General features: G+C 36.3%; 4 protein-coding genes across 5 annotated transcripts in view; 1 reads left to right on the top strand and 3 right to left on the bottom strand.

The window, feature by feature from the left end:
• Positions 1-4,124: 4,124 nt before the first annotated feature.
• LOC136228793 (AP2-like ethylene-responsive transcription factor ANT) lies at positions 4,125-7,237 on the bottom strand. The gene is made up of 9 exons (XM_066017270.1): positions 6,565-7,237; positions 5,925-6,483; positions 5,766-5,848; positions 5,627-5,635; positions 5,455-5,543; positions 5,279-5,352; positions 5,143-5,193; positions 4,976-5,052; positions 4,125-4,822 (listed from the first exon to the last, which is right to left on the bottom strand). Exons 1-9 carry the CDS (start codon positions 6,860-6,862, stop codon positions 4,311-4,313), a joined length of 1,752 nt encoding a protein of 583 aa, XP_065873342.1. The 5' UTR covers positions 6,863-7,237; the 3' UTR covers positions 4,125-4,310.
• A 17,006-nt stretch (positions 7,238-24,243) lies between these two features.
• LOC136229028 (short-chain dehydrogenase ptmH-like) lies at positions 24,244-25,083 on the bottom strand. The gene has a single exon (XM_066017570.1). It carries the CDS (start codon positions 25,081-25,083, stop codon positions 24,244-24,246), a length of 840 nt encoding a protein of 279 aa, XP_065873642.1.
• A 9,223-nt stretch (positions 25,084-34,306) lies between these two features.
• On the top strand, positions 34,307-51,270 carry LOC136230443 (disease resistance protein At4g27190-like). Of its 2 annotated transcripts, XM_066019503.1 has the most exons (8): positions 34,307-34,553; positions 35,639-35,728; positions 40,492-40,568; positions 46,613-47,088; positions 47,236-49,442; positions 49,543-49,719; positions 50,402-50,689; positions 50,786-51,270. In XM_066019503.1, exons 1-8 carry the CDS (start codon positions 34,503-34,505, stop codon positions 50,792-50,794), a joined length of 3,375 nt encoding a protein of 1,124 aa, XP_065875575.1. In that variant the 5' UTR covers positions 34,307-34,502; the 3' UTR covers positions 50,795-51,270. The 2 variants fall into 2 exon arrangements, with proteins under 2 accessions (XP_065875575.1, XP_065875576.1); XM_066019504.1 differs by lacking the exons at positions 34,307-34,553; positions 35,639-35,728 and adding an exon at positions 40,240-40,386 and having other exon boundaries at positions 50,786-51,268.
• A 17,591-nt stretch (positions 51,271-68,861) lies between these two features.
• LOC136231052 (thioredoxin-like protein AAED1, chloroplastic) overlaps positions 68,862-72,089 on the bottom strand; it is a 4,823-nt gene continuing 1,595 nt past the window's right edge. The window contains exons 4-7 of the mRNA XM_066020296.1: positions 69,844-69,888; positions 69,700-69,759; positions 69,515-69,610; positions 68,862-69,257 (exon numbers count right to left, since the gene is read on the bottom strand). Of these exons, the coding sequence (XP_065876368.1) occupies positions 69,132-69,257; positions 69,515-69,610; positions 69,700-69,759; positions 69,844-69,888 (327 nt within the window). The 3' untranslated portion in view covers positions 68,862-69,131. The remainder of the gene's footprint in view (positions 69,258-69,514; positions 69,611-69,699; positions 69,760-69,843; positions 69,889-72,089) is intronic.

The raw sequence follows: 72,089 nt of genomic DNA on the forward strand, positions 1-72,089 counted from the left end.
ACTTTCTAAATTAAGACGGCAAAGTTCGCACCGTGAAATTAAGATCAACCCTCTTGCACTGATTAAATCATGAGTTGGGAGCTTGTTCAAAATTGCTCTCCAACAGATAAGAGAACGAGATGGTGGCAAAAAGCTTTTCCAGATGAAATTTTTCCAAGACACCTCAGGCTGAACCCCCCGAATTAAATTGTAAAGACTTCTGACTGAAAAAATGCCCTTTCGGTCAGCCTTCCAAAAGCACACATCTTCGGAGTCAAAACCTCCCTTGATAACTTCAATATCGCCCCTAAAATCTTCCACCTCAGTCGGGAGATTCGACCAACCAGAACTGCCAAAATAATTTAAAACTGAATCGCCACTAAGCTCAGTATCATCACAAATATTCAAACGTTCAGCAACCGTTGGAGAGATCCAAGAACTAAACCAGAAATTGAGTTTTGAGTGTACGCCAATCCACCAAGAAGAATTTTTCAAGACAAAAGAAAAACAACTCCTTACGGAAGACCAAACCGAGGAGCCAATAGGTGTGGATCGAGGACCCCCCAACTTACTTAGAAAACGTTTCTTCAAAATCCCTATTGGAAAATTATCTAAGGAGATTAAATCCCAACAAATTTTGCCCAGCATGGCAGAGTTCATATCTGCAAAGTCTTTAACACCCAAACCTCCTTCAACAATGGGTTTACAACATAAATTCCAAGAGGGGATGACAAGCTTCTTTTCATTCACCGAGCCCGACCAAAGGAAATTCAAAGTGCATCTTTTTAAAAAGTTCAGCAGGTCAGGAGGCCATTTATAAATCGAAAAAGAATGCAGAACTGAACTGGAAATCACTGATTTAATCAGAGTTAATCGCCCAGCCATCGAGAGTAACTTCCCTTTCCAGTTACTGAAATTTAAAACAATTCTATCTGCAATTGGTTTTAAAAGCCTATTTCTCGGGGTTCCTCGAAACAGAGGAACACCAAGGTAAGAAAAAGAAAGCGAACCAATTTTAAAACCCGTAATCTCAGCTAACCTGCGAGCGCGAGTAGAAGGAAATTATATTCTTTTTCCAAAGATTTAACTTTCAAATTTTAAAATTATATTAAATTTACAATCCCCACATATACATATTGTAAACACAGCTTTAAAATTCTTAGCATATATGAATAAGTTAGTGAAGAATGTTTGCCTATATAACAAATTTTAAAAAATAATAGAATCCTTTTTGATATAGGATTCAATTAAAGCATCTCAAACCCCATTTCTTCAATTTCCATGTAACAATTCCTATTTTTGGTGTTGTATAGCTCCAACTAACTTTCCTATTTCTATTTCAGTTCAAGAACAAAATATTCTCTACCTTTCTTTTCATTTCATATATTATTATTGGTTTAATGCATATTTACATTCTTAAACTTAGCAAGTTTTGTCTATTGGCACCCTGAACTTTTTAAATAACCTATTACACACTTATAGTTGGCATTAAAAACCTATCACGTACCTATAGTTGGTTTTAAAACCTATCACACACCTAAAGTTGACCCATTCAGACCTCTTATACACAAAATCGTTGATATGTCATCATTGACAAACGAGATCGCGGTGCATACTATAGAAAAAATAAAAGCGTATTAGTTCGTTCTGTATGTCACCTCATATGTTAAAAATGACAGATCAACAATTTTGTGTGCAGGAGCTCCGAATGAGCCAACTTTAGGTGTGTGATAGGTTTTTAATGTCAACTATAGGTGTGTGATTGGTTTATAAAGCCAACTATAAGTGTGTGATAGGTTATTTAAAAAGTTCAGGGTGTCAGTAAGCAAAACTTGACAAATTTAAAGGTGTAAATATATATTAAGCCTTATTGGGAATATATATGTATTATATACCCAAGCATTAATATTAATAATACATAGAATAAATAATATGCATACATACTTCTAAAAAAAATTGGGACTATCATTTTCTTGAGAAATGCGGTTTAACATACGAAATATTACAATTTTATCTCTAACGTTTTTCAATAAGATAAATTTTACTCTACCTAACCAAAGTTTAAATAGACCTGTGTACCGCTATTTGACTCGTTATTTAATTATCACATCAAACGCCAATTATATATGGCTAAAATATTTATTCTATTACTAACACATTTACAAACAACATTGCCAAAATGATAATATTTAAATCAGATACAAGTTAATCACAAAAAAAAAAAAACTGATTTAAATATTTACTATGTTAATAAAATAGTTATAAATAAAATGTCAAAATGAATGAAACTGTTTCGGTTTATCAATAAATTCGTTTGGAAAATCTGATATGTCAATTAAATAGCTGGCAAATCAGTTGATTCAAAATTTATATTATGCAGTGCTAGAATTGATATTAATATTAGTAAAACTACATCATTTCATAAGTTACATATTTAATATGCATATATGCACTCGCCCAAAAAAAAATTTATTTTTTATTTTTTGTAAATTTCTATAACACATGTATAATAACAACAGTAAATATTTAAAACTATTCAATGAGATAGAATTTTAGAAATAAGTGAAAGACATGTGAGTAGTGTAAAACGTAGGAGAAATTGGTTGGGCTTTTATAAGTAAAAACCAAATGATGGTAGTTAAAGAAGAGAATTGAATTGAATTGAGGACACACATGTGGAAAACACAGGCAAATGATTTCAAATATGTGTAAAATACAGTGGATAAATCATTTGACTGACTGGTCTTACTAAATATTCATTCATGTAATAATAAGGACATACAATAGCTTTTTATAACATCATTACCCATTACAAACATTGACCTCACCTCACTCACTCTATATTAATTAACGTAATTATGAAAACCTAATCAAACTTAGAGTATAGTAATGCTTTTAATGGGAATCCTTTTTTTCTTTCACTTTTTTCCTTTCAAACTTTTTTTTGGATTAGAAATAAAAAAAAGGGGAATTTAGTAATGATGATGTTATGTTGATGGAGAACAATAATGGCAGATCATATATTCTGGTCAAAGCCTCTAACCTAAAAAGGGGCCAACTCCGAGGTGTTTTCTACTTAAATTAAAATCACCCACAATTAAATAAAGCTGATTTTTTCATAATGATTCAATACCCATTTTGCAAATATCATTTCAATCATATTGCTCCTCTTTCAAATTTTCCCTCCATCTCTTTCAAAATCATCAAAATCAATTTATTTGCAAAGTGAACTTTAGAATGTAAAAAAAACGCATCTAAATTTGTCTCATTTTGTCACTTAGCTCCATCTGTTTAATGGTTAATCTATCGGTCCGCTCAACTTAAAAATTGTCATATATTAGACTCATTTTTTACCTATATGACATTGACTATACTTTTCAATACACCTTCTGCATCCATTATATTACACTTTCTGTATCCAAATATTCATTGCTTTGAAACATATATAAAAATCTAGGGCACCAAGTCTCACATTTGATGAGTTAAGAGCGCTAATAGACTGCACATGATGAGTGGAAGAGGCTAATCAATATCATGTAAACATAAAGGGGAAAGAAGTATTACATTATTGAGTTGAGGAACTCATAGGGACCATCATAGCAAGTTAAGTAAAGAAATGAAACGAGTTCAAGAGGCGGCTAATGACTTAAGCCTAAAAAAATGGATATATATTTGAAAATTAGAATCAAATGGGTAGAAAATAGCTATAAAATATAAATAACTGTTCTTTAATATAAGTCAAACACTTTTATTCAATTGTTTAGAGCGAAAAGATAAGACGTAATCTCCAAAAAATAATTATCAAACCAACACTAAATTTTTTGGTATATGAAATCATCTCTCAAAGTCAAGACAAACCAACTCAATAATAATTCATTGTGAAATTTATGGATTACTTACCAATAAATGTTATATTTCACTGAATTAAGATATCGAAATTCAACAGTGTCTAAGTAGAACTATCAACTTACCACCAATTGGATATTTGATGCATTTTACTTTTAGACTAATTTAATTTACATTAAATTGATATCTAAAGTTTATGTTAGAGTAAATTGATTATTGAAGCCAAATTAAGGTATAAAAATGTAAGACAATACTAAAAGCATAGAAAAAGAAGAAAACAAAATTGGAAAATATGAGGTTCTTGTTCATGAAAAAGTTTTCAGCCACTACAATTCGATTAAGCCTTTAGTCCCTACCCCCAATTTTCTCCACTAACTAATATAGAAAAAAAACCCACATACAAAAGTAAAAAAAAAAAACAATCTTACTTTTATCTATTAATCGTAACTTGTTATCCTTGAACCCAACCCCCATCTAAGACTAGGCTATGCATCTGTCCAAGCAGCAAAAACAGGCATGTGAGGCAATGATAGAGCAGAACTCCTGAGTTGAGGAGTTGGAATCCATGAACTCACATTATCTGCTGCAGTAGATGAACTACTGAACAACTTTGATGCTGCTGAAGGAGGCATGGCAAACAGCATAGGCAAGCTAGCTCGGTCCGGGCTGCCTTCCCTTGAGCTACTTAAACTTGTCACCAATGAAGATGCATTGGACAAGTGATGATGATGATGAGTAGTTCCCATTTTAGCTGTATCTTCTGCATCATTGATGGATGCAATTATCCCATTATTGTTAGATGGGATGTGATTTATAGTAGCTTCATTAGTTGGTCCTATGTCTTTGTTTCGCCTTGCTACTTCTCCTGCAAGAAGTGTATTGCTTTCCATGATTCTTTCAACATCATATCTTGTTATGTCAAAGTTTGTTACGGCATTCACTCCACGGAATTTGATTGCTGCTACATCATATGCTTCTGCTGCTTCCTCTTGTGTGCCTAATAGGAGTTTAGATAATCATTCAAATCAGCTGTCAAAATCTTCAATCATGTTCAAATATGATGTAGATGCTGGACTTTGTGAACATGTAAAAGTGAAATAAAGTGAAACCAAATGAAGTATAACCAATTGAAAGAGAGTGAGGAACTTACTGAATGTTCCTAGATAAAGGTCCTTATTTCCAGCAACCCTGCCGATCCGAGCCTGCCATCTTCCATGTTGATGATGTCTGATAAAAGTTTGAAACATAAACAGACTAAGATTTCAAGGAAAAGAACTTGAAATGGAGGTGAAAATTAAATAAGTAGGATTAAAAGACCTTGTTACTCCTCTGTAGATAGAAGCACCTCTAGAGAATCCACTGCTTTTCCTGCTTAGAAGAAAGCTCAAAGTCAAAAGATAAGATTCCATTGGTGAAATGTTGAATTAGAAAAGAAAAGCAAAAGATTTTTTACCTTCTCAAATGAGCAACATATTCTTGTCTGGTCATATTCTTCATTTCTTCTAGCTCTTTTTGATAATTTTCCACCTGGAAAAACAACAAATTTTGATTAATATTTCCTTTTTTGAAGAATATTGCAAAAAGAAACTCATTGTATCATTGGATAATAAAAGGAAACAAGACCATTACAGAGAAATTTATATGAGTAGAGGGTCCCCAATACTTGAGTGCAGCTAGATCATAAGCTCTTGCAGCTTTTTCTTCCATATCATAACCTCCTGAAAATCATATTTTGGATTTTACTTTTTGTTTTACTGGATACCTCACAATTCACTGATCATTGCACAACAAAACTGCTTACCCAGATAAACTGATAACCATCATTAATTTGGTAGATTACATCCCCAAACATAGCCAAAAAATTAAACAAAACACAATCAGTGACCAAATATTGTGTAAAAAAAGGAAAAATAGCAGAAGGATTAGCTCTGTCTGGTTACCTTGCCTCCCTTTTCTGCTCTGGCCTTCTTTCTTACAACTGTTGTCCCACAGATGTGCTTCATATCTACCAGTCCATCTGTGCCTGTTTCACAAAAAAAATCCATTAAAAACAGAAACTTTTTTCAAAATAAAACGGGAAAAACTAAGTATTAACTAACCTTGTAACACCTCTATATTGTGAAGTTCTTTGGCCAAATGTATCAATGGACTTCCTATGAACAATCTGCTTCTGCTCCATCTTATCTGACCCTCTTTTCTTAGTTTCCATAACAACACAGTCAGTCACAGTAGGAGAGATTTGTTGAGAAGCAGTAACACAGCTAGATTGAGAACCAGGACTCATAGACAAGCTCAGAGACTGTAAATCACCATAACCCATTGCACTAATAGCCCCAGATTCAGCTCCATTATTATCAGCCATTGCATGAGTGGTCTGATAATTCCTGGAAACCCAGTTTCTCATCTCATTATCTTCTCCTATTGTTGGAAGCTGAAGATTAATGCAACTTGAAACCTGTGTTTCTTCATAGCTTCTGTTGAAGTTAGTGTTGTAATATGGGTAGTACTGCCTTGGATTTTGCTGAAAGTTACAAGTCTGGTGATCTGGGGTTTGATGATGATAATATATGCTGTCTAAGCTAAGGTTGGTTTCATACCCCATTGTTGCACCACCAAAGAAGTCTTCTAGTTTTGGAGTTGAAGTTTGTACCATTGTTGCTTCATATATTACATTATAGTTCAAGTTTAGTTTACAAGTAAAGTACAAAGAATACTGAGAATAGAAGAAGAAGCACAAACCTTGAGTCTGAGACCTGGTTAGAGCTTCCATAATACAAAGAGAGCCATCAGATTTGAGTGGCATGAGTGGCAAATGAGAGTACAAGCCAGAATCTTGACCCTCCACAGAACAGTAGTTTCCATAATTGAGGTGTGATTGAGAATGGAAAAGGGTTGTTGGAGAAGAAGAAGAAGCAGCAGAAGCAGAAGAAGGAATCTCCATTTTCAAGTGAGGAGAGAGCGAGAAACCTAGTAACCAGTTAGAAGAAGAACTGTTGCTGTTATCATCATCATTATCATCGTTGTTCATTGGCTTCATTTCTTCTTCTTCTGAGTTTGTAAAATAAAAGAGAATGCTTTCTTATTCTTATGGAAGCAAGACAACTCAATCATTGCCCAAAAATGAACTAATGATATGAATATTTATATATATATTATATAGAGTCTCTTGCTTCACTTCACTCCAATTTCTGTTATGTGGGTGCAAAAATGGATAAGAACAAATCTAACCACTCATCTAAAAACAAAATCTAAAACTCCTGCAACTGAATCTATATGCTTTCTTTCTTGCTATACTATACTTTCTCTCTCTCTCTATCTAATAAGATATTCAAAAGAGAACAAAGCAAGTTCCTTTAAACTAAACAAAAAGAATGAGTTGCAGCAAGCAATGCTCGGCATCCTTCCAGCATTCCATAGGGATCTGTGTTTGAGAAAGACCTCTTCTCTTTTGCTTTATATATACCCTACGCTCCCTCAACTCCTATTGCCTTTCTTTTTTATCCCCCTTTTCTTTTTTATTTCAACTTAATCACCCATTAATTAAACATGCAAGAGTAATTAATTAAGATCTCATAAATCCTGTATATAATAAGGACAAAAGTAGTCCTACTAGACTTATAGCTAGTAAGACGCCTCTTTTCTCAAGTAGATAGGTATACTGCAAATAAACCAGCGGTCTCTATATATATACATGAATGAATGAACAAATGAATTAAAGTTATCACTGCCAAAATTCCTTCTTCTTTTTTTGTCATATTATACATACACTGGAAAATTTCATTAATTAATCAGTTATATGACTAGATTTTTGTATTATCAAAACTTCATTATTTAAAGGCAGAAGGTGAGAAATGAAGCTAAGAAAGTAATCTGGTCAGGATGGGATGGGATGGGAGTATTTGAGTTTTGGTGTATAGGAAGGAAGAGAAGTCTCCCATCAAAGGCAGAGAAAAAGAAATGACAAGAAAAAAGAAGAGTTAATTAATAAATGTAGTCACTTCAAAGTTGAAATAGCTTCTGCAGTGGGCCAAGTAGCTTGCAAGCTCTAGGGGATATGCATTTGCTGTAACCTCTTGCTGAGTTGTAGGACAACAACAAGAAACGACAACGTTTTTCATGTTCTTTTACGTTAATGGCTAAACATTACCAAGTCTTCCATTTTTGACTTGGTTTTGTTGTCCTTGTGTGCAACTCTCTTTATATATATATCAAAGTTTAAGTAAAAACTGAGTTCTGAAATGAATAATGTTTGATTGTATTTGGATTAGTTATCAACTTCGATATCTATAACTAAACTGATGATACGGTTAACTTTCCATTGTTTAGAGGATAATGAACCCACAACCTCCACTTTACATTTTATTAGATTAGGAGGTAAACAATCTATTTAGTTTTTATGTTTTTACTTATTACATTTTGTTTCTATCAATTGTTTAGTAGACAAATTTGACTAAATAAATTTTTAAATGATAAAAATTACCATTTTACGCTATTTTAAAATAATAAATCATATTTTTTCCCCTTTTTACTTTCCCATGTAATTTTAATCTCTCCAATATATAGTTTATGTGGTTGAATCTTGTAAACTTTTAAATAAGGCTGTAATAAGATAGAATAAGACTAAAAGGAAGGATAAGGTACAAACCATCTCGCTTTTATGCCTAAATAAGCTTTTTGGGATAAGGTGAGGATGAACACTATAATGAATAATAGCTAAGTAATGAGCTAATGATTGAATGTGTATCTTGGATATTGTCTCATTCTGTTTATAATGCACTTGAGCTCAGTGAGTTTGTTACAAATTCTAGAGCATGTAGAGATACACGTCGCCTATTGATAAGCGGACTCATGTATCTACTAAGCATGTATCTTTTTATTTCAAACCCACTAAGTACGTTATTGACGGGATCGAGAGCAACGTGCTGTAACGGCTTGATCTCTGGTTGGATCAATATTAATGCCTCAGATCATATCATCCGACCCAGTCTTGTGGGTGATTGTGTGATCTTTTGTGATGGCGCCACATGGATCCTAACTCATGGGTGATCATGGGGTCTTTTGTGAAGATACCGCGTATGGTAGTTTATATTCGCTTGATATCAGACCTTCCCTCCACTTCCTGGTTTACATCCTTTTAAGAGAGAAATCCTTTCTTTGATTATACCTTGGAGAAATGATGCGGACATCCTAACTGGGATCAATAATAACACGCGCCTTGGCGAATCTCCTATCGGCGTTCCCACAGAGGTTGTATCTAAGAGGGCGGATCCCCTGGACACGCGAGCGGGGCGGATCTAGGCGTACGCCATGAGGCGTACCAATAACTACACTGGGCGGATCTCAAGTTTACTTCCTGCCGAAGGAATTCACCAACAACCTCTGACGCTCCGTACCTGCACCTCTGTACCTGTTGTCTAGGCGCATCACCTATCTTACCCTTTTATTGTTAACCATATTGTAACCCTAATAGGGGTAGTCCCTGTCCTTTACTGACCAATTAGAGGTTGTATTTAAACCCTCATTTTGTAAGGATAAGGGAACTTTTATCAATCAAATATCATTTCTCATTGAGATTAAGGTTTATACCTTTGTTTATCGGGATTCACTCCTTCTAGTCTTGCTAGAGAAGAAGATCTTTGTTGGTTTACGATTAAAACCTCCATTTATCGCTTTCAATCTGTATCAAGAGCCCTAGTTTCTATTTGGTCGTGATGGGTCGAAAGGCATGAGCCCGTTTTGGGAGGGCCTGGATCGGTGCCTTTTGTTTTAATAATTTAAAAGGTGGGCTGTTGAGGTGTATATGTGGGCTTTCACCAATTGAGTTGTCTGTACTTTCACCCACCTTAAATACATATATGTTAGAGTGTGTTTATATATGGAGACCGTTGTTTGAGCTGACGGATGTGTATATTGCCACATGTTGTTGATAACGGCTTTTTGTGTGAAGGCGTGTTAGGGGCAGTTAATGATCTTTGACCATTACTCCTTGGTAATGATGATAGTCGTCTCTTCTGTTTCTCTTTGGACCTTATAAAAGGGCAAGGAGTTCGGTGAGTCTGTTTTTACTCTTCGTTTGCCTATTGTTGCTCTGCTAGGTTATTTGCTCTTCTTTTATGGAAATCTTGCGAATTTAAACGTAAATTTTCTTAATTTTAACTTTCATTTTTTTTCTTGTGTTTTTGTTTCGTGCTGTCGAGGTGTTCTGATTTCTTTGAAAGTGGTCGTGGCTATTAACAAGTAAAATCCAAATAAGACTTCTGAAATTGATAAAGCATCAGGACGGAAATCAATCCTCCAGCCGCGGAGCAACCATCCTTGTTGTCGCTAGAAAAGTTGCCTTTTTTTCTAGGTATCATGGCCTTCAAACAGATGGATGTTCGTTTTCCATTTGCCTCATGTAGGGTGAACACTAAGTCGCGACACATTTTTAGGTATTTATACCCAACATGTAGAGTGGGAAATACAATTTCCCCTTACTGATAGTATTATAGAAGTCTTATGAGAGTTTGTGTTATGTCCCTCTCAGATTCACCCCAATTCTTGGTTAGAACTTTTAGCTTGAAAAGAACCTCTTTGTTAGTTTAAGATTAAAACTAACTCGTTCCGAAACCCGATACATATCATATAGTACCTAAATTTTAGCATGTTTCACGTTTTGATATCTAATTTCAGTTTTATAGTTCAACTTGAGCTTAAATAATTTTATAAATTATTCTTATGTTTTATTTCATAATTATTACATGTACAAATATTTCTAAAATACAATTACATTTTAAAGATATTTTTTTAAAATAAGAATATAATATGTTTCATTTAATAAATATTTTATAAAATAATATATTGTTACTATGGGAATGTCCAAACCTTCCTCTATAATTTCTGGAAAAAAAAAATACGGATTTACACTTAGTGTACCAAATGATAAAAATTTATTCTAGCATTTTTTAACAATGTAGAATCCTTGCCTTTCCATTCATTGATAATGTGATATATATACACAAGATATATGTGTGAACATGATAATTACAAATCAATTATATTCCTAAATTACAGCAGAAATATCCATATCTAATACACCCCCGTAGTCGAAACGGGAGGTGGTCGAACGTTGAGACTAGAGCGGAAGTCGTCGAAAAGAATTTGTGGTAGACCTTTGGTGAAAATATCTGCAATTTGATGACGAGAAGGAACATGAAGTACCCTAACCTCTCCTTTAGCAACCTTTTCTCGAACAAAATGTATATCCATCTCAATATGCTTGGTACGTTGGTGTTGTACAGGATTACCAGTGAGGTAAACTGCACTCACATTGTCACAATATACCAAGGTGGATTTACTAATAGGGCAATGAAGTTCAAGAAGAAGATTTCTAATCCAGCAAGTTTCAGATACGACATTAGCAACACCACGATACTCTGCTTCAGCACTAGAACGAGATAAAGTGGGTTGCCGCTTAGCAGACCAAGACAGAAGATTGTCACCAAGGAAAACACAATATCCTGAAGTAGAACGTCGAGTGTCAGGACATCCCCCCCAATCTGCATCTGTATAGGAGACCAAGGAATCTAGTGAAGAGGTTGTGAATGTAAGTCCGAACTCCAGGGTTCCTTTAACATATCGAAGAATCCGCTTGATAGCTGCCATATGAGACGTTTTGGGATCGTGCATGAATAAACAGACTTGCTGAACAGCATAACTGATGTCTGGGCGAGTGAGAGTCAAATACTGTAATGCACCAGCTAAACTTCGATACTCAGATGGATCATGATAAGCAGAACCAGATGAAGCACTCAGTTTTTGCTTAGTGTCAACAGGTGTTGTACAGGAATTTGCTGAAGAAAGACCGGCTTTAGAAATGATCTCAGTAGCATACTTCTTTTGAGACAGAAAAAGAGAGCCGGCGCTCCGAGTGACAGATATCCCTAAAAAATAACTCAATGGGCCAAGATCTTTCATAGCAAATTCGGAACTCAATTTGTTGATAATTGACTCTCGTAGAGCAGTGGAAGAAGTAGCTAGAACGATGTCATCCACATATAAGAGTAGATATGCCATCTCTGCTCCCCGACGAAAGACAAACAGTGAATGATCAGATTTACTGTGAGAAAAACCCATGGTAGACAAGAAAGAGGCAAACCGTTGGTACCACGCCCGTGGTGCCTGTTTGAGACCATAAAGAGACTTTTGAAGAAGGCATACATGATCTGGATAGTTGGGATCCCGAAATCCCAGTGGTTGATGCATATAAACAGTCTCATGAAGATCCCCATGAAGAAAAGCATTTTTTACATCCAGCTGATGTAGTGGCCAACCTTTAGAAAGTGCAATACTTAATACAGCTCGAATTGTTGCTGGCTTAACAACTGGACTGAAAGTATCACCACAGTCTACCCCAACAAGTTGATTCGCCCCATTTCCAACAAGTCTTGCTTTGTATCTTTCAAAAGATCCATCTGCATTAAATTTGTGCCTGAGAATCCACCAACTACGAAGAACATTAGCATTAGAAGGACGGGGTACGAGGACCCACGTCTTATTTTCAATAAGAGCCTTATATTCTTCAGTCATGGCTTGTTTCCAATTAGGGTCTTGTAAAGCAAGTGAGGGATTAGAAGGAATAGGAGAAATAGTGGTGGTGTGTAAGTTGAGCTTTCTTTGGGGTTTGAAAATTCCAAGTTTAGCTCGGGTTGTCATAGGGTGAGTCGGTTGGGTTGGGTTGGCGTGTATAGGATCGGGAGAAGGCGGGGAAGTGGGCTGTTGTGGGGAGGTGAGCTGTTGTGGGGAATTTGTGTTTGGGCCGTGTTGAATTGGAGAAGGAAAGGGACTGTCGAGAGGAGAAGGGGGAAGTGCTGGGCTGTTTTGGGAAGATGGGTTGGGACTGTTGGGCCGTGGTGAAACTGGGCTTTGGTTAGGAGTGGACGCATTAGTGGGGAAGGGAATAATGGGTTGGGTTGTTTGTGTAGGTGAGTTGGAAATAGAAGAAATGGGAGGGGAGGCCGAGACATGTTGAGTGGAAAATGGAAATTTGCTTTCATTGAAAATAACGTGACGAGATATAATTATTTTCCGCGCGGAGATGTCGTAACACTTATAGCCTCGATGATTGGATGGATATCCAAGAAACACACATGGAGAGGACCTAGGTTGAAGTTTATTTCTAGAGGAAGAAGGGACAAGTGGGTAACAAAGACAACCGAAAGTGCGTAAGTGAGTATAAGAAGGAGTACGATTGTAGAGAATTTGAGTCGGTGAAAGAAGACTAAGATTTTTGTGAGGGAGAATATTTAAAAGATAGGTCGCATGAGCAAGAGCATGAGGCCAGAAAGAATGAGAGCAAGAAGCATGTGTTAGAAGAGTGCGAATTATATTATTGATTGTTCGAATCGTTCGTTCAGATTTACCGTTTTGGGAGGAAGTATGTGGACATGAAAAACGGAATTGCATACCATTATTGTTAAAAAAATCATGAAAATGACTATTGTTATACTCACCACCATTATCACACTGAAAAGTTTTGATATCTTTTTCAAATTGAGTACGTATGTAATTTCGGAATGTGAGGAACACAGAAAAAACTTGAGATTTATTTGCTAAGGGAAAAGTCCACAGAAAATTAGAATAATCATCTAGGAAAAGAACATAATATCTATAGCCACTAGAACTTAGAACAGGAGATGTCCATATATCACTATGAATAATATCAAACGGCATTGATGACATATTTTTAGAAGCATAAAAAGGCAATTTAATATGTTTCCCAAGCACACAAGAATTGCAAATAGAAAAATCAACATTTTTAGGACAAGATATAAAATTATTAGTTCGAAGATTGTCTAAAATTTGAGGACCAGGATGGCCCAATCTATTGTGCCAAACTGAAGGAGATAAAACAGAAGCATTTAAAGCATAAGAAGACTCTGAAGAGGAGGATGTGACTGGATATAAATCACCGGTGCTATTACATCTCATAATAGGGATCCCCGTGCGCAAGTCCTTCACAGAGAAACCAACAGGATCAAATTCAACGGACACATTATTATCAATAGCAAATTTCCGCACAGATATAAGGTTTTTGATTAATCTAGGGGCATGTAAAACATTGTTCAATTCTAGGGTTTTGTTGTTTGTTTTTAAGGATGCATTACCAAGACCGATAACAGGAATACAAGTGCCATTACCTACTACGATACTCGTGTTAGGACTCTTATTTAAATAAGATGTGAGTTTACCTCCATCCCCGCTCATGTGAGAAGTGGCGCCGGTGTCCATATGCCAAGGTTCTGCAGGTGGTGTGATTGTCAAGGTGTGCATAGCCGCCTCAATGTTTGTTGGAGTGTAATACTGGGCCAGATGGGCCTGCGGATGGGCTCCCAATATGCCTGGCTGGACTGCAGAAGAATTGTTATTAAAAACAGGCCCGCGAGTTGCACCATGAGTTGCACCATGTGAAGAATTGGGCCAAGAAGGATAAGGACATGGGGGATAGGCCCATTGGGGCGCCTGTCCAGTCCATGGCCCGTACCCCCATGGCTGTTGTAAAGAAACAGCCCCTGACCAGCGAGGACCGCTATTTTGCTGCCATCGTCCGCCTCTGCCCCGTCCGCCTCTGCCACGGCGATAATAACCCCGGCCACCGCGAGCAGCGCCATAATTTTGAGGGAAAGAAGGCCGAACGTGATTTGAATATGGAGGAGCTTGATTCGACGGGGACTGTTGGGCGATAGTAACGGCGGCAATTTCAGATCCGACGGTGGCGGCTGTGCGTTTTTTACGGGCAGATTCTTCCAATAATAACATGGACCTTGCCTTTGTGAAATTGGGCAGAATGTCATTGTGGCGAATTTGTGTTCCGATTGTCTCGTAGGCGTCAGTGAGCCCCGAAATTAATTGAAGAACGAGACGATCGTTGGATACGGCAGCCCCGACGTTGCTTAATTGGTCCGAGAGGGACTTCAAATGTTGGCAGTAGGCAGAGATATCATCAAAATTTTCAAGTCTAGCATTGGACAGTTCTTGTTGTAAATAAAGGGCTCTTGAATTTTTATTATCGGAGAATTGTTGTTCTAGGAGTTTCCAAGCGTCGGCGGCTGTTAAATTTGGTCCGATGATACTGTTGAGAAGGTCTGAAGATATGGTTCCATAAATCCATTGCAACACGATGGCATCAACACGAGACCATAAACCTGGATTCTTTGCTTTCATAACCGAAGAAGAGGTTTCCGATTTATCGTCGGTTTCAGGAAGGATATGATCAAGAACTTGAAAAGCACGGGCATGTGTTTTAAAAAGTTCAGCCCAAGTGGTATAGAGGCCTTTGCCGGATTCGAGAGGATCACGAATAAAGGAGGTAATGTTGATAATGGAGAGGGCCGGATGAGTTGGTGCGGCGGCGGCACCATTGTTTTGTTCATTGTTTGGCATGGTGGCAGTAGAGTTTTTAGGGATGAAGAACGGCAGAATGAGGAAGAGAGAAAGAAGAGATTTGGGTGGGATTAGGGAGAGAAATTTTAGGAGAGAGTTTTTAGGAAAGAAATTAGGCTCATGATACCATAACAATGTAGAATCCTTGCCTTTCCATTCATTGATAATGTGATATATATACACAAGATATATGTGTGAACATGATAATTACAAATCAATTATATTCCTAAATTACAGCAGAAATATCCATATCTAATATTTTTAAATAAAATTTTATCCTCACTAACGAAAAATTTGAGTAGACTAGATCGATCATTATTTTTTTATCACATCTTACCTTCTAATTGTTAGAGTTGACATGAATTCATGTGGACTATTAGAATTACTATATGTGTACGATGAATTGAATAAACATCAAGCTCGTGTGGCCAGTTCATATTAAAAGGTCTGATGGGCAGAAGGGGCGCCGCTTAGGGCCTAAGGGATGCAGGAGTCAAAAAATAAATTTTTTTTTTAACATAATATAAAAATTAAATTTTAAAAGATGCAACAGTTAGAGAAATAATCTTGGTCTAAACAAATAGCATCACAGTCTAGACACAAAGGATGGAAGGACCCAAAAATCAAAGTAGAAATGAAAGTGATGCCATTTTGCCAAAATTGTTTATGTTAGTATTTGGAATTCTTGAGTTTGTCGAAACAGTAGCATATTATTATCCAAATATTTTAATTGTTTTTTGACTCCTCCTAACTATGACAGTGGTCATTGCATCTGTTGAAAGAATTTTTTCGAAGTTAAAATTTGAAATCATCGATGTCACGAGAAATGTTAAATGGTTTAGCAATTTTATGTATTGAGATAAATATGTTAAAACATATTGATGTAAACATTATTTTAGTGATTCTGCATCTAAAAATGCTCGTAGATAATATTTTGTAGGCATAACACCCATTTGGATCCCTAAACTATAGCTTCAAAGTCAATTATAATCCTAAACTATCAAAACTGGGTATTTAATTCGAAATAAAATATTTTTTTAATATGGAATTAGATACTTTTATTAGTTCATTGTTAAGTGCAATAAAAAAAATCATCTTTAACTAATTTTTCTTTTACATAATTGATTTTTTTACTTTATTTTTTATTTGAGGGTCTTCATTTGCTAATTCGCCATCAGTCCTCCAAAATCTCCGGATCAGTCCTGTTGATAACCATGCAATTACTTAATTTAATAGTTTAAGCTATTTTTGATAATTTTAATTTTTCAAGCATTTAAAGGTTCAATTAAGTGAAAAATCATTTATTTTGATAAGTCAATATATTCAACTTGAAGTTTTAAGTTGAAAATTATCAACTAATGTTTTTATATTTCGTACTTATTTTTTAATATTTATCAAATAGTTCATCATTTAATACTTTCAGCGCTTATAATACTCAACACTTAAAATTCAGTACTTATTTTTTCGGCATTTGTTTTTCAGTTTGATCAAACATCACCTCAGTGTTGCTTAAAACCATTAGGGGTGATTTTTTTTCATTTCATATGTTAAAAGGTAAATTTACATTTTTCTAAAAAAAATAGGTAAAGTAAAAAAAAAATCCACGTGCTTTCACTTTTTGTCAAACTGGTACCTGAATTTTTTTTATCCAAACGGGAACTGAGGTTTTCGATTTACTAAAAACAAAGACCGTTTAGTTTGACATTATAAGAAGGACTGTTAACGATCTCGGAATGGAAAATTCTGGGAATTAAAGTTGTTTATTACCACATTTACTGTGTGACTAAATTTTTTTATTTTCCAAAATCACCAATTCCAGAGCTTTCTCTCTCTAAACATTCACTTACCCATCTCCTTATCAAACAACGCCTAAATGACCTCAAAATTAAAAAATTAAAGAATTAAAATTTCTTAGAATATTATCAAGTCTTTGAATTTTTTTTCAATTTTGAGGTTGTTAATGCTCATTTTAATTTTGAAGTCCTCGTTTTTAAGTAAAGCGAAAACCCTAAATTATCCTCTGGTCGCAAACGAAATCTGAGTCACCGTTCAAACAATTTTTTTTTTCAAGTACCAATTTGATAAAAAGTAAAAGCACAAGGTTTTTTTTTTACTTTACCCAAAATAATATGAACAAATCTAAAACCTTATCTTTATTAAAAGATATTATTTTATAAAACATTTATAAACTAAAATGTTATATTTTTTATTTTAAAATATTTATAAAAATATTATTATAATATAAGAGTATTTATAAAATGTATATATATTATAAAATTATACTGTTTCATTAAATTAAATGCTAAAAATAATATAAACAAATATAATATTTTACAACATATTAAAATTAGAGAGGAGAGATAAAATAAATAACAATATATATATTTTAAAGATTTTAAATAAATATTTGAAATATAAAATTAAAATTCACATATCAAGTGTGAAATACGTTAAAGTTCAGGTAGTATAGTTGCAATTTATCCTAGTTACGAGTCTCCTCACAATCCGAAACCTGTTTTCTTCTTCACATGATCTGCTTTCTTCTTTTCCTCCTTAATTTTTCAACGCGGCCTTATTTCTTCACCATTTAATCAATCACTTTTTTTTTGTTAATTCAATATTCTTTTTTTTCCAGTTGTAGTTTTCTATTCTTCCTTGCACGGTTCTGTTTTTTCTTTTTCTTTTCTTTGTTCTATAATTTTTTTGTTTTTAGATTTCATATGTTTTACCGGATCTTTTAATCCGTTTGAATTGCATCTGTTGTTTATTATCTTTTCATTTGTAACTTTTCTGATCTAGGAATAGTAGAAATGAAAGATCTTATACATAGATCAGTACATCTACGTGATTGCAAAAGAAAGGATTCCGATCCGAAGATTCGAAAGAGTTGAAATGATGAAGATTGGATTCCAGATGCTTCTCAGCGAATTTGAAATTTTAAGAAGTATATGTTTCATCTGTTTGTACTTGTAATTTTGTTATCAATGAAATGATGTACTCATTTTCTAAAAAAAAAAAATATTATCCTAGCACTTTTAATGGGTTTAAAATTGCTCAATATATAAAACGTTGAGCCTAAAATTGTATAATTATATATATATTCTTTTCCAATAATTATGGGACTAATTTTGTATTTTTTTTTTCTCTGCCAGCAAAACGAAGTGGGGAAATTAGAATGAAGGGTAGAAAGTGAAATTTGGTTCATTGCAAGGGTGCATACTTTTCTCAAAGTTAATATTCTTGGAATGATTGTTGAAGGGCCCTTAAAAAACATGCTTTTTGTAGGATTAAATATTATATACATATTTTTTAATAGATTTCATTAAAGTCTTATGAAAATAAATAAATAAAAGCACTTTACTAATAGCCACTTTATGTTTTTAATTCCTTGAAGACAAACTTTGAAGCAAAAATAATTGTATATAATATAAAAAAGAAAAGCAAAAATAATTGGTATACTGTGATTAAAAAAAAATTGGTATATTGGATTGCTTTCTTGTCTTAATTAGTTGAAGCAAAATAAATAAATAAATAATAAAAGCTTTGGCTACTAACAATTAAGATTATACCAATTTATATACAACAAAAAGAATCATAATTCTGGACATTATTTCTTCCCTTAAGTTGTTTTAATAGCAAAGCAATGTAAGTAATATATGTTCTTATGATAAGTAAATAATTAAATAAGGTACTTGCTCTGAATTGGTATTAATTGAAGGACTTATTAAGTATTGAGACAATGACTAGACAAAAATAAAAATTAAAATTAAAAGGGCAAAAACCCTTCAATGATTTTGACATTTTTCATGGGTTTTCTATGGCACTAATTGCTTAAAAAGGGAAAGCTGAGTTTTCATTTCGTATTGGATTGAGAAGAGGGTAGCCTGCATTATTTTTGGGTAACAAAGAAGGTTAATTGTAACCAAAAAAGAAAAAGTTAAAAGGTTCAAAACAAGAAGAAGACAATTAGATCCAAACAACTTGGTTGTGGTAAAATCTAGTAAGTATATGCAAAGTTATTTTCCCAGGCACGCTGCTGAAATCTTTGACATCCCTATAGATCCACACATATCAAATTACAAAGAACATGGATGAAAATGAGACTGAGACCAACAATAAGAAGGAAAACCTATTAGAAACTGAAAAGTTAAATGTACAACTAGATTTACTTCGTTATATAGGAAGTTTATTTAACCATGTTTTAATTTCGCAAAATGTTTAAAGAATTATCGGTCCGTAATTAGAGAGGATGAGGTAGATATTGTTACTCCTTTTAATGCAATGAAAGTATGCAAGTATTATGACTTCCTTTTTCGTAATTACATTCTGAACGTCTGTTAGATCTCACATTAAAAATATAAATTTCTAATTTATCTTCAAGTATAGCAGTCTGCACTGTAGAAAAATCAGATAGATACAAGTGGACAAGCCTAGTCAGCTTTTGCTTATCAAATGATGCAAAAGAATCAATAGGATTTAAGCACGCGGCACATAAAAGTAATTCTGAGTTTTTCTCCGTAAAGTGCTCATTGAGCTCTAAAAGTTGCATAACAATGACAATGTAAAATATATCAGTTTGATAATGACACAAGTTTGTAATTTTGTGGGTATTTCTTCGTGACCTTTCTTGAACCACAAACATATTATCTATATTTGGAACAATGATGTTATTTTTTTTTTCACAAAAAAAAGCCACTTGAATAAGTAAAGAAATACCCACAAAATACCCACTCCATCATCTCTCATTTGTTGGAGCAGTTGTTTGGAAATGTTAACCAAGATTATTGCATTGATGATATCTTGATCTTTTCTTTGTAATGCTTGAGACAAATCATTTGTAAATCCCAATATCTTTTTCAATGAATACAAGTTGAAAACAAACTCAAATGAGTGTGTCAAAGCAAGTAAGGCACAAGCTTAACCTTTTTGCTCTGAATTTGTTCCATCCTCCTGAATCACATCAAGCACGTTAATCACAGAGGGAAACATGGTGATTAGGCTTACTAATGAAACATAATGTGAACTCCACCATGTATCACCAGCTCGTTGAAGAGAAGTTTCTTGATGTGAACATGTGTCACTTTATATCTCTCCATTTTATGGTGTTTCAATAACTTTGCCATATTTCTTCTCACGAAAAAGATTTCTTCTCTTGCATGAAGCTCCCACAATATTTGATGAGTTAGGAAAAAAACATTAAACAACAAAGCAACATGAACATGTTTTTACATTGAAAAAAAGGTATTGATTACTTTGATCCATACTCTCCGGTGTCCAAGATAACGTCTATTAGGATGATACTTTCAATCGCCACTTTACAAAATCTAGAAATACATCAGATGGATATGTTAAGATAACTTTCATGAATGGAGATGTGGATGAAGAGATGTGTATAGAACAATATGAAGGTTGTATAGCTCCAGGTCATGAAAGAAAGGTCTGTAAATTGCCGAAATCTTTACATGAATTAAAGCAAGCACCAAAACAATGGCATAAAAAAATTGATGATGTCATGATTGCAAACAGCTGTCAAATAAACGAGTGTGAAATGTATTTATGTTAAAACTACAAATGAAGGATATATCATTCTATGTTTGTATGTTGATTACATACTTATTGTGGGAAGTAATGACAAGATGGTGAAAAGTAGCAGTGACATGTTAAACTCACAATTTGATATGAAAGATATGGGACTCGCAGATGTGATTTTGGACATTCAAACCAAATGTTCATCTAACAGTATCATCTTGACTCAGTCACACTACATGGAAAAGATTCTTGGCAAGTTTAGCAAGAATGATTCTGGTTTTGCTAGAATTCCAATCGACACTAGCAAAGATTTGTCTAAAAATAAAGGCGAAAACATTGACCAAGAGGAATACGTAAGGGTTATAGGCAGTCTAATGTATCTCATTAGTTGTACAAGGCCTCTAATTGCTTTTGTTATTAGCATTTTAACTAGATTCACGAGTAATCTAGGGGAAATCCAATAAAAGCCATTGTAAGAATACTTCGATATTTACGGTGCACTCGTAATTACAAATTGCACTATATAGGAGAACCTACTGCATTAGAAGGATTCTATAGTGCAAGTTGGATATCTGGTATAAAAGATTCCAAAGGCACGGGTAGATACGTGGCTTTACATAGTGATCTCTATGTATATGGTGTAGCTCCGGTGTTTGTTGATTCTGATCCCCCTACTCATGTTTGCAAGCTTTGAAAGCCTCTTTATGGTATGAAAAGCTTACTTCCAAGCTAGCTCTTCACTTTGGTTTTCAAGGTTCTAAAACTGATAGCTCCTTGCATTTTTACATTAAAGTCCATGTGTGTGTCTATTGCTTGATATACGTGGATGATCTTCTAATCACGGGAAATTCATCTTCACTTATGCGTAATATTGTGGTGTTTCTGGAAGGAAATTTTGTTATTCGCAATTTGGTGAATGTCCATTATTTTCTAGGCATTGAAATTGATATTGGTTGAAGTCTGCCATGCTTTTGCATCAAAGCAAGTCTTGCACCTCTATCTTTACTAAAGCAAAGATGCATGACTCACGACCAGTTTCTAGCCCCACAAATATGGCCGAGAAGTTGAAGCTTGGTGATGGCAATCCCCTTTCTGATCCATATTTGTACGAAAGCATCGTTGGTAGCTTGCAATATTTAATGTTCACTTGTCCTGATATTTCTTTTGTAGTGAATAAGGTTTAACAGTTTATGCATGCTGCTACTGACACTCACTAGAGTGTTGTCAAACACATACTCCAATATTTGAATGACATATTGCCTCATGGATTTTTTTTTGGGTAAAGTCCCCACTAATCGGTTACATTGCTTTTCGGATGCCAATTGGGACGGGTGTCAAGATGACCGGAACTCTACTAGTGGCTATGCAGTATTTTTTGGCAACTCATTATTGTCATGGTCTTCTAGGAAATAGAAAAATGTCTCTCGATCATCTATAGAGGCGGAATATAGATCCATTGCTACTGTCACTTCCATGTTGATTTGGTTGCGGATGGTGTTGAAGGAAATTGGGTTTCCCTCGTCTCACCCTCCTATTTTATGGTGCAATAATCTTAGTGTCGTGTATAATCAGTACTGAAGATCAAACCACTGATGTTTTCACTAAACCTTTAGCTCGAAGTTGTTTCCAATTCTCAAGAGAGAACCTGACAGTTTGTGTTCACTCCTGTCCAGTTTGATGATAAATATATGTCAAATTGAGAAATTAAAAGGTTTTAAGATATAAAACTCACAAAGATAAGCAACCCCTAAATGCTATATTCCTAATAAGATTATATAGTTGCATGGAAAAATATGCATGATATTGAAATGATAATATCCAAGTTCATGGAGACAGAATTTCTAGATGAAATGATGATATAGGTTTGAAAGGAAAGGGAATGAGAAGTGAAGAGAGAGATTTGATTGAAGTAATGATGAGTAAATCCACTCCACTCCACCCATAAGGGTCCAGCATAATATTGCTAGAAATGGTGTATGGCCCAACCTAAAGAGCCTTTGTTATGCCTCAACAGAAATTGCTTTTTCTTTCATTTTCATGACCCTTTTAGTGGGATGCAATATGGCTATGGATTGGTTGGTGCTTCTTCTTTTCTTTTCTATTCTCTTCTCTGCTTGCTTTTAATAAGGTCTGTCACTATTCACTGAAACCCTTTCCCTTTTCTTCCTTACAATTTGTGGTCTTACTTCATCTGTCCTTCCCTCTTCTGGACCATTATGCCCTCTTTAACTACATTATTAATGTGTTATATTTCTCTAATATAACAACATAGCTACTTTCTGTCTTCATCTGCCTCTAAATTCTTTGCTTTCACATTCACATTGGGGAAATCAATTCTTGGCTGTGATATTGGAAGCACAATTATGTTTCAATATCTTACAATTTTATTAAGATGTACAATCAACAAAACAAAACAAAATAATCAACCTATCTGCATAATTTCAATAAAACATAAAGTGTACAAATAATAGAGGTTTTTGTTCTCACTTTGAGAGAAAAATAATAGCAATAGAGCAAGGACAACTCTAAATACAGCAAAGGTACAGCTCTCTTCTTCTTTGCCTCAAATTCATTCTTAAAGTGATATATAATTGATGTGATAAGGTATCAAAATGATATTAAAGTTATTGTGGAAGTGTTAATTTGATTCTCGAGAATAAAATAGTACTAATTTTACTCGAATATTTATGAAATGATGTAATTATAGCCTCGTCTAATTACTTCGGAGAAGAAAGTGCTAGAATATTAAGATTTCATTGACATCATTTTCTAAACGTTGTGGTTATATTAATACAATTTCATAAACATTTGGGGTTAAATTGATGTAATTTTGTACGTGAAGGTAAAATTGACACTTCTCCAATAACATTAAGATTATTTTGATACTTTATCCTATAATTGATATATAATGGACGAAAATAGGATAATGCTAATTTTTTCCCTAAGATTATTGGGAAAGATCATTTTACCCTTATAACATAAAATGATCTAATGTTATTGCCATAGTAATAATGGAAAAGTAAAAAAAAAAAATAATTATTGTTTCATTTTATTCAGTAGAATAATGAGATTTTTTTTAAAAAGAGGAAATGTGACATCATTAGTAAAATGATGGACTAACGTTATGTCTTCAATGATGTGGTACATCGATTTTGTTGATATGCCATATTAATTTGTTAACTTTGCTTACATTATGATACTATTAACTTTGTTAATTTTTTTGATGACATGATATATTGATTTGTTGACGTGCCAAACTGTATTAGAAATTTTTTTATTTGGCCAACGGTATGCAACACATCTCTTCTTTAAAAAAAATTCATATTTTTCTATTTGCAAATAAATGAAATTAAAAAACTTTTTTTTTTTTTTACCTTTTCCAATTAAAGATTATAGCTCAAGTTTATGCTTGTTGAATATATCTAATAACTTTTGGAGTGTAATTGACCTTAATCCCAATCAAAAAAGCTAAACCTTTTTGTTTACACCAAAACGAGTAGAAAAGAAAAGATCTCTAACCCAAAGGGGAGACCAAGAAAGAAGAACAAACAAACCAGTCATATGCCCAAACACAATTTGCTTAGGTGGTTTAGTCCCCAAAACTTTATTAGCAACATGTCTAGCAAATATTGTTGCATCAGTTGCCTTACTAGCTTGAGAAGCCCTAGCTCTTTCAGCAATAGCATCCTTGAAATCCTTATACAATTTCCACTCATAATTACCCAATTTATCTGTACTAGCCCTACCAAAGTTTGATCTAATTGCACCAGGAACCACTAAAACCACATTAATACCAAAAGGCTTAAGTTCAACCCTTAATGTATTAGACATGGCATGAACCCCTGCCTTACTTGAACAGTATGACCCTGCCCAAGGTGTAGGCACCATCCCTACAACACTGCCCACATTCACTATGCTACCACTTTTCCTATATGCCATGTGTGGCACAACGTTTTGCACCATTCTTAATTGCCCTAATGTGTTGATTTCCCAAGCTTTTCTTATTGTTTCTAGTGAAAGCTCTGCCAATGGCCCCGTGCTGCCTATGCCGGCGTTGTTGATCAACACGTCAATGCGTCCGTGCTTGGATATTATGTTGTTTATTGTCAATGATACACTTTCGTCTGATGAAACGTCGAGACTTAGTGTTTCGATATTGTTTGATTTTAGGTCTGACATGTCGTCCACGCGTTGAGGAATGTCGGATGCGATTACGTGACAGTTTTGCTCGGCAAATGCTTTGCAGTACTCATAGCCAATGCCACCTTTGGCACATCCTGTGACTAGCACAACTTTAAGGCCTTCCATGTATGTAGTGGTTTTGTTTTAGTGAAATTGGAGTATAGATTAGAAATTTACCCTATTTTTATAGATATGCATTTTAGTTCATATAACTAAATTGGTCCATAAAAAAACCTCCTAGTTCTCTTGTTCATCAGTAGAATATGCTTTTAGAATATCCTTAATTCATGAATAATTTAGCCGGCTAAATTGAGGTTATTAGTTTACAATCTTTCATAGTTTTGATTTTGTACATTTGTTTTTGTTGCATTTGATCCATATGCATAAAGCCACTGCTAATGTGATTCTTTTATTTATTTATTTTTTTGAAAAGCAACCTTAGACTCTTAATTATTCAGATTTTAATGGATTGAATTATTAAATCTCTCATTTTTTATTTTATTGTTGGTCATAACATCTCTCTAGTAATAAGAAAAGTCAGCTTTAAACATAAAACTCATTTAGCATAACTTTAATTTTCATTTGTGTTTGGAATTTTTGTTTTTTTTTGTAACTAATGTGGCTATAAAGAAACTATAAAAATCTTTTTTCTTCGAATTATAAAAGTTATATTTTCAGACACAACTGGAATGAGTAAAAGATTTTTAACTTTAAATTAGATATTTATGAGTACAAAAAAAACACGGTCTAGCATATTGAAACTAAATATCAAAGTAAAGTTTAATGTAAATTTAAAGTCATCTTGGTAGGACGAGTTCTGGTTGGTTTGATGGATTGCGGTAGATGGATGGTGGACTGGCAGGAGGAGTCATTCGGATTTATATTTGCGTTGGAAGAGATGGAAAGGGTTCGCTGGATGACTATCGGAAATTGCAGAGGGGGGAAGACATGGTGGCTGCTGCCATTTGCGAGGAGGTAGAGGAGGCGACCGCAGCTCCAACGGGAGCGTTTATGAGTTCTGATACCATGATAAATACCAATTAGGTTTGATAAGTCTAATTAGATTTTGAGTGAAATAATCCCCTTGATTAAGAAGTGTATTGAATGTAATAATAAATACATAGGATTCCTAAGTTGATAACTACAAGTAAACCTCAAAGTGATAAATACATAAAATAGAAATAATTATTTCTACTCACAAAGAGATATTTACAAAGTAAAAGTAAACTGCACAATAATTAAGAGATAATTGTTGTAGTTATCTCTAACACTGATATCATGTGGCATCAAGTTGGAGAACAAAGTCTATACCTTAGATTTTGATTTTTTTTCAATCTATAAACTATAGGTAACTTTAAGTTGCCAAATTGGCAGCAAACACATGAAATTATATAAAGCTAATCCCTCTACCTCTACCTGTAAGCTATATTATTGGAAGAAAACACATGTTCCATTAATGTCCTCTTCTTCTGTCATCACAAAGTAAAACCGGAGACAGTGAAAGGAATAAGGTGGACTAGTAGACCCCTATTCTACATTTAAATAATGCATTATCAACAATTTTTTTTATATAATGCACAAAGAAGCATCAGGGAAATTAATTAAATTCGTAATCATTGTTTAATTAAATTTGATAATTGGATAATTGAAGTAGTAGTGTTGTGTTATGTGAATAAATAAGAAATGAAGGGACTTTATTGTTTGGATATTGTAAAAGGGGCAAATTAGCAATAAATGAGAGAGAGGGTAATACAGAAGAAAATCCAAACAAAATCTAAAACGAAATAGGCAAACAGAACAGAGGTCAACAGAAGAAGAAAAAGTTGTTTATGGATAGCAACCCCACTCAGTCTCAGTCTCAGTCCCAGTCTCAGAGAGACTACAAAACTCTTTTGTTTTTCTCAGCATGGGACTTAAAGGTCATATTCCCTCTTTCCCTTTTTCTCCAGAGAGATAGATACCAAGGGTATGTTTATATATGTCAAAATGCATCCTTAGTCCCTTAGCTTTCACTTTATTTTATGCATTAACCCCTACTCTTTGAAATAAATACAAAATAATACAATTTTAATCATAACTTTTGCCAAATTATGCAATTAAAGAGTTCACTCAAAAATTGTGCCAATAACCACTCTTGTTTCATAGAACCAATTGAACTAAAAGTTCAAGTTGATATTTTTTTTGATAGAAAATGTTTATACTTCATTATATCAAAACATAATAAGTAGATCAAAAGATAATAAGTACAACAAGAAAATAATAGTAAGGAATCAAATCTTACCTACATAGAGAAAAAAAAAAGTAGATACAATTCAGATGGATGAAAAAATCCGATGAAATATATGAACACCGACTAAAAAGAAAAAAACAATAATAAAAAATATTAAATCCTAACCCAGTGGGAAGAGGAAGAAGGAAGACAGACTTCTTTCGTCATCCTCAAAGTAGATCATCAAAATAGAAACTTTTAACAGAAAATGGGAAGAGAAAGGAAGAAGAACAACGACGACAGTTTCTTTTTTTTTGTTGTTGGTTTCTTCGAATCCTAGAGAGGATTTTGAAAAATTCCCTCTGATGGTTTCTTAGGTGTAGTTTCACAAGTTGATAGTTAAAGGTACACTTCATGTTAATATCTGACCATTATAAAAGAAACCGTACAAATCTTGTTTAAAACTGTAAAAAAAATATAGGCTTAATACATCATTTGTCTCCTGAACTTATCCAAAAAGCATGATTGGTCCTTTGAACTTTTAAAGTGTGCTGATGGTCCAACTTGTGTAAGATGTAATCAATTGATTACACGGTTGCAAAAAAAAAAAAAAAATTAAATGCAAAAGATGTATTGCAAGCATCTTAGAATGTCATGACCTAATTCATAGAATAGATTAAAAATGAAATTCTTACTCGCTCAACTATAAAACTTGTATTCTCTAATATTAGAACCGCATATCCCGGTCTTGGTCATTTTACTTTTTTTTAAGACGCATATAATATATCTTCCGTATTTAATTTTTTTTTTTTTGTAATCGAGTAATCAATTGACTATATTTTATGTAAGTTTAAAAAGCTAATTGGATATTTTAGAAAGCTTTGGAAGTTAAAAAGGTAATCAAACTTTGACAAATGATGTATTAAGACAAAAATATAATTTGAAATACAAAATGCTATGTTAACCAGTTTTAGGAAAGATGAAGCGACTAAAATAGTAAGGCTTTATATATCTGTAAAGAGTTGTTACCAAGAAAGTGCCCCTCCACTAAAACCCATCCTCTCTGCAACAGAATTTAAAGAAAAAACTGGATTAAGTAGCTTTATTGAAATGTCATGGTCTCTTGTAACCCAAAAAAAATGACATGTCCCATTCAGAATCAAGATTCTCTCTCTAGACCTGCATCAGCTACTCCCATTTTCATTTTTTTTTCTTCCAAAAATAAAAAAAGAAAGAAGAAGAAGAAAAGACAATCTAAAACACTAGCTAGCCCTGCTGAAGAGAAGACCCTAATAGATTTTACAGCCCAAACAGAGTAACCATTAAAGAAAGAAAGAAAGAAAGAATGGGGCAATTCATTCAATCTTAGAGATATATTCCTAGGACCCCTATCCCTATATTGTCTCATCAAGAGAAAGTTTTGATTAATTCATGAATAATATAATATAAATAAAAAGTCCAAATTAGAGAAGTAGTAGGTGTCTGCTACAATGGCCCTGGAGGAGATGTGTATGTATGGATTCAATCTGTTTTCCACTTTTGCTTTGTCTTCTTCATAGACCCAGCCAGGAATGAGTAAGACACTTACTTCTTTTTATGGCAATTTTTCTTTTGTATCAAAATAAATAATACAATATGTAACACCTACACTACTATATACACGACTTTGAAACAACAGAATTGAAAATGACACCCCAACCCAACATCCTAATAGTAATAGATATAACCTTTTTTTTTCATTTCAACCAATTTCTACTTGATCCAAAACAAGTTTGAATTTGGGGATATTTACACATTTAAAGTGTATTTCTTATTATGTTATGATGAAATTAATGGGACTAGCCGGTCAATGTAACAAGCGGGCTGGAGAGATTTCTGCCCGATATGCTTATATGGTTGGATGCATCTATTTTATCTATTCGCGAGTTAAACATTGATGGACTAATTTCAGCATAAATTAAGAATACTTTAAATCCATCATAAACATATGACTTCTTTAGCAATTTACCACAAATGTGTATTAAGAAAACAAGTTATCCATTCATGCTAATAAATCAACCTTATAATCACAATTAAGATGACAACCAAATTTATCTTATTGGTAGAGGGTAGTTCCATTTTCTCTCAATTGATAGTTGGTCTTCCATGAATAAAATATGTGTACCTCAAGGCAAGACCAATAAACTTGAGAATTAGAAACTGATTATTAAGTCTAGCATTTATTTTATTTTTTTACGAAAATAGTAATTAATTATAAAAATTAATTACTATTTTCTATATATTATATTCTACTTTATAAATAAATTATAAATTCTAAAAAATATATTTTAAACTTTTTAATTTATAAATAATAGTCTTTAAAATTTTAAAATAATGATTTAATGGTAGAATTTTTTTCAAAAATGATAAGAAACGCATTCCTTAATAGACACAATCAAAAGCCCAGGCCCATTTGGGAAAAGATACAATCAAAAGCCCAGGTGGATTTTGAGCCCACAAAACACAACTCAACTCACCTTTAAGTGATATTTTTTTTTTTTTTTTTTACATTGATACTTCAAAAAAAAAGAGTCAAAATTTCAGTGCGCTACTTTATAGAGAGAAATTAGTTGGTTAAAGAATGAGATTCGTGAATTCAATCTAAGCCTCCTAGCGAAGCAGGGCTGGTCTATTATGTGTGACTCATCCTCTCTAGCAGCCAAAGTTCTTAAGGCTCGATACTACCCTTATGGCTCATTCCTCACCGCCTCTCTTGGATCCAACCCGAGCTATATTTGGCGCAGCTTGATGGCTGCTCAACCTCTTCTTTTAGCGGGCAGCAGGATTCGAGTTGGCTTAGGGAATAGCTTTAATATTTGGGAAAGCCCTTGGCTTATGTCAGAAGGATCTGGCTTTCTTCAAACCCCTATTTTGTCGGATCTCCAAAATGCAAAGGCTAGTGACCTAATGAATGAATCTAGGACTGGGTGGAACGAAGGCATTCTTTCTCGCCTTGTTAACAGAGACCGTGATTTGATTCGTCAAATTCCTGTTGCAAGTCGACCTAAAGAGGATGGCTGGTTGTGGCTATTTGATCGGAGGGACACTTTTACTGTCAAAAGTGGGTATAATTTTCTGATGAGATCTCTTGCCGCCCGTCATGGTCGTCAATTTCCTTGGTGGTTTCAACTTTGGAATGCTGCTGTTCCATCTAAATTTAAAGAGTTTTGTTGGCGTGCCTCGTCAAATTTTCTTCCGACGGCCTCCTCTCTTATATCCAAAGGTGTGAGCCTTGATCCTCTCTGCTTATTTTGTCACTCTCAAGTTGAGGATTCTTTCCATATTCTGGTGGGGTGCGATTTTGCGGGCTCCACTTGGCGATTGGCAAATTTGGGCATCAATTGTAATTTCTCTTGTCTCTCAGATTGGCTTGCTGGTATCTTCACTTCCAAGCCCAAAGAGACGATTTGTCAAGTTATGTCTATCCTATGGCATATTTGGCAAGCTAGGAACAAGAAGCTTTGGCAAGGGTTAACCCTCTCTCCAGAATCAATCCTCCACTCGGCTCTTGTGGCTCTATCTTCGTGGCAAGCTGTTCAGCCTCATCCTCCCGGCTCGGGTGTTGTTTCATCTACCCATTCTCCCTCTCGCTGGATCGCTCCCCCCGTGAATTGGCTCAAATGCAACTTCGATGCGGCATGCTTCAGCGATCCTAATTGCAGCGGTTTCGGTTGTGTTATTCGAGATGCCAATGGTAGGTTCATTGCTGCCCACTCTTCTCGTATTTCTGGCCTTCCCGATGCTCTTACTGCTGAAGCTCTGGGTTTTAAAGGCACGCTCAATTGGTTAAAAGGCTATAACCTTGATCATATTATTCTCGAATCTGATTCTCAGCTTCTAGTTCAAGCTTTTCACAGCAACAACTATTCTAACTCCTATATAGGAGCTGTTCTAGATGATTGTAGATTTCTTTTACAGTCTTTAAGATTTTTCATTGTTAAGCATGTTAAGCGGTCAGCGAACCAGGTGGCTCATGCTCTTGCACGAGCTTCTGGCTCTCAGTCTGATCCGTGTTCTTGGGAGGAACACCCTCCTCCTTGTATTGTTAATCTTCTTCCTTTGGAATTTTAATGAATTGTTTCTTTGTGTCAAAAAAAAAAGATTTATAATCGATATAGAGATATATATAAATCTTTTCATATGTGAAATTAGTTTCCATGAAAGAACGATTTAAAAATAGGATAAATATGAAATTTAACTCTAATATTTAAAAAAAATTAAAGATTTAGTTTTATTGTATGAAATAATAAGCTATGCTTACTTTGTTTTTATACTACATCATCCAATGGTGAAAACACACCAAGTAATGGTACTTTGTCAAAAACAAAGTAACCATAGAAGGCACCATGAAGGTTATGCTTACTTTGTTTTTAACAAAGTAAGTCTTACTTTGTGTGTTTTCACCATTGGATTAATTTTATACTACATCATCCAATGGTGAAAACACACCAAGTAATGGTACTTTGTCAAAAACAAAGTAACCATAGAAGGCACCTATAAATTTAACTGTAATGTTTCCAAGTATAATTAATTTTAACTATATATTACTGAAAATTTGAAAAACCTAGTTTGATTACTATTTAACTGTCACATCAGATATTTTAAATAAATTTGTCGATAAATTGAAAAAGTTTTTGGTTGGTTATTATAAATTGACAAATTTTTTGTGTGTAATTTGTATATGTCTGACTTAGTTGTTAGTATTTTAACAAGTTTTTTGTAAGTGTGTTAGTGACAAATTAAATATCTTAAATATCTTAAGTGTGTTAGTATTAACGTGCCTTCCATGACATCCTCTTGGAACGATTAAGAATCAAACAATGTGACCACATGGACATATTCAGTGGCCGCCCCGCTATCTCGAGTCGAAGCTTCAACAATTAGCTCCGCAACAAGATGCCTAGTAGTCACGTCTGTACCCGTGTCCGCCTCGGACACACATGCCCTAACCTCAACTAGAGGCATATAACCAACAATAACATCGGGCACGTGGTCGACCCCCACTGGGTCGGGAAGGACGGGCTCAGACTAGAATAAAGTCACCTCCATACCAAAAGAAGGTACGTCAAGCCTAAATCAGACCTTGCCTCCCCAACCCACGCCCACAGATCTGATACGTGTATCATCTTCACGAGGACTGCTCCCACCCACAGACCCGATATGTGTAGCATCTTCACGAGGATCAACTACACCAAAAGATCATATACACAACGCGTCTTCATGAGGATTAACCACACTGACAGATCCAATCTGAGTAGCATGTTCATGAGAAACACTTTCTGCTGGTTTTGACCTCGTCTCCACAGTGACCAGCTTGTTCATAGTAACCTCATTTTCTCTCGGAGCATGAACGCCCTCGACCATTACAGCTCAACCCTAGTCGCGACCCCCTTTTGCCTCCTCATAAATATACAAGCACAAATATCTGAGTTAGACGTGATAAAGACTTGCAACACAAAACAAAAACATCAAAAGAAGATATTCACCTCGGAGAAGCCTAGCATACTCATTTGTGCCAAGAGTATAAACACACCCATCTGAGCCTTTCAAAACACACGGCAGACCGCTCCTAAGCATCTCAAGCATATCCACATAATCTTATTCAACATCAAAGCTTATAAGTTGCTCCAACGCCTTCTTCTCCGCCTCGATCAACTCTCTTTCCTCATTTTAACCATTAGGATCTTCAGGGGTCGGATATCTACAAAGAAAGGGAAGCTGCTGGAATACGAACTTTCCGCATCTTTCTCATTTGGACCAACAATGAACCCCTTCATATTGAAGCCCTTAAAACTATCCTTCCCCGCCAAAGAAGTGGTACGATCCTTATGCATCCTCCAAATGATGAGATCATCTCTAGTCCTCAACCTTGATGTCCAAATACGGTGAAAGATAGTCTCGTTCAATGCAATTCCCGAATCTTGTGAAATTTTTGCAAAGGCTAGAAGCTGCACCCACGAGTTGGGAGAAACATAGGGTGGGAACAACGAGAACTCCTTCAAGATGTCTACAACACTCCAAACAAAGGACATTGCATCCTTAACTCTACGTGTTGGGTATAAATACACAAATAACTATCGCGACCAATATTTACCCTTCAAGAGACGGAGGGAAGACGAACATCCATCCTTTGCAAGTCATGACGACCGGAAACAAAAGACTGAAATTTTTATGCAGTCAACAACGAGGGCTACTCCTCAGCCTGAGTGTTAACTTTCTTCCTAGACGATTTGTATGTCACCTTCTTCCTAGATGATTTATATGTCTCTGAAGGGTTCTTAGGTTTTTAATTATTAGGCGCCATAACAAAAAATGAAAGTAACAAAAAAGCAAACGCAAAAAAAAAAAAAAATCCAAGAAAATTTACTTTCTAGCCAAATCGCCAAAAAAAGAGGAGCAAAAAACAATCCAAGAAACTAATAAAGATCAAGACCGAGCTCCCACATATAAGGATCCGAGTCCCTTTTGATTCAGCGAGAACAAACAAGTACAATGTCAGAGCTTTTCCTTCTTAAAGAACGATAAATTTGATCGGGGAGCACATATGATATTAGACGAATATAAACACGTCCACATGGCATCTATGAAGCTCGAGGCACCACTCGGAATCAGAGCTCATATGGAATCATCATAGAGAATCAATTTCTCGTACGACCGAGTCTCATAGTCTTGATCTAGGAGATCACCATCGACCACGTTAAAGATCAATTTGTTAATCCAATCGTGTCCAATCCCGTCAATCACAGACCAAATGGGTTTAAGGGATACCAAACCTCGATCTGTGGGCACTCGTTCGCCTATCAACAGATGGCACGTAGCACAACACGCTCCAATGCTTATAACTGCTCCTTCATGTTCGATTACATTATAGAATAAGACATCCTCTAAGATACATAATTAATTCATAATCACTAAAGCTTTGATTTATTGTTGTGTTAATTCTCAAATCGTTTTGAAAACTGACTTATTTACTGAAACGGGTTAACCGGATTCCAACTCGTTGTTAAGTTGTAGGATTTAGCCACGTCACTTTGTTTGGAAGTTTTTTTTTTTTCAAATCAAGCAAGGTTATTAATGGAAGTTATTATTTTACTGAGATTTAGTTATCATTTACAGAGGACGGAAGCAGCAGGGACGATGGTGCCATGGTGGAGCTACGGGGAAATTATAGAAACTGGGCTAAGGTCGTCGGAGAAATTGTTAAGATTGAGACAAAGATATTCCTACAACACGAATCTCTAGCTGTATTTTTCGATGAACTGAAAAAGAAGAATCAGGGTGCTTTACTTGGAGATCAATGAAGATATTGCTGGATATGCATGTGTTCTTGGCCCTTCTTAGTTTGCAGGTTTATATCCTGAACTTTTCCTCTGTTTTATATCTTATTTTCAGCATTGCCCTTGCCCATAACCTGTTCGCTGAAATTACCCTTAGAATTTTACTTAAAATGTTGATATGGAAAAAGTTGAAAAACAGTGAAGGGAGAAATACAGGAACCAAGTGCACAGAGGCACTGATGACAGCAAAACTAGAAAGGTGCAGCAAATATCACTGCATGCTGATCTGTGGCCATTAGCCTATAAAACAATTTAAAAGAATTCAATAATATTATATTTATATAAATGCTATCAGATGAAAGAATTCAATTTAGAAGCCAATAAAGCAACAATAGATCAATAAAGTAAATCTGTGAAATTACTATTATTGAAATTGTTCATCTGCAGTTTGACTTGTTGTCATTAATTCAATTGAACTCAGCTCATTTTCATCAAGTTAGTTGGGTTTTATAAGCAGATCTTTTTATAAATTCTCAACTTCTTCTTGGCTCAAGGGCACATTTTCTTTGATGCCTATTCACCAGTGATACTAAATCCATCTTGACAATGTTGCAGTATGTAATTTATGGTGTGCCTCTTGTTTTCTTCACAACTATAACAAGGCCCCATCAATTACAATTTTGTTTTCGAGATTATTTTGCTGATTATTACTTTTCCATATTCAGTTTTCTTGATTGTCCAAGTTTAAAATATGTTGAAATCAAAATTTTGAGGGCTTGTTCACTGTGTTATGATATGATGTATATATTGGTTACTGTTTGGTCCTACTTTGTGCTATTGCTGCCTGGATGGATCTTTCCTTCATTGCTGTTGAGGATTTCACTGATTATTGCAGCTGATGTAGAATTATTTATATAATGGTTTTGCTAGGTGAATGCACACGTTTAGCTCATAGGAACAGTAAGCTTGGTATTCTGTTTCAATTCTTTCATAATTGCTTAATAGAGAAAATTCTGTCAAGTATATGAAATATACCGAACATAGCAATCGACTCTTCTTCCTTGAATGCAAACTACCTGATCTGCAAAATATAGATGATTTGGGTTTTAATATTTTCCTTTTATGTACCATTTATGGTCAATGTGTCTGATTTCAGGTTCACTCTAGAGTGATGGAGAGTGCTAAAGACTTTTGTGGAACTGAAATGGTTGCTACATCAGCTTCTCCTACATGCTATTTCTTTGAGGCAAGGATACTGAATGCCTTTGGTTCTTCTATCAAGCATTCTCTAGCAAAAACTGTACAGGATGAATTATCTAATATGCTCCCTCTTTGCTGCTTTTTTCTTGTTGCATCTAGTTCTGCATTTATTTTTTTGAAGCTACTGGATATTGCAGTGCACTGATACATCTTGAAAAATGGACTGAGAAAGAAAAACAGATAGGGTCTTACTAAATTCATAACTAGGGCCCTTAGCTTGTGATTATCTTGCATATAAACTTGGGTTGAGAAATTGACTCTATTTGTGGTACTTTGATGTGTACGTGTAAAGAAAATACTTTGCCACCAAAGCTTCACATCCATTTCCTGATAATTAAAATAGGAAAAATAAAAATTTATTATCAATAGAAAAGTCTACATGTTAGGTTAGATATTCTTCATTTCATATTAGCATTACATTAACTTACAATGGTATATTTTTATTTTACTCTGTTGTATTTATTTTACGTTGTAACATGCTATATGTTAGAGATATTAAAAAATATTTGTGTACGTTTATGTTATATATCAGCTTAAGTTTTCAGGTTAACTGATTTCATGACATGGTATTATTGGGGTAAATTGTACTAACAGTTATTGAGGTTTGGTGTTTGTTTCACAAAGGTCAATGAACTTCATTTTCTTTCAATACAATCACTAAATTTCAAATCTGATTTCAATAAAGTCATTTTGGCCAATTTGTGTATAAAAACTCACTGAAATATTGACGTGGCACACAACACAGTGGACGATGTGACTCTTTTTTGCCTCTTACAATGTGCCACGTGCACATATCCACGTTTTGCCATGTCAGCCATAAAAGTCATACATATCCGACATGGCTCTTAGTTGGTATATAGTCAACAAATTGTGTTTTCTATGTCAAAGTTTTTGTACATAAATTGATTGGAATGATTTTAGAGAAATCAAATATGAAGTTCAGTAAATTTTTGTGTAACATATGCAAACTTCAATGAACGTTGCTGCATTTTGATATGGAGATGTGGCAGAGATATTAAAAGTTATTTTTTTGACCTTACCTATCAGCTTAAGTTTTTAGGTTTATGAGTTGCTTGATACTATATACAACTCATATGTTATATGCCCGCGAATAGGATCTCGTCACAGGTCTGTTCACCGGAAAATTCCTTCGAATTCCCTTGTTGCTCCTGTTCTTCGTAGAACCTATTTTGAAAACTCGATAGCGATTTGTGAGAGATCGCTAAAACTCTCTGTATCAATTTCTGATTTAAAATTCTCGATGATATTAATCTGATTGAAAATCCCCTTTTATAAAGAGGTACTATGATTCCTAAACACCTAAGGTATCCTTAGCCAAAAGGATCCTACCACAATTAGGATTCTACCACAACTAAAAAGTCTAACCTAATTAAATAAGAAATACTGAACATAAATTAATAAATATTAAATAATAAAAAGACTCCTAAATATTAAAGACTCTTAAATAATAAAAAACCCTAAATAATATAACCTAAATAAGACAACCGTAACATCATACTGTTAGAAGAAAGAAAGAAAGTAAAAAAACCAATAAGTTGTTAGTTGGGGTTGTTGGAGTTCTAAATTGGAATTTTGGATATGGCGAAAATAATTGTTAGAAGAATTTTACCTTCTTTTGAGGATCCTTTCCTTTATTTTAGATCTAGTAAATGGATAATATAGTGACCTTTACAGCCGGTCCCAAGCCCGGACAAAGGAGGAGGGTTGCGGTAGGTTTGTGGCGGCCAGCGTAAAACTTAGCCACATCTTATGACATGAACCATAATATAAATATCGTTAGGGCGTTCCCTACTCAGCGACGCGCTGCACTTCCTAGACCCGGGTGTAGTGATAAATGTGCAAGGGTTGCTAGGTCGTCTCCCCGAAGCGGCGCGCCACCCCAGGACCCGGGGGTGGTGTCAAATATGCAAGGGTTGCGGGTAAATAAGCTAGTCCACGGTAATGGTAGGGGTAGGGGTAAGGGTAGTAGGTTACGCTTTGGGACATGGAACATAGGTTCTTTCTTTGACAGAAAGATTAGCTGAAATTGTAGATGTTATGAAGAGGAGGAGAATAAATATAATGTGCCTACAAGAAACCAAGTGGGTTGGAGCCAAGGCTAGAGAGATAGCTCCTTGGGGTTATAAGCTTTGGTACTCAGGAAAGGATAAGGGTAGAAATGGAGTAGGTATTCTTATTGATAGGGAGTATATTGATGATGTAGTAGCGGTGTCTATGAAGAGCGATAGAATTATGAGCGTTAAGCTAGTGATAGGGGATGAGGTTGTGAATGTCATTAGTGCATATGCGCCACAAATAGGATTAGATGTCTCTATAAGACAAGCTTTTTGGGAGGACTTAGAGGAAGTGGTGCAACAGGTTCCTAAGGATGAAAAAATGGTACTGGGGTGATCTCAATGGACACGTGGGGTCTAGGCGAGATGGGTTTGAGAGTGTTCATGGAGGGTATGGTTTTGGAGATAAAAATGAAGCAGGAAATGATATTTGCATCAGCCTATGACTTGAGTATCATGAACATATGGTTTATGAAGAGAACATCCCACTTAGTGACTTATCGGAGTGGTGGTAATGCGAGCCAAATTGACTTCTTCTTAGTAAGGAGTGCTTGGAGAAAGAGTTATATTGATTGTAAGGTGATCCCTGGTGAGAGTACGACAACCCAACATAGAGTAGTGGTGCTTGATTTTCGAAGTAGGAAATGTATAAGAAAACAAACACCACAAGTAGAGACTAAAATTAAGTGGTGGAAATTGCAAGGGGAGAAACAACAAAAATTTGTGGATGAGATGACCAAAAAAGATATTTGGACTTGTAATATGGATTTAGATATAGATTCGATATGGACTAAGATGGAGCATAGTATAAGGGAAGTAGCGAAGGAAGTTCTAGGGGAATCTAAAGGTAGCATGCCACCGGGTAAGGACACATCTTGGTGGACAGAAGAAGTACGACAAGCAGTAAAGAGTAAGCGAGAATCCTATAAAATATTGGGGTCCTATAAAATATTGGGGAAATGCAGGAGTGACGAGAACTACGAAAAATACAAAGAGGCTAAAAGGGAAGTAAAGAAGGTCATACGAGATGCTAGAGCAAAGGTGAATCGGGATCTGTATACAAGATTGGATACGAAAGAATGGGAAAGAGACATATAAAGAATTGCTCGGATGAGAGATAGGAAGACGCGAGATCTCGGAAAAGTTAAATGTGTGAAGAATGTGGACCAGAAAGTTAGTTGGAGATAAGGATATCAAGGAACGATGGAGGTCCTATTTTCATGACTTATTTAATGGAGATCGCAGACAAGATGTTGGAGATATAAGTATCCACCACGATATGATAAATCATGAATGCCTTTGGAGAATTCAAAAGGGTGAAGTCAAAATGGCATTAAGTAAGATGAAGTTGAAGAAAGCAGTAGGACCTGATGGCATCCCTATTGAGATTTGGAGATGTTTGAGAGAAAGAGGAATCGAATGGTTGACGACGTTCTTCAACAAAATTTGGAGAAACAATAAGATGCCATCAGAATGGAGGAAAAGTATCTTAATCCCAGTCACACTATGAAACTTTGGGAGCGAGTGATCGAACAAAGGATAAGGAGGACGGTGAAGATCTCGGAAAACCAGTTTGGCTTTATGCCGGGAAAATCAACTATGGAAGTCATCCATCTAGTGAGACAATTAATGGAGCGCTATCGAAATAAGAAAGACTTGCATATGGTTTTCATTGACTTGGAGAAAGCATATGATAAGGTACCAAGGGAAGTACTTTGGTGGGCCTTGATAAGGAAAGGCATTTCGCGGAAATATATTGACATCATAAAGAACATGTATGAGGGAGCATGCACGAGTGTACGTACTAATGTTGGGAAGACTGAAGAGTTTCCTATTACGATTGGAGTGCATCAAGGTTCCGGACTAAGCCCATTTCTTTTTGCCATCGTTATGGATGAACTAACAAGTTCACTTCAAGATGGTATACCATGGTGCATGCTGTTTGCAGATGATATTGTGTTGGTTGATGAGACGAAGGAGTGGAGAGGAAGTTGGAACTATGGAGACAAACTCTAGAATCTAGAGGCTTTAAGTTGAGCCGAAGTAAGACAGACTTGATTTCACGGTTTTATATGATGGTTCATGTTAGCCGACCCCGAATCATTTCGGGACTAAGGCCTTGTTGTTGTTGTAGAAAGAAAAGAAAATACATAGTTTTTTGCTAATTAATATGATATGGTCGTTTCTTTTTCTTTCAAAGATAATTATGGGTGCTGGCGAAGTGGACAGAAATCATTATACAAATAGCAAGTGGGAATCTTTAAATATATAATTAGGTAAGTAGCACATGTAAAAACTTGTTTGCTTTGGAGTCTTGGTCTTTGCATCAATAAAATGATAAAGTAGATACCAAAATAACAAGTGGGGTTGTATTTAATTTTAATACTTTGGACTTAATTTTTTTTTAAATTCAATAAAACACTTGGAATCATGCTTTGAATCTCTGGTTTCTCCCACAAAACAAAAGCATCCAATCTTGATTTCTTTCTTTCCACTGAATACTTGTTTTAGCTTTGAGATTTTGCCACTTCTTCTAGCTTCTGTCTGATACTTTTGGAGAGTTTATTTGGTAATTAGTTCATTTTCCCTTCAGTCATACAATAATATAAATTTCTGATGAAGTTATGTTGCAGCAACTTTATTTTACTTATTATTTTTTTTAAAAATATTTCAGGAGGTGGGATTGCATATACTTTCAGAAGCAAACTGTACGTGGACTGATTTGTGGAGCATATTTCTCCTAATTAATTTGTAAGTTATAGTATATTCTCAATAATTTAGGTAATTAAGCATTAAAACCTTTTTGTAATCAGGTTTGTACATGGATGAAATCCAATGGTTTTGGATCAAAATCCAATCCAATCCAATCAAGGAAGTGGTTCATAGATTGGTTGTTAAAAATAAGCCCAAATCCGTGGATACTCCATAAATTTAGATTGGATTGATTTTTAATTATAATATTTACCCAATATTCTTTTATTGGGATAAGTACAAAAACAAAGCTTGTAGTTTCACGTATTTGCAAAGACATCCATGTGGCTAAAAGTTTACAAATGCGGGTTTGAGGTTTTCTCCATTTACAAAAATAGACTTTTTCACTAAAACCTTTAGTAAACATGAAGAATCAAGTCATTTTATTACTTTTTTCTGCTTTAAATCATTTTTATATGTTAGTAGGGGTTCAATGTGATGGAAAGACCACTGGAATTTTTGTTTGAATATTTGCAATGTTGGCAAATGGGATGGTTTTAGTGAAAAATTCAGTCTATACAAATTGAGGAAATGTTATGTTCCCTAGCACGGATCTGATCACATGGCAATTAACTGAAAAGTTTAGCTGTAGGAGCTGCCTTTTCTCTTTGTTATTATTTCTTGGTCAACCTATTTTGAATGATATTCAGCTCATCAAACTTGAACCTCGTTAAGAGAGCTCCGATCTGTAGGTTAACAATAAAATTCTGCTTATTTTATTCATTCCGTTTGTCCATTAAATAATAAATAGGACAAGTTCAAGACAAAACATGAAGTTTAGCATAAATAGGAATTAAACTAGTATAGAAATAAAACTAATGTAGTAATTAAATAAAGTCTCCTAATGAGAATAAAACTAAATCCGGAATATGCTAATCCGTAACATCACCCTTCCCTTCAAGAAAGAGCTTGTCCTCGAGCTCAAAAGTAGATTTTCAATCGGGGTTGTTGGAATCATCAGCCTCATGCATTGGCTTTTTCTCATTCGACTCATTCAACTCTAGCCAAAAGAGCTTTTTACGCTGATGGTTCAAGGGATGCGGCTCGAAGTGAAGCCTTGGTTGTCCTTCCATGGGTTTCCTCTTTTCAGTATCAATTCCCAAATGCTTTATTTTTTGCCTCAAAAGATCTAGCTAAATTCATGGCAGTAGCTAAAATCTGGTGGTTTATTGAGTTCTACATCCGGACTGGAGTCAGATAACCCTGCTGTGAAGAAGCTGACACATGTTGTTCCACGATGACAGCGCCAAGCATTCCTCGAACTTTGGCTGATATTCCTCAAGTGATCCTGTTTGTTTGAGGTTGATTGACTCTCCCAATGGATGGTTATGCGCCGGAGGTCCAAACCGAAGTGAACAGAATTCCTTAAACTCTGTCTAAGTGATTGTTGGCCGTGCAATTTGTAGCTGATAATACCGAAACTGCACCTCTCCAAGAAGATGGAAGACTGTGATACCAAAGTTGGGACGCGGAATGGGGAATGCCTTCCCGCCTCGTGGGCATCTGCATTACGTACTTCGTGGAGATCCCCGAAATTATTAATAAAATTATATATATAGATTCTTTGAATATTGATATTAATTTTTATATATTCTTTCTTTCTTTCACTGAATACTTCTTTTAGCTTTGAGATTCTGCCTTCTAGCTTATAATTTTGGACAGTTTATTTGGTTATTAGCTCTATTTCCCTTTCAGTGATATATACAATATTAATACAACAACAACAACAACAAAGCCTTAGTCCCGAAATGATTCGGGGTTGGCTAACATGAACCATCATATAAAACCGTGAAAATCAAGTCGTGTCAGCGACACAGATTCGCTCCCTCCACTCCGTCCTATCCACTACCATATTTTCCTCAATTCCCAATAAACTCATATCACTCTCGATCACCCTCCTCCAAGTTTGCTTAGGTCTTCCCCTACCCCTCACCACTACATCCCTTTGCCACTCTTCGGTTCTCCTAACCGGCGCATCAAGCGCTCTACGTCTCACATGGCCAAACCACCTTAGTCGGTTTTCTCTCATTTTATTCTCAATAGATGTGACCCCTACTTTTGTCCTAATTATTTCATTACGCACCCGGTCCTTTCTCGTGTGACCACACATCCATCTCAACATACGCATCTCCGCCACCGACATCTTATGGATGTGGCAGTGTTTCACTGCCCAACACTCCGTACCATATAACAATGCTGGTCTAATTGCCGTCCGGTAGAATTTTCCCTTCAATCTATTAGGCATGCCGGGATCACAAAGGAAACCCGTAGCACTCTTCCACTTCGACCAACCAGCTTTAATCCTATGAGCAACATCTCCATCTACTTCTCCATCCGTTTGGATAATAGATCCTAAATACCGGAAGCAATCCGAGGCCTGAACAACTCTCCCATCTAGGATGATTGTCCCTGCCTCCCTACTCCTACGGCCGCTAAACTTACACTCCAAATATTCTGTCTTACTTCGACTCAACTTAAAGCCTCTAGATTCTAGAGTTTGCCTCCATAGTTCCAACTTCATCTCCACTCCTTCTTTCGTCTCCTCAACCAACACAATATCATCTGCAAACAGCATGCACCATGGTATACCATCTTGAAGTGAACTTGTTAGTTCATCCATAACGATGGCAAAAAGAAATGGGCTTAGTGCGGAACCTTGATGCACTCCAATCGTAATAGGAAACTCTTCAGTCTTCCCAACACTAGTACGTACACTCGTGCATACTCCCTCATACATGTCCTTTATGATGTCAATATATTTCCGCGAAATGCCTTTCCTTATCAAGGCCCACCAAAGTACTTCCCTTGGTACCTTATCATATGCTTTCTCCAAGTCAATGAAAACCATATGCAAGTCTTTCTTCTTATTTCGATAGTGCTCCATTAATTGTCTCATTAGATGGATGGCTTCCATAGTTGATCTTCCCGGCATAAAGCCAAACTGGTTTTCCGAGATCTTCACCGTCCTCCTTAGCCTTTGTTCAATCACTCGCTCCCAAAGTTTCATAGTGTGACTCATTAATTTGATTCCCCGATAGTTGGCACAATCTTGGACATCGCCTTTGTTCTTATACAAAGGGATTAAGGTACTTTTCCTCCATTCTGATGGCATCTTATTGTTTCTCCAAATTTTGTTGAAGAACGTCGTCAACCATTCGAATCCTCTTTCTCCCAAACATCTCCAAATCTCAATAGGGATGCCATCAGGTCCTACTGCTTTCTTCAACTTCATCTTACTTAATGCCATTTTGACTTCACCCTTTTGAATTCTCCGCAGGCATTCATGATTTATCATATCGTGATGGATACTTATATCTCCAACATCTTGTTGGCGATCTCCATTAAATAAGTCATCAAAATAGGACCTCCATCGTTCCTTGATATCCTTATCTCCAACTAGGACTTTCTGGTCCACATCCTTCACACATTTAACTTTTCCGAGATCTCGCGTCTTCCTATCTCTCATCCGAGCAATTCTATATATGTCTCTTTCCCCTTCTTTCGTATCCAATCTTGTATACAGATCCCGATTCACCTTTGCTCTAGCATCTCGTATGACCTTCTTTACTTCCCTTTTAGCCTCTTTGTATTTTTCGTAGTTCTCGTCACTCCTACATTTTCCCAATAGTTTATAGGATTCTCTCTTACTCTTTACTGCTTGTCGTACTTTTTCTGTCCACCAAGATGTGTCCTTACCCGGTGGCATGCTACCTTTAGATTCCCCTAGAACTTCCTTCGCTACTTCCCTTATACTATGCTTCATCTTATTCCATATCGAATCTATATCTGAATCCATATTGCAAGTCCAAATATCTTTTTTGGTCATCTCATCCACAAATTTTTGTTGATTCTCCCCTTGCAATTTCCACCACTTAATCTTAGTCTCTACTTGAGGTGTTTGTTTTCTTATACATTTCCTACTTCGAAAATCTAGCACCACTACTCTATGTTGGGTTGTCGTACTCTCACCAGGGATCACCTTACAATCAATATAACTCTTTCTCCAAGCACTCCTTACTAAGAAGAAGTCAATTTGGCTCGCATTACCGCCACTCCGATAAGTCACTAAGTGGGATGTTCTCTTCATAAACCATGTGTTCATGATACTCAAGTCATAGGCTGATGCGAATTCCAAAATATCATTTCCTGCTTCATTCTTATCTCCAAAACCATACCCTCCATGAACGCTCTCAAACCCATCTCGCCTAGAACCCACGTGTCCATTGAGATCACCCCCTAGTACCATTTTTTCATCCCTAGGAACCTGTTGCACCACTTCCTCTAAGTCATCCCAAAAAGCTTGTCTTATAGACACATCTAATCCTATTTGTGGCGCATATGCACTAATGACATTCACAACCTCATCCCCTATCACTAGCTTAACACTCATAATTCTATCGCTCTTCCTAGACACCGCTACTACCTCATCAATATACTCCCTATCAATAAGAATACCTACTCCATTTCTACCCTTATCCTTTCCTGAGTACCAAAGCTTATAACCCCAAGGAGCTATCTCTTTAGCCTTAGCTCCAACCCACTTGGTTTCTTGTAGGCATAATATATTTATTCTCCTCCTCTTCATAACATCTACAATTTCAGCTAATCTTCCTGTCAAAGAACCTATGTTCCATGTCCCAAAGCGTAACCTACTACCCTTACCCCTACCCCTACCATTACCGTGGACTAGCTTATTTACCCGCAACCCTTGCATATTTGACACCACCCCCGGGTCCTGGGGTGGCGCGCCGCTTCGGGGCGACGACCTAGCAACCCTTGCACATTTATCACTACACCCGGGTCTAGGAAGTGCAGCGCGTCGCTGAGTAGGGAACGCCCCAACGGTATTTATATTATGGTTCATGTCATAAGATGTGACTAAGTTTTACGCTGGCCGCCACAAACCTACCGCAACCCTCCTCCTTTGTCCGGGCTTGGGACCGGCTGTAAAGGCCACCAAGTGACCCTCACAGGCGGAGTTATATATACAATATTAATACATAATATTAATTTCTGATGAAGTAAATTTTAAATAAAACCCCTATGGTTTCACTAATTTTCATATAAAGGACCGTGATTTACTTTTTGTCAAAACGAGGACTGAGGTTTTCAACTTTAGCAAAATAAGGACTTTTTCGATTGATACTATTAAAATCACCTTTGACGACTTCAAAAATGACATATTTTAAGAACTACTAGTATTCTAAGCAACTTTAATTCTTCAACTTTTTTATTTCGAGATTATTTAGATGATGTTTGGTAAAGAGAGATAAAGTTAATGTTTAGAGAGAGAAAGTTCCAAAAAAGATGATTTTCTAAAATCGAAAATGTAGTTCCATAGAAAATATGACATTGAACAACTTTAATTCTTGAAAATTTTCATTTTCAGGTCGTTAAAGATAGTTTTAATAGCATTATTAAAAGTGTGAAACCTCAATCATCGTTTTGACAAAAAGTAAACCACAGTCCTTTATCTGAAAATTAGTGAAACCACATGGGTTTTATTTGAAATTTACCCAATTATATATGTTGCAGCAGCTTTATTTTACAGATATATGCATTTTTAAAATAAATATTTCAGGTGGAATCACATATAATTAATTTGTAAGTAAGTTATAGTATGTTCTCAATAATTTAGTTAATTAAGCATTACAACCTGTTTCAATATAAAAAATAACAGGAACTTTTTTTTCTCTTATATATATATTTGTAAATTTTTCTAATTTGAATTTTCGACCCAAGTGCCTAAATAATCACTTTTTCCTAATTAACATGTAATGTGAAAGATGATATATAAAACTTTTGAGTGAGCTTAACTTTCTGTTTAAGCTTTTGCGTTAATTGGTTACGAGACATGGTATAGTACCTTTTAGATCAAGGGCTTAAATCAGGATAACACTGCTTATTGTTAAAGAAACGGCTAAAGTTATGGTGTGAGAATTATAATATAGTTGGAAATGTTGAAACTCATAAAACACCATTTTCGTTATATGATACATGTTAGTCTATGAACTTAGCCTTATGTTAAACAATTTGTGTTTCAGATCTTGCAGTTTCAAAGACTTAGTGGGAGGTTTAAAAAAAATGGACCCTCTTACTGATTTGGGAATCGTAGTTGCTACTGAAGCTACAACTTCGTTGCTGGCCAAAATAAAGAAACACAATGGCTTCCTTTATAAATACAAGGAAAATATCAAGGGCCTAGAAGTTGCTGAAGAAAAGCTGGATGCCAAGAGGACTGACGCTAGTCGTTTCACTGAAGATACTAAGAGGAAGCAGAAAGATGTTAGCTCTACTGCTGCTCATTGGCAGTCTGAAGCAGACCATCTTCATCAAAATGCTCAGAAAATAATCTCTGGAAATAACATATCATGTCTACATCCATGGTCACGTTATTCCACAAGTAAGCATGCTTGGGAGTTGGCTCATGAGATTAATCAAAAGGTCCAAACTGCACCAGATTTTGGTACTGCCTTTGATCGTCCAACACCAAAATTAGGAGCTAAGTTCGACCTTACAGGTGGGAATCTTACAAAAATAATTTTTCTAATTTACAGCTAATTTACAAAATTAGGAGCAGAATAGTATGTTTATTTTTGATAGTTTATCTCATATATACTGCATGTTTGCTATGTTTGTAATATATGTGTATTTTAATTACTGACAGGTTTTACGGAATTTGAGTCGAGGTCATCAGTTGTGAATCAAGTTTGGGAGGCATTAAAGGATGAGAGGGTGAGGATGTGTAGTCTTTGTGGCATGGGAGGCACGGGTAAAACCACGCTGGCAAAGAAGCTTATTCAGAGAGTTGAAACAGATCATCTATTTGATAAGGTTGCAATGGCAACAGTGTCCCAGAATCCCGACCTAAGGAAAATACGAAGTGATATCATGTCTAGCCTAGGATTGAATTTTGAAAGCAGAGAGCTAGAAACATCAGATAAGCTAAATGATTGTCTTATGAATAGTGGCAGCATCCTTTTGATAGTAGATGATGTTTGGGAGGTATTGGATTTTGAAGCACTTGGACTTCCTAAAGCAAGATTGAAGATCTTGTTGACTTCGAGAAAGATAGATGTGTGCCAGAGAATGGGAAGTCAACCAAACATTGTTATCAATGTTTTGACCGATGAAGAAGCTTGGGGTTTGTTCAAAGAGATAACAGTGGAATCTATTGAAAAGTGGAAGCTGCACGATACTGCAAGAAAGATTGCAGATGAATGTGGCGGCTTACCTATGGTCATTGTAACTCTTGCTGGAGCTCTGAAATACGAGATCAAAGCTACTTGGAATGACTCACTCGTAAAGCTACAAAAGTTGACCCCCCTTGGCATCTCAGAAGTTGACCAAGTGTATTCTCGGATCCAGTTAAGTTACGATCTCCTGAATGATCAAGAAGCCCAATCATGCTTTCGTCTTTGTTGCTTATTCCCTGAAGATCATAATGTTGTAGTTGAACATTTGGTCTGGTTTGGTAAGGGCTTACAGTTATTTGAAAAAGTCGAAAGCATGAAGGAGGCAAGAGATAGAGTTGGATCGAAAATTGATAAACTAAAGAAATCATTTTTGTTGTTGGATGGTGAGGAAGATGGTACAGTCAAAATGCATGATATTTTACGTGATTTTGCAATATCAATTTCTTCAAAAGATAAACATCCATATATAGTGGGATGTGAGAAGGTTATGCAAATGTGGCCAGAGACCGGTCAATATGAAAATTGCAGTGCCATTTCATTTATGTGTGACAAAATCAACAAGCACCCTGTTGATTTGAGATGTCCGAAGCTTGAACTACTACAACTCATATTGGATGATGATCAAGTCGGGCTCCCAATTGGCATTTTTGAAGGGTTGAAAGAGCTCAAAGTTCTATGTTTGCAAGCCCCATCTTCTGTGTCACAATCACTTTCTATGCTAAGCAAACTTAGAACTTTGATTATCTACGAGCAGTCATACAACTCGAATGAAAATGAGGCACTTAAAATTGGAGATCTACTAGGTCATGGTGATATGAAATATCTAGAAATTCTTAATTTATCAATCCTAAGGCAGTATGATGATTTTCCAGTGGAGATAGGACTGTTGTGCAATCTCAGGTGTCTTAGAATCAGTGGACCGGGATTTAAATATATGGCACCAGGTGTATTGTCAAATTTGGTGAAACTAGAAGAGTTGGAAATGCCACTAAAGTTTGATAGCTTGGGATGCAAAGAAGCAGGAGGAGAAAGAGTGAATGCAAGCCTTGATGAGTTAGAATCTCTTCCACTAACTACATTAGAAATGAATTTAGCACGCAGTTCAATTTTGGCTGAAAAGTTAGTAAAAAACCTAACAGTTTTTCGTATTTCTATGGGGATTCATTGTCGTCTTTACAATTCAAGCGCAAGTTTGAATGTAGCTAATGTGGATGCATGTGATCTTACTGTGAGTTGGATTAGTTGTTTGATGAGCAAATGTGAAAGCTTAGAATTGTCAAATGTGAGCAGTTTGAAGAATATTATGTGCCTGCAGTCTAGTGAAGACTATGGGTTTCCAAAGTTGAAGGATATAAGAATCTACGAATGTAGAGAAATGGAATACTTGGTTGATACAACAGCAGAGCGGATTCCATCTACTTTCTTCTCGGAGCTAAAAACTTTGACGATATTGAATATGGATAATTTAAAAGAAATATGGCACGGCCCATATTTCTCAAAGATAGAAGTACCGTGCTTTAGTAATTTGAGTGAAATAGAGATAAAGGCGTGTCCAAAGTTGAAACATCTGTTTGCGCTGTCGGTGGCTAGAGAATTGAGACAACTACAACACATTAGTATTTTGCATTGTGAAATGAAGGAAATTCTTTACAGAGACGAAGTGGAAGATGGAAATCAGGTTAATTTCCTGAACAATCAGTCAAATTATTTTTCTGCAATTTATTTGCATATTCTCTACACTCATAAAGCATATATATAAATTATATTTTCACTGACAGGTAACATCAAGTGTCCAATTAAGCACTCCAACAGTTGAAACCACATCAACACCAACAATATTGAATCCAAGTAATATTGATGACAAAAAGCAACACATTTGTCCAACACCAAATTCATTAGTTCAATGTCTGCGAGGAAGATTAGAAAAACAGCCAAAAATGGTTTCCAGCACGAAGGTAAATATGCACTTAAAATTTTTGGATTATATATAGGCAAAAAGCATCTTCAGATTCCTGATAATTTATTTTCGTTCACGTTATAATGATCAGAAAAGTCAGTTTTAAACATAAAACTTTGTTAATGCAACGTTATTCATTTCATCTACATTTGAAAATTACATTTTTAACAGTTTGAAAATATTTTTTTGACGTGTGTTGTTGTGGAGAAACTGCAAAAGCTTTATTTCGAGCAGTAAAAGAAACAATTACAGATACAGATGAAAGGAATATTGATTACGCGTCCCCGCTGAGCAAGGGTCCGGGGAGGGGTCCCACCACAAGGGTGTATTGGGGGCAAGCCTTCCCTTGCCAATTTAATTGGCAAGAGGCCGCTCCTAAGACTCGAACCCGTGACCTCTGGTCACACGACAACAACGTTTTTACCGTTGCGCCAAGGGCTTAATGTGACAAAAAATAAATGACGAGGGTCTGACGTATTAAAATAAAAGATCAAGAGCTCAATCCACCATAGGAATGATCAAGGTCTTACAATGCTTTTTTCAGGGTCTTATATATATATAGAGAGAGAGAGTAATTGTCCAAAATTCTTAATAACCCTTTGACTATATATCTTGTTTATTTATTCTTTGTGATGTACACATTTTTGTTATTTTAAGTAAATATTGTGATTTGTTGACAGATTATGGAAGAAAATATTGCAAAAGTTGATGAAAAAGAAGCTGATGATTCCATAATATTCCCTCAACTGAAAAGCTTGATACTTGGTGATATGGTTAATCTTAGAATTTTGTACGATGGAAATGAAGCAATTGAATTACCTTCATTAGAAGAATTAAGAATTGACTCCTGCCATAAAATGAAAGCTTTCTCTTATGGATCACTCAGCGCTCCAAGATTGAAACACGTAGCCATAAATGATATCAATTATCCAGCAGGAGAGGATCTTAATGCAATTTGGATGAAAACGGTACACTTGATCTTTTCTTTAAACATTTTACTTTATTGTTTTATAGGGTGTTTATTTTAACTTTTTTGCGCCGGTTTGCTGTTTTACTCTTCACAGGAGATATGACATGACACTGTTTGGTTAAAGTCACATAACAACTCCTGGTTACTGTTTTAGGGGTTATTTATTGGAAGAGCTTAGTGTTCTTGGAGTAGAGAGGCTGGTTGATTCAAAGCCTTATCATGCTGCTTTGCTAATTTATTGCAGCTTTGTGCATACAAATCAAAGGCTTCCTATCATATATACTAGAATGTAACCCTCGCGTTGCTTGAATAACTTTAAAATAATAAAACATTCCAGTTTTGTTTGTTTGTAGCTTACATAAAATGGCATTATAGAAAAAAATATATAAAAAGATGTCTTGAAAACTAAGATTATGTATATGAAAAAAAAGTGATTAGAAATAGTTCCAGTTAATCTTCAAACTTATGAAACATATTAACATTACCTGCTAAAAGAAAAAGTAGAATAAATCAAATGTAAGTAGATTTGTAAGCATAATTTATCTCTTGAAAATTATTTGATCAACCTCAGCCAATAACACATCTAAATGGCATCTTCACTATATCTTTACTACAACCATTTGTAGGAAAAAGTTCACAAATGTAGACAGAAACATCAGTTCGAAACAAAAAATCTAACTTGAGATGTGTGGCTTTGATACATACAGAGGAAGACTGCAATTTTTGAAGAAAAATGGAAAAAAAAAAGAAGCAGCAGAATTTATACATAAACATTTTATAGGATGAAGCTCAAGTATTAAATAGATGAAGAATACATGAAGTTCACGTATTAAATAGATGAAGAATACATGGAACTAAATAAAAATTCAAAATTCACACATTTAATAAAGAGCTTGAAGCTCATTCTGAGCTGGATCTCCAATTACTCCCGACATAAATTTTCCTGGAAGGGAAAAGCTACGATAAGAGTCGGATTCGTTGGCTGGAAGCAGGGGACAGGAACACAACCTTTTCTCTTGAAATTATATGCTTGTTGGCTTCCCATGTTTACTTCAATTCTGCTCTTACGACCTCCATCTAAGAACGTTCATTGACTCTTGAACTGAGCTTATGTTATAGATGAGTTTTTTTGTGATCCCATCCATAAACCTCGGCAGTTCAAGGTCTAAGAAGCTTAAACAGGCTTAATGCTGGGGTGATCTGTATTAGTTCTATCAGGTTGTTGCTCGTACCCACCGGGCCTCAATTCCTAATTGGTGGAGTTGAAGAAGAAGGAATGTCGGAGGTTAGCTTGATTATGAAGCTGTTCGTTAGACTAATGGCGGAAATTTATTCAATCCGCGCTATCCGCACCAATTGATGTGAGGAATTCTGAGTTGAGCTTGTTAGATCCACTGAAATAAGACATAGAAGTGGTTAAAGAGAGGCTAGGAAGTGAGCAAGCAAAATCAATAGAATACCCTTTGAGTACAGTGTACCTTGTATTTATAAGAGATCTAGGTTGTGCGTCTTAAATGTGAGCAGAGGACCACATGATAGTCTCGTAATGGGGAGGTGAATAACAGTTCTGTTAAGGGGACTTGCAATTCCGGTAATCCCGGTGTAGGATGCGAGTCGAGATGTACTTGACCTTTAAGACCATATTTGGTTGTGTCATGTGGCTTTGGTATTTAGACTTGAGTGAGAGTATTTTATTGGTTCACATGTATTTGCTATGATATTGTAATATCATATCTCTTACCCTATGTACTTATTTAGAAAAATCAAATGTCACTGTGTACTTTAAAAACATCTTATTTACTCTCCCGAACTTGCTAAAAATGACATATTAACTCTCCAAAGTCCACGTGGCAAAACATGAGAGGATTTTGGACAAGTTGATTTAATAGATCAATTTTAACAACTTCAGAGAGTAAATAGGGTCTTTTCAAAATATTGAGGTGCAGTTTTTTGAAATTGCTTTTACTTTTTACTCGATGAGATAATATAATTTTAATTATAAAACAACAACTTTTAGTTTTTTTTTAATCAAAATAATAGCGAGGCGTTTGGTATTCTATTGGGATAGGGATAAGGATAAAGATTGTGATATGGATAATGATAAATAGTTGGGATAGAGATAAAAATATGATAGTCGAAAATTATTATTCAATGTTTGATATGTGGGATATGGATATGTATAAAATAATACATTTTACTATTTTAACCTTATTTAAATTACGTAATATTAATTTGATGGATAAGACGGACTTTTCCATCCTATTAAAATCGCAGGAGCTTATCCCACCTCTTTATACCACCTCCCTCTTGGGTATAGGATTTGAGGGATAAGAGGCTTATCCCTCATCTGTCTCACTTTTCTATATCTCAAACAAACACGTGATAACTTATCTCGTATTTTTTTTATCCATATCCCACCTCCTATATCCCCCCATAACAAACACTCCGTAGGTGTTTAGATTTTTCATGAAAAACAGATTTTTGGAGTTTTTTTTTTATATAAAAAAACTTTTGGTATTTATTTGATTTTGGTTAAAATAATTTATCATATTTTTACAATACACATTCTCCTGAATAGGATTGCTATTCCACAATTGTTTTTTATTCTTTAAATAAATTGAACGATATGGATATTAATAAAAATTATGAGAATACTGAAGCAACACTGAGAAATGTATTGACATATCTAATCTGTCTAGTTTAAGGAGAGTCAAAACAATTTTTGATGTACAAAATAAGTTATAGAATTTTCTTATATAATTAGGTGAACTTTGAAAAATTAATATAAATATCTATTTATAAAATTGTTATTTATGAATATTTTTTTAATTATCTCATCATCTAGATTATCTTTATTAACATTTGTATAATTTTTTTATTTACTTTTATATTTATTATATATGGATTTAAAATATATTTTTATTAATCTTTTGAAATTTTAACCGTAGCCATTCGTAGTAGATTTACTAAATATTATTTAGCAATCAACTAATTAAATCTCTTTAAAAAAAAAAAAACTAATTAAATCTAACGATTAACAACTCTTCAGTAGCATCTGATCTGTCAAAGTAACATTGTTTTAAATGGCACCGTGCCCGTCAACATTCATGACGTGCACCGCCGATGCTGCAATATTTCCGTCCAGATCGCAGACATGATACGGAGCTACTTTGAGGGATGCTACTAGTGACTTCCAAGGAGGAGCGAGAGTAGCGACGGGATATCAACAGTCCGAGAATGCGAGGCTGCTGCACTTCTAAAAGCTTTACGGTGGGTTCAGGAACAGAATTTGGGAACGTGTAATTTTCCAAACTGACGCCAAGGTTGTGGTCGATGCCATTTCCTCCACAGACGATGACTACTCAGAGTTCGGTGATATCATACAACTGTGCAGACAAGTCCTCCAATAACACGACAATTACTTAGTCAAATTTATTAACACGCAAGCGAATGAGTTGGTACATGCTTTTGCGCGTTCCACTCCGTTTGTCTCAAACTCTACCAATTTATTCTGAGTTTTATTTCTCCTGTAATGCTACAATTTTTCTCTTTAGTGGCTCATTAATTGGTAGTTCGTTTTGTTTTTTTTTTAAAAATTGATTACTTATTTCATCTAGTATTCACTAAAATACTAAATATTGAGCACTTCAGTCTTATAAAAAATGGAAAATTATATATATAAAAAATTGTGATTTCATCGTTTTGTAAGTAGATTGGCATAGCGGAATTCACAAAAACACAAGAAGACATTATAAATAGTTGATCAGCACACGAAAACCTATGATAATTCTCAAAATTTAAGAGAACTTTGAAAAAACGAAATCTATTTATTGAATATCAAAATCCAACTATTACATCCAAATTTTTTCCTTAAATAGCATAAGAAAAACCCTAAAACTGAACCTTAAACGGAATACTAAAAGACAAAAGAAAAATTACACAAAAGCCCAAAATTAGTAAATTACAATTTCGAAGGTCCAAACGAATGAATTTGGTTGAAAAATCACAAGGCCCACAACAAAGCAGCGAGTTTTCCTCATTGGCTCGTTTCCATAAAAAAATATGGCCTGAAAATGCAAAAACCGAAACTCCAAAATTGGACAAAAAATTACAAAACTACCATTGCTTTAAAATTGATTAAATTGCTCATTGAACTTGCAAGCCAGTTCTTTAACTGCATCATTCTCTCCAGGGTGAACAAAATACGTCCTCAAATTGACATCGTCATCGAAATCACATGGATATGGAATAAGATACTTCACATTGAATACATCAACGTTACAAATGTGACTCTGTAACTTGAGGCGATAAGCATTCAAATTAATTTTCTCCAGAATCTCGATAGACCCAATTTTCTAGGAAGAAAGCTTGTTGAAGTCACCAAAAGAGAAATGATCCTTGATGAGAACAGCCTACACAAAGTCGTCCATCTCAAATTCTAGATGACGATGTTTCTTGTTAAGAGCATGTTTATATTTAGCAATAGAATCCTCGAAATTATCACGAATAGTGTAGGGGGGAGTTTAACCATAAGACAAACTCAATCTTGAGCATTGGCAAAACTACGAGAAGGGTTCAACATGGAGTGATAAATGGGACATAGCAACATACGCTGATGGTAGAGGTCGAGTTGGTATAAGAAACATTATAGGAGACAAGTACTACTCTGGCGTTGGATCTCTGCCACCCCATGGATTGGTAGTTGATACTGACTAGAAGAGTTGGGCATTCAGCCTTCGTGAAGAGACGTGAATGTCTCCATAGGGTGGAACTCTATGGACACTATGGGCTCCGGAGTTAACCCATAGTGAGTGTCCCTTTTAGGACGAGGTTTCATCATAAGGAGTGCCACCGAGATGGAATACCGATAGACACATTGACTTTTAAAGACAAACAAATAGTGTGGAAACTAAAGCAGAGTTCGAGTGCGAGCGAAGATCAGTTGGATAATAGGAGTGCGGACAACTTGGCGGAACCTTGATAGGGGCGTTTCGTCCCTATCTTTTAGCGTGATTTACGGTTTAATTTTAGATGAAATAAATAAGTTTAATTGCAAAAATAGAGTGTTTTAATAAAATAACGAAATAAAAGTAAATTTCGTACTTTCGGTTAATTTTCCTTTTCGGTTAATTTTCCTTATTTTTGATTGATTTAGAAAATAAAACGTCAAGCTAACTCGGCTCTCGAGAATTGTATTTCAGGTACGAGCAAGGAGTGAAAATCCACCGACATACGCGAGGCGTATCACCCTTCACGCGGGGCGTGGAACACTTGATCAGAAATAATTATTCAATCCACAGGCACCACGTGGGATCTAGTCACCAATACGCGGGGCGTATCAACTACCACGCGAGGCGTGGGACATGTGTCAGAAATGATAAGCCTAATCCTGAAAGTCAGACTGCATGGTCTCCCAGAGTCAACTACTCATACGCGGGGCGTATCACCTTACACGCGGGGCGTGTAAGGAAGTTCTTCGACATAAAAGACTCAGAGACTCATTTACGCGAGACGTGCTTCATATACGCGGTGCGTAAAAGACCCAATTCAAGCAATAAAATCTCAGAGACTCAACCACGCGAGACGCATCCCAGTCTACGCGGGGCATGGTTGAGACAACAAGATCTGGATTTGGTCCACATGCAAGAGATTTCTGACGGAATGGGCAAATACGCGGGGCGTACTCCACCATACGCGAGGCGTATCATGGGAAATCTGCAGAAAATCATGTTCCTCCATGCTTGTATCTTATGAAATTACAAATCTACCTCTAGCTTGATGTGTATAAATAGGAGTGACTAGCACTCATTTAGAACATCTTGGAGATATACAATTCTCGCTTTAGATTAAATTCTTGTTTCTTAGTTTTAGATTTTGTTTTACATAGCAAAACTCTATCACCTTGAGAGCTTGTTCGTTGATTCCGGCATTCCGTCAAAGTTCCGTTCCATCTCCATTCACCAAGCTCGAAAGCTCCACCTCCAAGTCCTAAGAGACGGCCTTGAGTCCGGTTAGCTAGTTCCGAGGGTGGATTCTTCCCTTTTCACTTGCTAATTAGCTTGTACTCTTCCTATGTACTAGGCTTGGTTGTATTTCATATTTACATTCTCCATATTTATAATTTATGATTCATAATCTCTTTTTCTATATATGTATTGATATTTGCTACTTGTTTTGATACTCGTAATTGATTATTGTGTAGGAGAACGTGATTTCCGACGCCATTCGGGCTATCTTTAGGGATTCATATAGGTGTTGCCTTACCGGAAGTGACGCTCCGGAAACCGTAGGAATTGACAAACCACGGAACTTACGGGCCCTAATTTCTGGTCCCAAGCATTAGACACGCCTTGACTAGGAATCACGTAGTCTAAGTACTTCACGGGTCGGTCACACTACACGTAGTCGTCATTGCAAGAGTAAATCATTAACCGTATATATATTGGGAGTCATTGTTTGTCATATTTATAACTTATCGCCATCCGTATCATTCCGTAGAGTTTTTGTTATATAAATTTGTCCCACCGTAGTTAGGAGTAGTTTGTAGTTGTTCCCCGAATCAACTCAAAGTATTCACCGTTTAGATAACGTATAAAACCGAGTCGTTTAATACTTGTTATTATAAATCCCGTGGATTCGATACCCGGTCTTAACCGGATTATTACTTGATACGACGGGGTACACTTGCCCCTAAGTAGTGGCGTCTAGTAGAGATAGAGCATTTAGGAAGATCATATCCTTAGTCGTAACGCACTTATCATAACATACATTTCGTCGTTAAAAAAGCTCTACCCATACGACACCCCATCAAGTTTTTGGCGCCGTTGCCGGGGATTTATAATTTCTTGCAATATTAGACAAAAACGTTTTATTGTTAGTCTAAGCATTATTTTTGTATAAATTGTTTATATATACTTTTTATATGCTTTTTCACTAACAATATTCTTTCTTGTTTATAATTTATCTCATTTATTTATTTTATGCACACCCGATCCCGGAGTGATACTCTCGTTCCTATTGATCTTGAAATTGAATGTACTCTTTGTAGGAATCGGAGAGAGAAAATGGCAAACCTCAACAATGAAGCTAACCAGCCCGAGGTCAACCAAAGGCCACCGGTGCAACCCATGAACGACAACCGCAATGGTGGAGGCAATGACATGCGCTCGATGATGGAGATTCTTGCTCCGCATCGTCCTCAAAACCGCAACGGAATCATTGCCCCCACCATTCCGGCCGACACATATGAAATAAAGACTAGCATGATCCAATTAATCCAACAACTTGGTCAATTCGGAGGGGAACCCCACGAAAACCCTAACGAACACCTTGATAAATTTCTTATGTGTGCCGAAACCTCTCAGAAAAACGATGTTCCGGTTGAGGCCATCCAACTAAAGTTGTTTCCTTTCTCTTTGACAGGACAAGCGTTGGAGTGGTTGCACTCGTTAGAGGCGGGATCGATCACGTCATGGGAGGAGCTCGAGAAGGAGTTCCTTTCTTACTACTTCCCGCCTTCCAAAACGGTTAAGTTAAGGAACGATATCACATCCTTTAGGCAACTTGAATACGAGGCCCTCCATTCAGCTTGGACTAGGTTCCGGAAGTTGCTCCGAAACTGTCCCCACCATGACATCCCTAAGCATGATTTGGTAAGTACCTTTTACCGTGGTTTAACTCCCACTAATCGTGCAATAGTTGATTCCGCCGTAGGTGGGGATTTGTTTCGAAAATCGGCAAACGAGGCTTACGAGCTCATCCACGAATTACCTAGGAAACATGTTCAATGGCAAGAAGATCGGCTTGCCAGACACTCGCAGTATCAAACTTTTGCCGCAGAAGATGAGGCTCCCAAGATCTCTATTATCGAGGTAAATAAAAAGCTAGACGCCTTAATGGCGCAATTGAGCCTCCAGAATACAGCACAGGTCTTGATGTGCTCACATTGCGGTGGTAACCACCATGGTAAGGATTGTCAAGCCGGAAGCCTTTTTGCCGGCGATGCCGAGAGCGTAAGTTATGTAGAGGGACAACCGAGGTATAATTCTAATTACAACTCCCTTCATAACTCGAATACTTATAACCCCCGCAATAATAATAATAACAATGGATGGAGGCCTCAACACCAATACCTGAGTTTATCTTACGGCAACAATCAAAAGGTGTTGAAGCCCCCATCCGGATTCTATAATGAGTTGCGGAAGCAAGGTTTGGGCCAATTCCCCAACGCCCAAGGAGGATAAGGTTCTCAATCTCCTAGCAATGCGTAAGACTCTACGGTAATTAATCTCCTAAGAGAAATATCTTCCCGTCTTGCTGACAATGAGGCTTTTTGCAGGGATCTGGGACATCAATTGGCCCAATTAAATCGCCAACGACAAGAGAGACAACATGAGTTTCTCCCGATTAACACGGAACAAAACCCCAGACCAAAGAACCGGGAGACCGCACAAGCCATAACTCTCCGTAGTGGTAAGGGTTTGGAAACACCGGTTCTAAAGGCGACTCCAACCGCTCCAAAGGTAAGTGACGAACCGGAAGTGGTAAGCAACCCCGGTTCGGATCCGAAACTCACGACTTCCTCGGATAAAAATAAGAATGTGTGTGACCCAATTGGGGCTTACGTACCGAAGCTCCCTTTTCCACAAAGACTTAAAAAGGAAAAATTGGACCATCAATATGGCAAGTTTTTGGAAATCTTTAAGAAACTTCACATTAACATCCCACTTGCGGAGGCATTGGAACAAATGCCCACCTATGCGAAGTTTTTTAAGGAAATCCTCGCCAAAAAGAGGAAGTTAGAATACAACGAAACAGTAGCACTTACGGAGGAATGCTTCGCGATTATAACGAATAAACTCCCACCTAAACTCAAGGATTTAGGAAGTTTTTCTATCCCATGCACGATTGGTAATGTTGAGTTTAGTAGAGCTTTATGTGATTTAGGTGCTAGTATCAATCTAATGCCTTTGTCTGTTTTTAGGAAGCTCGGCTTGGGAGAGCCAAAGCCTACCAATATAACGCTGCAATTGGCCGATAGATCCATTGCCCGGCCAAAAGGAGTTGTGGAGGATGTCTTAGTGAAAGTGGACAAGTTCATTTTCCCCGCCGATTTTGTGGTGCTCGACATGGCGGAAGACGACTCGGTACCGATCCTCCTAGGACGACCATTTCTTGCAACGGGTAGGACTCTCATTGATGTCCACGACGGTAAGCTCATCCTACGGTTGCAAGATGAAGAGGTAGAGTTTAACGTGTACAACTCCATGAAATTCCCGTCTCATACCATGGAGGATTGCAACTTTTTAAATTCTGTAGACTCTATTGATCTTTTTGTTGAGAATTTTTGTGATAGGTCTTCGGCGGGAACCTCTTCGGAAATAGATGGTAATGAGCATCTGGATGAGGAGCCATTGAACAAGCCATTTGAATACTCCTCCGAGATTGAGCAATGTCTGTTGGCAAGGAGCCGGTTCGAGGGTTTGGACCGGGATAGCAAAACAAAACCAAAGTCATCTCTCGAAGAGCCTTTGACTTTGGAACTTAAACCCTTGCCTCCTAATTTGAAATATGTGTTTTTGCAACCTCCTGATTTCTTACCCGTTGTTATATCCTCACTTTTGATAGCGGAAATGGAGGAAGCATTGGTTGCGGTGTTACAAAAACACAAGGGCGCATTTGGATGGACCATTCACGACATTAAAGGGATTAGCCCCACCATTTGCACACACCGCATCTTTATGGAGGACAAAGTCAAACCCTCCGTGCAGCCGCAACGACGACTTAACCCCAACATGAAAGAGGTAGTGAAGGCCGAGGTAATCAAACTCCTCGATGTAGGTATAATCTTTCCTATCTCCGATAGTCCGTGGGTTAGTCCGGTCCAATGCGTTCCAAAAAAGGGGGGCACTACGGTGATGGAAAATGATCAAGGGGAATTAATTCCCACACGAAAGATAACGGGGTGGCGAGTATGCATTGATTATAGGAAACTTAATGAAGCCACCCGAAAAGATCATTTTCCCTTGCCGTTCATTGACCAAATGTTGGAAAGAATGGCGGGACATAAATTCTTTTGTACCCTCGATGGACTGTCCGGCTCTATGCAAATCCCCATTGATCCTTCGGATCAAGAAAATACGATATTTACTTGTCCGTATGGGACATTTGCATATAGGCGGATGCCGTTTGGGCTTTGTAACGCCCCCGCCACCTTTCAACGGTGCATGACGGCTATATTCTCCGAGATGATTGAAGATTTCATGGAAGTCTTCATGGACGACTTTTCTGTTTTTGGGTCGTCCTTTGAAATTTGTTTAACTCAATCTTGATAAAGTCCTTCAACGTTGCGAAGACACTAACCTAGCTCTTAGTTGGGAAAAGTGTCAGTTTATGGTTCAAGATTGTATCATTTTAGGACACAAGGTGTCCGGGGAGGGAATCACGATCGATCCGGCCAAGATTGAGGTGATTGAGAAATTGCCTCCTCCAATCAATGTTAAAGGGATTCAGAGTTTCTTAGGTCATGCGGGGTTTTATAGGCGATTCATTAAAGATTTCTCTAAAATAGCAACCCCATTGACCCAACTCCTCTTAAAGGATGCGGAATTTAGTTTTTCCTCCGAATGTTTGCTTGCATTTAACACGCTAAAGGAAAAACTAATTAATGCACCCATCATGGTGAAACCCGATTGGAGTCTTCCCTTTGAACTTATGTGTGATGCGAGTGATTTGGCTGTAGGTGCTTGTTTGGGCCAACGGGTGGATAAAATTTTCCGCCCCATTTTTTATGCGAGCAAAACGCTCAATGAAGCCCAACAAAATTATTCCATTACGGAAAAAGAGATGCTGGCTGTAGTTTTTGCTTTCGATAAATTTAGATCATATCTCGTGTTATCCAAAATTGTCGTATACACTGACCACGCAGCTCTCAAGTACCTAATGACTAAGCAGGATGCCAAACCACGGTTGATACGGTGGATTCTACTCCTACAAGAATTCGACATCGAAATCAGGGATAAAAAAGGAGTGGAGAATGTCGTAGCCGACCATCTTTCCCGGTTACAAAACGAGCAAGCCACATCCCCGGAAGTTGTGGAGATCAAGGAGACCTTTCCCGACGAAACTCTCTATGCGGTAACACCTTTACCTTGGTACGCCGATATGGCGAACTACAAAGCCGGTAATATTCTCCCCCCGCATCTTACTTACGAGCAACGTAGGAAGTTCTTTCACGACGCTAAGAACTATTTTTGGGAAGAACCCTACTTGTTTAAATCTTGTGCTGATAATATCATTCGTAGGTGCATACCGGAAGAAGAGGTAAATCATATGTTGCACATGTGTCATACCCAAGAGCCGGGGGGCCACTTTGGCCCCAGTCGGACTATGGCAAAGGTTCTACAATGTGGCTTTTATTGGCCTACCCTGTCCAAGGATTCCCAAGACTTCGTCAAATCATGTGACGCTTGTCAACGGAGCGGGAACATCTCCCATAAACATGAAATGCTCCAACAAGGGATCCTAGTTTGCGAACTCTTTGATGTTTGGGGGATAGACTTTATGGGACCTTTCCCTAAGTCGCATAACAACTCCTACATTCTCGTGGCGGTTGACTATGTCTCCAAATGGGTGGAGGCCGTTGCCTTACCCTCAAACGACTCTAAGGTGGTAGGGAAATTTATAAAGAAAAACATCTTTACTCGGTTTGGAACCCCCCGAGCTATCATTAGCGACGGAGGTTCCCATTTTTGCAATCGCCAATTCGACCAACTCCTACAAAAATACGGGGTTGCACACCGAGTCTCCACGCCCTACCATCCGCAAACTAGTGGACAAGTCGAGGTTTCTAACCGCGAACTAAAACGTATCTTGGAAAAAATGGTTAGTTCCTTTAGGAAAGACTGGAGCCTAAAGCTCGATGACGCTCTTGAGGCCTACCGCACGTCGTTTAAAACGCCTATCGGGATGTCTCCTTATCGTTTAGTTTTCGGGAAATCTTGTCATTTACCGGTGGAATTGGAACATAAGGCCTATTGGGCTCTGAAATTTTTAAATTTTGATGTGCAGGCCACAGGGGATGAACGTCTCCTCCAACTCAATACCCTTGATGAACTTCGTCTCGGTTCATACGAAAATGCCAAGATTTACAAAGAACGTACGAAGAAATGGCACGACAAGCACGTGCAAATCAGGGAATTCAACAAGGGGGACCAAGTCCTCCTATATAATTCTCACCTCCGCCTGTTCCCAGGAAAATTAAAAAGTCAGTGGTCGGGACCGTACACCGTTATTAATGCCCACTCGTCCGAAGCGGTTGACATCCAAGGGTCCGACAACGCAACCCACCGGGTGAACGGCCACCGTCTGAAAATATACTGCGGAGGCACTCTTCCACAACATGGCGAAGCCACATTCCTCCAAACACTGTAAATATGCACGTATTACGAGAAAGTTGAGCTACTCCGAATCAAAACGTAGCCTCGGTTTGCGTTCCTCAAACCCTTTGTATATGTCCATTTATCTCTTTAAAATCAACGGAAAAACAAATCCCATACTAATCCAAATTTCTTATGCGGGGCGTACATACCATCACGCCCCGCGCAACCGAGTCTCTGGCACTATTTTAACCATTCACGCGGAGCGTACGTACCGGTGTGCCCCGCGTAGCCAAGCTTCTGATCTTTTTACTAAGTTCAAATTCATGGCCACGCGGGGCGCCCCTCTTAGTACGTCCTGCGTATTTGAGTCTCTGGCCAAAATTGGTCCCAAATGCACCTCCTACGCGAGGCGCCCCCCTGGGCACGCCTCGCGTAGGACCCAACCTTCAAGGGACCTTTTTATTCCATCTTTATTTTTGTTTTTTTTTCTTCTTTTGCGACGTCCTTGGAATAGACGTCATTTTAATAACGCGGAGGGTCGTGCAACCCCGCACTCACCGTTTGTTTTGCACTAACAAAAACAAAAATAAAAATCAAATAAACAAACGAAATAATTAAACTAATTTATTGATTCTTAAAATTTTTCCAACACAATAACCCCCCTCGGAAATAATAAAAGTTCCGTTATTTGTTCTTAAATAAAAAGACGTTAACACAAAGGATCGGTTTTAGTAAGAAATTTTAGTCTTAATTATGAAGTTAGAGAATTTATGCAAAGCCTAGGTTCGTACTAAACAAAAGCATTGAGTCCTAACCCAAAGGCTATCTCTATAATGAAATTTAAAAGGGCAATAAAAACGGGATAAGTTGAAAATTTGACGAGAACTTGAACGTACACAATTTAACCCGAAATTTTGTGAGATATTTTTGAGCCTAAAAGAGTTCGTACGAGAACTCTATTTCTTTCACAATTTTTCGAGAGCTTTGACTTCACTCGACTCATAGAGTTTGCACCTAATGTCGGGTTAAGTACACTTATTTTGGTTAAAATGGCAATAGATGATAAAACGAACCCACTTAGTCTAATTCTTTTCTTAACTTATTTTTCTCGTTTTCATTAAACTCTAGGAAACCCCCTCGAGCCTATTAATCGACTTTTTTTGTTAATACCCTTTTAACATTTAACCCTTTTTCCTCTTGGTTAAATACCAACAAAATCAAATCGCACCCGAAATAAGCCAAGGCCTTGATAAGTAAGCACCATAAGCTTTCGAAATCGTTTTTGTGCCGCTCTCAAAACAAAAAGAAAAAGAAAAACACAATAAAGAGCAAAAGGCATTCTCAAGCTCCACTCGAGCAATTTCGAGCTATATTTTACGAACTTGCTAAGGCCAAAGTAAAAACACGGTGCGATCATCAAAATGGTGTTTAAACTCGAGTTCCTAAAAATTAACCATTAAAAAGCCACCCACATTACAACCCCCCCTCCGGGTCCATTTTTAATATTGCCTAGACCGAAACATAGGAGGAAAAACCCGGATGAAAATGCAAACTCAAAGTGACCTTCGAGTAAGTGCAAAGGAGAGTGCAAAAACACCGACCCACCAAAATTTGAGTGTAAGAGCGAAATCCCTTGGTGAGGTACTTTTCAGGTTCTCAAAAGATAATTGACCCCCGTTAATATTGCCTATTAAATTTGATCATGGAGGTTTCAAACAAGTTTTGGTCACTCATTTATTTGCGTAGGTACTTGCCGAAAACTTTGCATAAAACTTTAGCTTCGGAATCACGCACTTGGTAAAACCAACCGACGGTTTGTTTCTTAATGATCTCAATCCCTTGTCTTTCGATTTCGTTTACTTGAGGACAAGTAAAACTTTAAAGTCCGAGGAGGTTTTGATAGGGGCGTTTCGTCCCTATCTTTTAGCGTGATTTACGGTTTAATTTTAGATGAAATAAATAAGTTTAATTGCAAAAATAGAGTGTTTTAATAAAATAACGAAATAAAAGTAAATTCCGTACTTTTGGTTAATTTTTCTTATTTTTGATTGATTTAGAAAATAAAACGTCAAGCTAACTCGGCTCTCGAGAATTGTATTTCAGGTACGAGCAATGAGTGAAAATCCACCGACATACGCGGGGCGTATCACCCTTCACGCAGGGCGTGGAACACTTGGTTAGAAATAATTGTTCAATCCACAGACACCACGTGGGATCTAGTCACCAATATGCGGGGCGTATCAACTACCACGCGAGGCGTGGGACATGTGTCAGAAATGATAAGCCTAATCCTGAAAGTCAGACTGCATGGTCTCCCAGAGTCAACTACTCATACGCGGGGCGTATCACCTTACACGCGGGGCGTGTAAGGAAGTTCTTCGACATAAAAGACTCAGAGACTCATTTACGCGAGACGTGCTTCATATATGCGGTGCGTAAAAGACCCAATTCAAGCAATAAAATCTCAGAGACTCAACCACGCGAGGCGCATCCCAGTCTACGCGGGGCGTGGTTGAGACAACAAGATCTGGATTTGGTCCACATGCAGGAGATTTCTGACGGAATGGGCAAATACGCGGGACGTACTCCACCATACGCGAGGCGTATCATGGGAAATCTGCAGAAAATCATGTTCCTCCATGCTTGTATCTTGTGAAATTACAAATCTACCCCTAGCTTGATGTGTATAAATAGGAGTGACTAGCACTCATTTAGAACACATTGGAGATATACAATTCTTGCTTTAGATTAAATTCTTGTTTCTTAGTTTTAGATTTTGTTTTACATAGCAAAACTCTATCACCTTAAGAGCTTGTTCGTTGATTCCGGCATTTCGTCAAAGTTCCGTTCCATCTCCGTTCACCAAGCTCGAAAGCTCCACCTCCAAGTCCTAAGAGACGGCCTTGAGTCCGATTAGCTAGTTCCGAGGGTGGATTCTTCCCTTTTCCCTTGTTAATTAGCTTGTACTCTTCCTATGTACTAGGATTGGTTGTATTTCATATTTACATTCTCCATATTTATAATTTATGATTCATAATCTCTTTTTCTATATATGTATTGATATTTGCTACTTGTTTTGATACTCGTAATTGATTATTGTGTAGGAGAACGCGATTTCCGACGCCATTCGGGCTATCTTTAGGGATTCATATAGGTGTTGCCTTACCGGAAGTGACGCTCCGGAAACCGTAGGAATTGACAAACCACGGAACTTACGGGCCCTAATTTCTAGTCCCAAGCATTAGACATGCCTTGACTAGGAACCACGTAGTCTAAGTACTTCACGGGTCGGTCACACTACACGTAGTCGTCATTGCAAGAGTAAATCATTAACCGTATATATATTGGGAGTCATTGTTTTTCATATTTATAACTTATCGCCATCCATATCATTCCGTAGAGTTTTTGTTATATAAATTTGTCCCACCGTAGTTAGGAGTAGTTTGTAGTTGTTCCCCGAATCAACTCAAAGTATTCACCGCTTAGATAACGTATAAAACCGAGTCGTTTAATACTTGTAGTTATAAATCCCGTGGATTCGATACCCGTTCTTAACCGGATTATTACTTGATACGACGGGGTACACTTGCCCCTAAGTAGTGGCGTCTAGTAGAGATAGAGCATTTAGGAAGATCACATCCTTAGTCATAACGCACTTATCATAACATACATTTCGTCGTTAAAAAAGCTCTACCCATACGACACCCCATCAAACCTCAGTGATGTTCGATCAGAAAGTGAATCTCCATTTAGAGGAGGCGAGCCCAATCAACGGGGACGTTGATCCTCTAAGTGGATGAGGATGTAAGGGGGGCAGTTTGACCATAGGCAAACTCAACCTCAAGCATTGGCAAAGCTATGAGAAGGTTTCGACATGAAGTGGCGAATGAGACATATCAACGTGCATTGATAGTAGATGCAGAGTTGGTATAAGCAACATTATAAGGGACATAGACTACTCTGGCGTTGGACAACTTAAGCACTTGTTTATATTTAGCAGCAGGATCCTCCAAATTAACACGACCAACAGTATGAAGATATGTACGGCCAGACATAGTTAATGAATCCAAATGACCATTAGGCACATAAGAATAAACAAGTTGGAATGGACTGAAACATGAACTGCGGTTAGCAACATGATAATGTGCGAACTCAGGCTGACTTCTAATCCCAGCTCTTCAAATGATCCCCAACCAAACGCTGTAATAGATTACTAAGTGAATGATTCACTATCTTAGTTTGGCCATCCGTCTGTACTGAACTTCAGTTGGGTTCCCACTATTTTCCATAAACTATGCCAAAAATGGCTAAGGAAACTAGTATCACGATCCGACACAATTGACTCGGGCAGCCCATGTAGGCGATAAACATCGCGAAAGAACAATAGAGACACGTTGACATCATCAGTGGTCTTCTTACAAGAGATAAAATGAGCCATCTTGGAAAAATGATCAACAACAACAATAGAATCATTACCACGTTGTGTGCGGGGGTAACCCGAGAACAAAATTTATGCTGATATCGACCCAAGGCTGTGAAGGAATAGGTAGCGGCATGTCTAAACTAGTGTTACTAGTTGTATCCTTAGATAATTGGCAAATGCGACAACGTTTCACTTAGCATTCTACCTCCTTACCCACCACTAAAAGAAAATTACTTTTTGGCAACAAGTTTTGAAAACAATAGATTGTTGCTAATAAAATAACTTTAGCAATGAAAGTTTTTGTGTCTACACCAAAGAATATTGCTATAAATTCTTACCTTCCTCCTTCAAAAAATTTTGGCGGGTGGGAGTTACGGGAAAAAGGTAACAACTTTGGCAACAATAGATTATTGTAAGTGAAATTATTTTTACCAAAAACTGCATATTGTTGCTTTAAATAAAAGCCTTTATAGTAACGATTGAGTGCATTTATAGTAAATATTTTGACAACAGAAGTTGTTGTGAAAGAAAACTATAAAACTAATTAAAAAATAAAATAAAAATATAATGTAAATGAAATATTTAAATAATATAGTATATTTAATAAATTATACAATTTGAATTGAATTAAAAAATATTAAAAAAAATCTTATTTTATTTTTTAATATTAATAAATTTTAACTAGTATTCAAACTTTAAATATAGATATGATAAATTTTGAAAATTAAGAATTATGTAATTGAAAAAAGTTTGCAAACTTATGCAACATATTAATTTATTTATATGTTATAAATATTAATAATAATTATTTAGTTAGATATTATATTTTATATTGTGAAATAATACTTTTTTGCAACAACACTGTTGTTAAAAAGAAAGTTTGTCGCAAAAACTTACAATATTTTGCAACAAAAATATTGTTGCAAAAACTAATTTTTTTTCATTTCCCTATAGAATAATTTCGTTTTTTTTTTTTCATTTCCCTATGAAATAATTTCGTTTTGGTTTAAGTTATGGGTTATTAATGACTTGTATATGTTCATAAAAAAAAAATGACTTGTATATGAGATTTATACATATGACTAACATAGAATTCTACTATTGTTTGAGATGTATCTTTATTAATCATTTTAGATTGAAACACAGTTTGTTATAAATTTAACAAACATTTATTTTCAATCAGCTAGCTACCGGTAACAACTATAACTACCAATTCAATCAAATAGAGCTGATAGAACCAAACACCTATAGGTGTTGGAGCAAAAACAGCAAACAGAGGCGTCATGGGTTCTTGCAAAAACGGTTCTGCTACTAGCTAATGTAATTCCAAAAAAATAAAAATAAACAACACTAATTTAGATGCAATACGACATAATCAGAATATATATTTGTCCACTGCAATGTCCAATATACATAATCAGATTTTTCTTAAAATAAAAGCCTTCTCCTAATCCATACCCTTTATTGTCTATAATTTCAACTTTTTATTGTCCTATAGTTACATACAATTCCAGCAGGTATATATATAATACTACATAGGAAACATATCTGGAGCTTATACTGATAAATCCACACAAGTAGCTAGCATTTCAATAGCATAATAATGCTCTATTATGCAACACCACATTCACATATGGTTAGTTTGATGCAACTGGTACCTTGCAGCAGATGTCGAGAACATCGTCTAAGGGGGCATGGTCACCTGTCGCTTCATCTTTCCTGGCGTACAATAGCTGCTTCCCTTTGAAAACAAACATCCCTCCCTACAACCAAACCATAAATTCAAGTAAGGGGATTTTAATAAAGACTTGCCTCATCAACATTATCTTTTCACTTGTTCATTGAACTACTCATACTTGGCTAGATATGCTCATATATAAGTGATTTTGATTTGATTCATAGCATCATTTTTGTTAAAATGAGACCTGTTGTGGCCACTAGGCTAGTTATAAGGCCTGCTGTGGCCAAACAAACAATTAAACCGCCTATGTATATTAACATAAATTTTTCTAAATGAGACCTGTTGCAGTACACCCTTTCTATCATCTGGCGTGGCTTTGATCGTGTAACTTTTTGAAACATTCCGCAGTGCATCAAATCTTGAGAACACCTTAGCCTGTTTCAAACACATAAAAATAATGCATGATGCAAATAACTGTAGGAAAAAAAAACAATGTTTATCAGAAATAAAGGAAACATCTTTACACTGGCTGAATTGAAGAATGTCCGTCCCAAGCCAAAGTATAAGCCCAAGACATCATAGGCCTGAAGCAAAATGGTAGTCCTTAGTGTCTACCGCCAATAAATTTAGCAACAGAACGTATTGGTTAAGGAAAAAGAAATTTGTACCTTGCGACTAGGATCGCAATATAGGCAATCCAATGGAAATGGTAGCTGCAACAATATCATTAATTAAGGTCACCAAAGAAAAATGTAATAAGAAAAGTAAGACTGAAACATGGAAAGGCTTGGGAAATGTATTAGTACCACTAGAGATCCATATAATACGACCTTAGATAAATTGAAGTGAGAATTGCAAACTTGACTCCCAACATTTCATCTACTTGTTAAGAGAGTGTTGAAACATTATGAAAGATGGATGCTTAAACAGCAGTGTATTTCAATCATTCTAACATGTTACCACATATATCCATTTTCTTCAAAGAGACTAGTAGTTAGTTTTCTTTCATATGAAGCAAGTACACATGATCACCTGATTTGAGCATCATAAAAATGAATAACATGCTAGAAAAATTCAGGACCTTCATGCTACAGAACATGATTGTAAGGGGGTATTCAATTGATCACCCTGTATCCTTTTATAAACAATCCTCAAGGCATGATAGTCAGTGCATATAGAGAGAGTATGCTTCCAAACCACATCAGTCCAAAAAGTAATAGAATAAGACAACATACAGGTACAACTATAATAGGTCTTTTTCGAGAACATCCAAACACTATTCGATCCATGATTTCCAAGTAGCTCTAAAACACTAGGATTACAGACAATTGTTGTAATTATACAACATAAAATACCAGAACAGTGCTAACAAAATAAGCTACCAATCATAGTTGTTAAAATGCATGCCTCAGGCGCTCGAGCAAGGCTCAAGGTCTTGCGCCTTAAACTTGAAATTGAGGCGCTGTTCAAAAGGCTCTCACCTTGTGCGCCTTGGAGCCTAGAGCCTGGTGCGCCTGGCAGTTTTACTTAGGTTTCCTTTACAATTTTTTATTTTTACAGTTTTTTTTTTAAAATAACTGCTTTACTTTTTTGAAATACCGCTTTATTAACTGCCACTAATCTAACTTAAATAAGAATAATCTTAACCTTCAATTTAAATAAGAATATGAAGAGTCCTAGTCATAATTAAATTTATAAAGAGAAAGATTAGGAGAAGAGTCCGGTACAATCCTCCACGCCAGTGAAAAACAAATTTCCAAAGACAGCGTGAAGAAGAATGAACTTCATTAGCTCTTTAGGTTAAGACATTAAGTATATGTTAGTGTCTTTATGAAGTATATGTTAGGGGTAAATTACATCGTGATGTACAACCTTTACCCATAATCACATTTTGGTGTACAACCAAAATTTTGTCATACTAAACTGTACAACCTTTTAGTGACCTCGCATTAAAATGTACAACCGGTAATTTTGACCGGTCAACGTCTGGTCAACGCGCCACCTCATCACTTTTAACCTCCTAACAAATAAAAGTGGATCCCACCAAATGTTAAATGTCTAATTTAGCCTTAATTATATTTTCTTTTATTTTTTATTTTACTTTCAAATTAATTCCATATTTTCTCTCTCCTAAATTATCTCCTCTCTCTCTCTTTGGCCTCCCTCTCCGTTAAAGAACAAGAAAAGATACTGAAAAAGGCTGTGAAGGAGGAAGACGATGGAAGAGGCGGAGGACGGAAGAGAGAGAGTGGAGAGAATTTAGGAGAGAGAAAAGATAGAATTAATATGAAAGAAAAATAAAAAATAAAAGAAAATATAATTAAGGGTAAATTAGACATTTAACATTAGGTGGGATCCACTTTTATTTGTTAGGAGATTAAAAGTGATGAGGTGGTGCGTTGACCAGACGTTGACCAGTCAAAATTACCGGCTGTACACTTTAGTGCAAGGTCACTAAAAGGTTGTACAGTTTAGTGTGACAAAATTTTGGTTATACACCAAAGTGTGATTATGGGTAAAAGTTGTACACCACCTATGTAATTCACCCTATATGTTAGTTAGGTACTTTAAGTTAAGTATATATTAGCACTTTGTAGTTAGTGTCTTTATAAAGTATGAACTTAATTTGGTGGTTTTGACATTTATGATTTAGTATTATGTTTTTATATGATTTTATTTTGTTTATGTGGTCATAAGTGTGTTTTTTTGGTCTACTCTTAACTAGTAAAAGAGTATATATTTTTATTTTATACTACCTCCGTCAGTGGCGGAGCCAAAAATTTAGACTTGGGTGGGGGGCTAAATTTAGTTGTGGGGTTAGGGGATAATTTTTGAAAGTCCAATCCGTCAGGGCTGGGCAAATTTTTTTTAGCATCCGACACGTTAAAGTATCATCATTTTAGTGTGTTGGCTA

Source organism: Euphorbia lathyris, chromosome 5, assembly GCF_963576675.1.
Source record: "Euphorbia lathyris chromosome 5, ddEupLath1.1, whole genome shotgun sequence".
Classification (NCBI taxonomy): Eukaryota; Viridiplantae; Streptophyta; class Magnoliopsida; order Malpighiales; family Euphorbiaceae; genus Euphorbia; species Euphorbia lathyris.

Coding starts and splice junctions, on each gene's coding strand:
- LOC136228793 (XM_066017270.1), bottom strand. CDS start 6,862: ATGAAGCCAATGAACAACGATGATAATGATGATGATAACAGCAACAGT. Junction 5,849..5,924: donor CAATATAGAGGTGTTACAAG/GTTAGTTAATAC, acceptor TTTGTGAAACAG/GCACAGATGGACTGGTAGAT. Junction 5,053..5,142: donor ATCTACAGAGGAGTAACAAG/GTCTTTTAATCC, acceptor AACTTTTATCAG/ACATCATCAACATGGAAGAT.
- LOC136229028 (XM_066017570.1), bottom strand. CDS start 25,083: ATGGAAGGCCTTAAAGTTGTGCTAGTCACAGGATGTGCCAAAGGTGGC.
- LOC136230443 (XM_066019503.1), top strand. CDS start 34,503: ATGAAGATATTGCTGGATATGCATGTGTTCTTGGCCCTTCTTAGTTTG. Junction 34,554..35,638: donor TGGCCCTTCTTAGTTTGCAG/GTTTATATCCTG, acceptor GTCTGATTTCAG/GTTCACTCTAGAGTGATGGA. Junction 49,720..50,401: donor AAATGGTTTCCAGCACGAAG/GTAAATATGCAC, acceptor ATTTGTTGACAG/ATTATGGAAGAAAATATTGC.